This window comes from Ranitomeya variabilis, chromosome 4, assembly GCF_051348905.1.
Source record: "Ranitomeya variabilis isolate aRanVar5 chromosome 4, aRanVar5.hap1, whole genome shotgun sequence".
Classification (NCBI taxonomy): Eukaryota; Metazoa; Chordata; class Amphibia; order Anura; family Dendrobatidae; genus Ranitomeya; species Ranitomeya variabilis.
The window spans coordinates 498,318,713-498,390,237 of NC_135235.1; positions in this window are offsets into that span (position 1 = coordinate 498,318,713).

Consider the following 71,525-nt stretch of genomic DNA (forward strand, 5'->3'; position numbering starts at 1 on the left):
GAAAAATCACTTAATTCTCCTACTTCTACATCTAGAGGGTTAAAACTATGTTGGAAAGCATCCCAAAAGAGTTCCCAAAGAGGGAATATAGTGCGTGTTTGATTTGTGGAAAAAAAAATTTGGCTGAAAATCAGCCATTTTTGGCTTGGCTGGGTATTAGATTTTTTGACGTTTTCAGGTTTTCGAAAAATCAGTTAATTCTCCTACTTCTACATCTAGAGGGTTAAAACTATGTTGGAAAGCATCCCAAAAGAGTTCCCAAAGAGGGAATATAGTGCGTGTTTGATTTGTGGAAAAAAAAATTTTGACTGAAAATCAGCCATTTTTGGCTTGGCCGGGTATTAGATTTTTTGACGTTTTCAGGTTTTGCGAAAAATCAGTTAATTCTCCTACTTCTACATCTAGAGGGTTAAAACTATGTTGGAAAGCATCCCAAAAGAGTTCCCAAAGAGGGAATATAGTGCGTGTTTGATTTGTGCAAAAAATTTTTTTTGGCTGAAATACAGCCATTTTTGGCTTGGCCGGGTATTAGATTTTTTGACGTTTTCAGGTTTTGCGAAAAATCAGTTAATTCTCCTACTTTTACATCTAGAGGGTTAAAACTATGTTGGAAAGCATCCCAAAAGAGTTCCCAAAGAGGGAATATAGTGCGTGTTTGATTTTTGGAAAAAAAAAATTTGGCTGAAAATCAGCCATTTTTGGCTTGGCCGGGTATTAGATTTTTTGACGTTTTCAGGTTTTCGAAAAATCACTTAATTCTCCTACTTCTACATCTAGAGGGTTAAAACTATGTTGGAAAGCATCCCAAAAGAGTTCCCAAAGAGGGAATATAGTGCGTGTTTGATTTGTGGGAAAAAAAATTTGGCTGAAAATCAGCCATTTTTGTCTTGGCCGGGTATTAGATTTTTTGACGTTTTCAGGTTTTCGAAAAATCACTTAATTCTCCTACTTCTACATCTAGAGGGTTAAAACTATGTTGGAAAGCATCCCAAAAGAGTTCCCAAAGAGGGAATATAGTGCGTGTTTGATTTTTGGAAAAAAAAATTTTGGCTGAAAATCAGCCATTTTTGGCTTGGCCGGGTATTAGATTTTTTGACGTTTTCAGGTTTTCGAAAAATCACTTAATTCTCCTACTTCTACATCTAGAGGGTTAAAACTATGTTGGAAAGCATCCCAAAAGAGTTCCCAAAGAGGGAATATAGTGCGTGTTTGATTTGTGGGAAAAAAAAATTTGACTGAAAATCAGCCATTTTTGGCTTGGCCGGGTATTAGATTTTTTGACGTTTTCAGGTTTTCGAAAAATCAGTTAATTCTCCTACTTCTACATCTAGAGGGTTAAAACTATGTTGGAAAGCATCCCAAAAGAGTTCCCAAAGAGGGAATATAGTGCGTGTTTGATTTGTGGAAAAAAAAATTTTGGCTGAAAATCAGCCATTTTTGGCTTGGCCGGGTATTAGATTTTTTGACGTTTTCAGGTTTTGCGAAAAATCACTTAATTCTCCTACTTCTACATCTAGAGGGTTAAAACTATGTTGGAAAGCATCCCAAAAGAGTTCCCAAAGTAGGAATATAGTGTGTGTTTGATTTGTGGGAAAAAAAATTTGGCTGAAAATCAGCCATTTTTGGCTTGGCCGGGTATTAGATTTTTTGACGTTTTCAGGTTTTTGAAACATCAGTTAATTCTCCTACTTCTACATCTAGAGGGTTAAAACTATGTTGGAAAGCATCCCAAAAGAGTTCCCAAAGAGGGAATATAGTGCGTGTTTGATTTGTGGAAAAAAAAATTTTGACTGAAAATCAGCCATTTTTGGCTTGGCCGGGTATTAGATTTTTTGACGTTTTCAGGTTTTGCGAAAAATCACTTAATTCTCCTACTTCTACATCTAGAGGGTTAAAACTATGTTGGAAAGCATCCCAAAAGAGTTCCCAAAGAGGGAATATAGTGCGTGTTTGATTTGTGGAAAAAAAAAATTTGGCTGAAAATCAGCCATTTTTGGCTTGGCCGGGTATTAGATTTTTTGACGTTTTCAGGTTTTCGAAACATCAGTTAATTCTCCTACTTCTACATCTAGAGGGTTAAAACTATGTTGGAAAGCATCCCAAAAGAGTTCCCAAAGAGGGAATATAGTGCGTGTTTGATTTGTGGAAAAAAAAATTTTGACTGAAAATCAGCCATTTTTGGCTTGGCCGGGTATTAGATTTTTTGACGTTTTCAGGTTTTGCGAAAAATCACTTAATTCTCCTACTTCTACATCTAGAGGGTTAAAACTATGTTGGAAAGCATCCCAAAAGAGTTCCCAAAGAGGGAATATAGTGCGTGTTTGATTTGTGGAAAAAAAAAATTTGGCTGAAAATCAGCCATTTTTGGCTTGGCCGGGTATTAGATTTTTTGACGTTTTCAGGTTTTCGAAAAATCACTTAATTCTCCTACTTCTACATCTAGAGGGTTAAAACTATGTTGGAAAGCATCCCAAAAGAGTTCCCAAAGAGGGAATATAGTGCGTGTTTGATTTGTGGGAAAAAAAATTTGGCTGAAAATCAGCCATTTTTGGCTTGGCCGGGTATTAGATTTTTTGACGTTTTCAGGTTTTCGAAAAATCACTTAATTCTCCTACTTCTACATCTAGAGGGTTAAAACTATGTTGGAAAGCATCCCAAAAGAGTTCCCAAAGAGGGAATATAGTGCGTGTTTGATTTGTGGGAAAAAAAATTTGACTGAAAATCAGCCATTTTTGGCTTGGCCGGGTATTAGATTTTTTGACGTTTTCAGGTTTTCGAAAAATCAGTTAATTCTCCTACTTCTACATCTAGAGGGGTAAAACTATGTTGGAAAGCATCCCAAAAGAGTTCCCAAAGAGGGAATATAGTGCGTGTTTGATTTGTGGAAAAAAAAATTTTGGCTGAAAATCAGCCATTTTTGGCTTGGCCGGGTATTAGATTTTTTGACGTTTTCAGGTTTTGCGAAAAATCACTTAATTCTCCTACTTCTACATCTAGAGGGTTAAAACTATGTTGGAAAGCATCCCAAAAGAGTTCCCAAAGTAGGAATATAGTGCGTGTTTGATTTGTGGGAAAAAAAATTTGGCTGAAAATCAGCCATTTTTGGCTTGGCCGGGTATTAGATTTTTTGACGTTTTCAGGTTTTCGAAAAATCAGTTAATTCTCCCACTTCTACATCTAGAGGGTTAAAACTATGTTGGAAAGCATCCCAAAAGAGTTCCCAAAGAGGGAATATAGTGTGTGTTTGATTTGTGGAAAAAAAAATTTGGCTGAAAATCAGCCATTTTTGGCTTGGCCGGGTATTAGATTTTTTGACGTTTTCAGGTTTTGCGAAAAATCACTTAATTCTCCTACTTCTACATCTAGAGGGTTAAAACTATGTTGGAAAGCATCCCAAAAGAGTTCCCAAAGAGGGAATATAGTGCGTGTTTGATTTGTGGAAAAAAAAAATTTGGCTGAAAATCAGCCATTTTTGGCTTGGCCGGGTATTAGATTTTTTGACGTTTTCAGGTTTTGCGAAAAATCACTTAATTCTCCTACTTCTACATCTAGAGGGTTAAAACTATGTTGGAAAGCATCCCAAAAGAGTTCCCAAAGAGGGAATATAGTGCGTGTTTGATTTGTGGAAAAAAAATTTTTTGGCTGAATACAGCCATTTTTGGCTTAGCCGGGTATTAGATTTTTTGACGTTTTCAGGTTTTGCGAAAAATCACTTAATTCTCCTACTTCTACATCTAGAGGGTTAAAACTATGTTGGAAAGCATCCCAAAAGAGTTCCCAAAGAGGGAATATAGTGCGTGTTTGATTTGTGGAAAAAAAAATTTTTGGCTGAAAATCAGCCATTTTTGTCTTGGCCGGGTATTAGATTTTTTGACGTTTTCAGGTTTTCGAAAAATCACTTAATTCTCCTACTTCTACATCTAGAGGGTTAAAACTATGTTGGAAAGCATCCCAAAAGAGTTCCCAAAGAGGGAATATAGTGCGTGTTTGATTTTTGGAAAAAATAATTTTGGCTGAAAATCAGCCATTTTTGGCTTGGCCGGGTATTAGATTTTTTGACGTTTTCAGGTTTTCGAAAAATCACTTAATTCTCCTACTTCTACATCTAGAGGGTTAAAACTATGTTGGAAAGCATCCCAAAAGAGTTCCCAAAGAGGGAATATAGTGCGTGTTTGATTTGTGGAAAAAAAAATTTGGCTGAAAATCAGCCATTTTTGGCTTGGCTGGGTATTAGATTTTTTGACGTTTTCAGGTTTTCGAAAAATCAGTTAATTCTCCTACTTCTACATCTAGAGGGTTAAAACTATGTTGGAAAGCATCCCAAAAGAGTTCCCAAAGAGGGAATATAGTGCGTGTTTGATTTGTGGAAAAAAAAATTTTGACTGAAAATCAGCCATTTTTGGCTTGGCCGGGTATTAGATTTTTTGACGTTTTCAGGTTTTGCGAAAAATCAGTTAATTCTCCTACTTCTACATCTAGAGGGTTAAAACTATGTTGGAAAGCATCCCAAAAGAGTTCCCAAAGAGGGAATATAGTGCGTGTTTGATTTGTGCAAAAAATTTTTTTTGGCTGAAATACAGCCATTTTTGGCTTGGCCGGGTATTAGATTTTTTGACGTTTTCAGGTTTTGCGAAAAATCACTTAATTCTCCTACTTCTACATCTAGAGGGTTAAAACTATGTTGGAAAGCATCCCAAAAGAGTTCCCAAAGAGGGAATATAGTGCGTGTTTGATTTGTGGAAAAAAAAATTTTGGCTGAAAATCAGCCATTTTTGTCTTGGCCGGGTATTAGATTTTTTGACGTTTTCAGGTTTTCGAAAAATCACTTAATTCTCCTACTTCTACATCTAGAGGGTTAAAACTATGTTGGAAAGCATCCCAAAAGAGTTCCCAAAGAGGGAATATAGTGCGTGTTTGATTTGTGGAAAAAAAAAAATTTGGCTGAAAATCAGCCATTTTTGGCTTGGCCGGGTATTAGATTTTTTGACGTTTTCAGGTTTTGCGAAAAATCACTTAATTCTCCTACTTCTACATCTAGAGGGTTAAAACTATGTTGGAAAGCATCCCAAAAGAGTTCCCAAAGAGGGAATATAGTGCGTGTTTGATTTGTGGAAAAAAAAATTTGGCTGAAAATCAGCCATTTTTGGCTTGGCTGGGTATTAGATTTTTTGACGTTTTCAGGTTTTCGAGAAATCAGTTAATTCTCCTACTTCTACATCTAGAGGGTTAAAACTATGTTGGAAAGCATCCCAAAAGAGTTCCCAAAGAGGGAATATAGTGCGTGTTTGATTTGTGGAAAAAAAATTTTTGACTGAAAATCAGCCATTTTTGGCTTGGCCGGGTATTAGATTTTTTGACGTTTTCAGGTTTTGCGAAAAATCAGTTAATTCTCCTACTTCTACATCTAGAGGGTTAAAACTATGTTGGAAAGCATCCCAAAAGAGTTCCCAAAGAGGGAATATAGTGCGTGTTTGATTTGTGGAAAAAAATTTTTTGACTGAAAATCAACCATTTTTGGCTTGGCCGGGTATTAGATTTTTTGACGTTTTCAGGTTTTGCGAAAAATCAGTTAATTCTCCTACTTCTACATCTAGAGGGTTAAAACTATGTTGGAAAGCATCCCAAAAGAGTTCCCAAAGAGGGAATATAGTGCGTGTTTGATTTGTGCAAAAAAAATTTTTTGGCTGAAATACAGCCATTTTTGGCTTGGCCGGGTATTAGATTTTTTGACGTTTTCAGGTTTTGCGAAAAATCACTTAATTCTCCTACTTCTACATCTAGAGGGTTAAAACTATGTTGGAAAGCATCCCAAAAGAGTTCCCAAAGAGGGAATATAGTGCGTGTTTGATTTGTGGAAAAAAAAATTTTGGCTGAAAATCAGCCATTTTTGTCTTGGCCGGGTATTAGATTTTTTGACGTTTTCAGGTTTTCAAAAAATCACTTAATTCTCCTACTTCTACATCTAGAGGGTTAAAACTATGTTGGAAAGCATCCCAAAAGAGTTCCCAAAGAGGGAATATAGTGCGTGTTTGATTTTTGGAAAAAAAAATTTTGGCTGAAAATCAGCCATTTTTGGCTTGGCCGGGTATTAGATTTTTTGACGTTTTCAGGTTTTCGAAAAATCACTTAATTCTCCTACTTCTACATCTAGAGGGTTAAAACTATGTTGGAAAGCATCCCAAAAGAGTTCCCAAAGAGGGAATATAGTGCGTGTTTGATTTGTGGGAAAAAAAATTTGACTGAAAATCAGCCATTTTTGGCTTGGCCGGGTATTAGATTTTTTGACGTTTTCAGGTTTTCAAAAAATCAGTTAATTCTCCTACTTCTACATCTAGAGGGTTAAAACTATGTTGGAAAGCATCCCAAAAGAGTTCCCAAAGAGGGAATATAGTGCGTGTTTGATTTGTGGAAAAAAAAATTTTGGCTGAAAATCAGCCATTTTTGGCTTGGCCGGGTATTAGATTTTTTGACGTTTTCAGGTTTTGCGAAAAATCACTTAATTCTCCTACTTCTACATCTAGAGGGTTAAAACTATGTTGGAAAGCATCCCAAAAGAGTTCCCAAAGTAGGAATATAGTGCGTGTTTGATTTGTGGGAAAAAAAATTTGGCTGAAAATCAGCCATTTTTGGCTTGGCCGGGTATTAGATTTTTTGACGTTTTCATTTTTTCGAAACATCAGTTAATTCTCCTACTTCTACATCTAGAGGGTTAAAACTATGTTGGAAAGCATCCCAAAAGAGTTCCCAAAGAGGGAATATAGTGCGTGTTTGATTTGTGGAAAAAAAAATTTTGACTGAAAATCAGCCATTTTTGGCTTGGCCGGGTATTAGATTTTTTGACGTTTTCAGGTTTTGCGAAAAATCACTTAATTCTCCTACTTCTACATCTAGAGGGTTAAAACTATGTTGGAAAGCATCCCAAAAGAGTTCCCAAAGAGGGAATATAGTGCGTGTTTGATTTGTGGAAAAAAAAAATTTGGCTGAAAATCAGCCATTTTTGGCTTGGCCGGGTATTAGATTTTTTGACGTTTTCAGGTTTTGCGAAAAATCACTTAATTCTCCTACTTCTACATCTAGAGGGTTAAAACTATGTTGGAAAGCATCCCAAAAGAGTTCCCAAAGAGGGAATATAGTGCGTGTTTGATTTGTGCAAAAAAAAATTTTTGGCTGAATACAGCCATTTTTGGCTTAGCCGGGTATTAGATTTTTTGACGTTTTCAGGTTTTGCGAAAAATCACTTAATTCTCCTACTTCTACATCTAGAGGGTTAAAACTATGTTGGAAAGCATCCCAAAAGAGTTCCCAAAGAGGGAATATAGTGCGTGTTTGATTTGTGGGAAAAAAATTTTTGGCTGAAAATCAGCCATTTTTGTCTTGGCCGGGTATTAGATTTTTTGACGTTTTCAGGTTTTCGAAAAATCACTTAATTCTCCTACTTCTACATCTAGAGGGTTAAAACTATGTTGGAAAGCATCCCAAAAGAGTTCCCAAAGAGGGAATATAGTGCGTGTTTGATTTTTGGAAAAAATAATTTTGGCTGAAAATCAGCCATTTTTGGCTTGGCCGGGTATTAGATTTTTTGACGTTTTCAGGTTTTCAAAAAATCACTTAATTCTCCTACTTCTACATCTAGAGGGTTAAAACTATGTTGGAAAGCATCCCAAAAGAGTTCCCAAAGAGGGAATATAGTGCGTGTTTGATTTGTGGAAAAAAAATTTTTGGCTGAAAATCAGCCATTTTTGTCTTGGCCGGGTATTAGATTTTTTGACGTTTTCAGGTTTTCGAAAAATCACTTAATTCTCCTACTTCTACATCTAGAGGGTTAAAACTATGTTGGAAAGCATCCCAAAAGAGTTCCCAAAGAGGGAATATAGTGCGTGTTTGATTTGTGGGAAAAAAAATTTGACTGAAAATCAGCCATTTTTGGCTTGGCCGGGTATTAGATTTTTTGACGTTTTCAGGTTTTCGAAAAATCAGTTAATTCTCCTACTTCTACATCTAGAGGGTTAAAACTATGTTGGAAAGCATCCCAAAAGAGTTCCCAAAGAGGGAATATAGTGCGTGTTTGATTTGTGGAAAAAAAATTTTTGGCTGAAAATCAGCCATTTTTGGCTTGGCCGGGTATTAGATTTTTTGACGTTTTCAGGTTTTGCGAAAAATCACTTAATTCTCCTACTTCTACATCTAGAGGGTTAAAACTATGTTGGAAAGCATCCCAAAAGAGTTCCCAAAGTAGGAATATAGTGCGTGTTTGATTTGTGGGAAAAAAAATTTGGCTGAAAATCAGCCATTTTTGGCTTGGCCGGGTATTAGATTTTTTGACGTTTTCAGGTTTTCGAAACATCAGTTAATTCTCCTACTTCTACATCTAGAGGGTTAAAACTATGTTGGAAAGCATCCCAAAAGAGTTCCCAAAGAGGGAATATAGTGCGTGTTTGATTTGTGGAAAAAAAAATTTTGACTGAAAATCAGCCATTTTTGGCTTGGCCGGGTATTAGATTTTTTGACGTTTTCAGGTTTTGCGAAAAATCACTTAATTCTCCTACTTCTACATCTAGAGGGTTAAAACTATGTTGGAAAGCATCCCAAAAGAGTTCCCAAAGAGGGAATATAGTGCGTGTTTGATTTGTGGAAAAAAAAAATTTGGCTGAAAATCAGCCATTTTTGGCTTGGCCGGGTATTAGATTTTTTGACGTTTTCAGGTTTTGCGAAAAATCACTTAATTCTCCTACTTCTACATATAGAGGGTTAAAACTATGTTGGAAAGCATCCCAAAAGAGTTCCCAAAGAGGGAATATAGTGCGTGTTTGATTTGTGCAAAAAAAATTTTTTGGCTGAATACAGCCATTTTTGGCTTAGCCGGGTATTAGATTTTTTGACGTTTTCAGGTTTTGCGAAAAATCACTTAATTCTCCTACTTCTACATCTAGAGGGTTAAAACTATGTTGGAAAGCATCCCAAAAGAGTTCCCAAAGAGGGAATATAGTGCGTGTTTGATTTGTGGGAAAAAAATTTTTGGCTGAAAATCAGCCATTTTTGTCTTGGCCGGGTATTAGATTTTTTGACGTTTTCAGGTTTTCGAAAAATCACTTAATTCTCCTACTTCTACATCTAGAGGGTTAAAACTATGTTGGAAAGCATCCCAAAAGAGTTCCCAAAGAGGGAATATAGTGCGTGTTTGATTTTTGGAAAAAATAATTTTGGCTGAAAATCAGCCATTTTTGGCTTGGCCGGGTATTAGATTTTTTGACGTTTTCAGGTTTTCGAAAAATCACTTAATTCTCCTACTTCTACATCTAGAGGGTTAAAACTATGTTGGAAAGCATCCCAAAAGAGTTCCCAAAGAGGGAATATAGTGCGTGTTTGATTTGTGGAAAAAAAAATTTGGCTGAAAATCAGCCATTTTTGGCTTGGCTGGGTATTAGATTTTTTGACGTTTTCAGGTTTTCGAAAAATCAGTTAATTCTCCTACTTCTACATCTAGAGGGTTAAAACTATGTTGGAAAGCATCCCAAAAGAGTTCCCAAAGAGGGAATATAGTGCGTGTTTGATTTGTGGAAAAAAAAATTTTGACTGAAAATCAGCCATTTTTGGCTTGGCCGGGTATTAGATTTTTTGACGTTTTCAGGTTTTGCGAAAAATCAGTTAATTCTCCTACTTCTACATCTAGAGGGTTAAAACTATGTTGGAAAGCATCCCAAAAGAGTTCCCAAAGAGGGAATATAGTGCGTGTTTGATTTGTGCAAAAAATTTTTTTTGGCTGAAATACAGCCATTTTTGGCTTGGCCGGGTATTAGATTTTTTGACGTTTTCAGGTTTTGCGAAAAATCAGTTAATTCTCCTACTTTTACATCTAGAGGGTTAAAACTATGTTGGAAAGCATCCCAAAAGAGTTCCCAAAGAGGGAATATAGTGCGTGTTTGATTTTTGGAAAAAAAAAATTTGGCTGAAAATCAGCCATTTTTGGCTTGGCCAGGTATTAGATTTTTTGACGTTTTCAGGTTTTCGAAAAATCACTTAATTCTCCTACTTCTACATCTAGAGGGTTAAAACTATGTTGGAAAGCATCCCAAAAGAGTTCCCAAAGAGGGAATATAGTGCGTGTTTGATTTGTGGGAAAAAAAATTTGGCTGAAAATCAGCCATTTTTGTCTTGGCCGGGTATTAGATTTTTTGACGTTTTCAGGTTTTCGAAAAATCACTTAATTCTCCTACTTCTACATCTAGAGGGTTAAAACTATGTTGGAAAGCATCCCAAAAGAGTTCCCAAAGAGGGAATATAGTGCGTGTTTGATTTTTGGAAAAAAAAATTTTGGCTGAAAATCAGCCATTTTTGGCTTGGCCGGGTATTAGATTTTTTGACGTTTTCAGGTTTTCGAAAAATCACTTAATTCTCCTACTTCTACATCTAGAGGGTTAAAACTATGTTGGAAAGCATCCCAAAAGAGTTCCCAAAGAGGGAATATAGTGCGTGTTTGATTTGTGGGAAAAAAAATTTGACTGAAAATCAGCCATTTTTGGCTTGGCCGGGTATTAGATTTTTTGACGTTTTCAGGTTTTCGAAAAATCAGTTAATTCTCCTACTTCTACATCTAGAGGGTTAAAACTATGTTGGAAAGCATCCCAAAAGAGTTCCCAAAGAGGGAATATAGTGCGTGTTTGATTTGTGGAAAAAAAAATTTTGGCTGAAAATCAGCCATTTTTGGCTTGGCCGGGTATTAGATTTTTTGACGTTTTCAGGTTTTGCGAAAAATCACTTAATTCTCCTACTTCTACATCTAGAGGGTTAAAACTATGTTGGAAAGCATCCCAAAAGAGTTCCCAAAGTAGGAATATAGTGTGTGTTTGATTTGTGGGAAAAAAAATTTGGCTGAAAATCAGCCATTTTTGGCTTGGCCGGGTATTAGATTTTTTGACGTTTTCAGGTTTTTGAAACATCAGTTAATTCTCCTACTTCTACATCTAGAGGGTTAAAACTATGTTGGAAAGCATCCCAAAAGAGTTCCCAAAGAGGGAATATAGTGCGTGTTTGATTTGTGGAAAAAAAAATTTTGACTGAAAATCAGCCATTTTTGGCTTGGCCGGGTATTAGATTTTTTGACGTTTTCAGGTTTTGCGAAAAATCACTTAATTCTCCTACTTCTACATCTAGAGGGTTAAAACTATGTTGGAAAGCATCCCAAAAGAGTTCCCAAAGAGGGAATATAGTGCGTGTTTGATTTGTGGAAAAAAAAAATTTGGCTGAAAATCAGCCATTTTTGGCTTGGCCGGGTATTAGATTTTTTGACGTTTTCAGGTTTTGCGAAAAATCACTTAATTCTCCTACTTCTACATCTAGAGGGTTAAAACTATGTTGGAAAGCATCCCAAAAGAGTTCCCAAAGAGGGAATATAGTGCGTGTTTGATTTGTGCAAAAAAAATTTTTTGGCTGAATACAGCCATTTTTGGCTTAGCCGGGTATTAGATTTTTTGACGTTTTCAGGTTTTGCGAAAAATCACTTAATTCTCCTACTTCTACATCTAGAGGGTTAAAACTATGTTGGAAAGCATCCCAAAAGAGTTCCCAAAGAGGGAATATAGTGCGTGTTTGATTTGTGGGAAAAAAATTTTTGGCTGAAAATCAGCCATTTTTGTCTTGGCCGGGTATTAGATTTTTTGACGTTTTCAGGTTTTCAAAAAATCACTTAATTCTCCTACTTCTACATCTAGAGGGTTAAAACTATGTTGGAAAGCATCCCAAAAGAGTTCCCAAAGAGGGAATATAGTGCGTGTTTGATTTTTGGAAAAAATAATTTTGGCTGAAAATCAGCCATTTTTGGCTTGGCCGGGTATTAGATTTTTTGACGTTTTCAGGTTTTCGAAAAATCACTTAATTCTCCTACTTCTACATCTAGAGGGTTAAAACTATGTTGGAAAGCATCCCAAAAGAGTTCCCAAAGAGGGAATATAGTGCGTGTTTGATTTGTGGAAAAAAAAATTTGGCTGAAAATCAGCCATTTTTGGCTTGGCTGGGTATTAGATTTTTTGACGTTTTCAGGTTTTCGAAAAATCAGTTAATTCTCCTACTTCTACATCTAGAGGGTTAAAACTATGTTGGAAAGCATCCCAAAAGAGTTCCCAAAGTAGGAATATAGTGTGTGTTTGATTTGTGGGAAAAAAATTTTGGCTGAAAATCAGCCATTTTTGGCTTGGCCGGGTATTAGATTTTTTGACGTTTTCAGGTTTTTGAAACATCAGTTAATTCTCCTACTTCTACATCTAGAGGGTTAAAACTATGTTGGAAAGCATCCCAAAAGAGTTCCCAAAGAGGGAATATAGTGCGTGTTTGATTTGTGGAAAAAAAAATTTTGACTGAAAATCAGCCATTTTTGGCTTGGCCGGGTATTAGATTTTTTGACGTTTTCAGGTTTTGCGAAAAATCACTTAATTCTCCTACTTCTACATCTAGAGGGTTAAAACTATGTTGGAAAGCATCCCAAAAGAGTTCCCAAAGAGGGAATATAGTGCGTGTTTGATTTGTGGAAAAAAAAAATTTGGCTGAAAATCAGCCATTTTTGGCTTGGCCGGGTATTAGATTTTTTGACGTTTTCAGGTTTTGCGAAAAATCACTTAATTCTCCTACTTCTACATCTAGAGGGTTAAAACTATGTTGGAAAGCATCCCAAAAGAGTTCCCAAAGAGGGAATATAGTGCGTGTTTGATTTGTGCAAAAAAAATTTTTTGGCTGAATACAGCCATTTTTGGCTTAGCCGGGTATTAGATTTTTTGACGTTTTCAGGTTTTGCGAAAAATCACTTAATTCTCCTACTTCTACATCTAGAGGGTTAAAACTATGTTGGAAAGCATCCCAAAAGAGTTCCCAAAGAGGGAATATAGTGCGTGTTTGATTTGTGGGAAAAAATTTTTTGGCTGAAAATCAGCCATTTTTGTCTTGGCCGGGTATTAGATTTTTTGACGTTTTCAGGTTTTCAAAAAATCACTTAATTCTCCTACTTCTACATCTAGAGGGTTAAAACTATGTTGGAAAGCATCCCAAAAGAGTTCCCAAAGAGGGAATATAGTGCGTGTTTGATTTTTGGAAAAAATAATTTTGGCTGAAAATCAGCCATTTTTGGCTTGGCCGGGTATTAGATTTTTTGACGTTTTCAGGTTTTCGAAAAATCACTTAATTCTCCTACTTCTACATCTAGAGGGTTAAAACTATGTTGGAAAGCATCCCAAAAGAGTTCCCAAAGAGGGAATATAGTGCGTGTTTGATTTGTGGAAAAAAAAATTTGGCTGAAAATCAGCCATTTTTGGCTTGGCTGGGTATTAGATTTTTTGACGTTTTCAGGTTTTCGAAAAATCAGTTAATTCTCCTACTTCTACATCTAGAGGGTTAAAACTATGTTGGAAAGCATCCCAAAAGAGTTCCCAAAGAGGGAATATAGTGCGTGTTTGATTTGTGGAAAAAAAAATTTTGACTGAAAATCAGCCATTTTTGGCTTGGCCGGGTATTAGATTTTTTGACGTTTTCAGGTTTTGCGAAAAATCAGTTAATTCTCCTACTTCTACATCTAGAGGGTTAAAACTATGTTGGAAAGCATCCCAAAAGAGTTCCCAAAGAGGGAATATAGTGCGTGTTTGATTTGTGCAAAAAAATTTTTTTGGCTGAAATACAGCCATTTTTGGCTTGGCCGGGTATTAGATTTTTTGACGTTTTCAGGTTTTGCGAAAAATCAGTTAATTCTCCTACTTTTACATCTAGAGGGTTAAAACTATGTTGGAAAGCATCCCAAAAGAGTTCCCAAAGAGGGAATATAGTGCGTGTTTGATTTGTGGAAAAAAAATTTTTGGCTGAAAATCAGCCATTTTTGTCTTGGCCGGGTATTAGATTTTTTGACGTTTTCAGGTTTTCGAAAAATCACTTAATTCTCCTACTTCTACATCTAGAGGGTTAAAACTATGTTGGAAAGCATCCCAAAAGAGTTCCCAAAGAGGGAATATAGTGCGTGTTTGATTTTTGGAAAAAAAAATTTTGGCTGAAAATCAGCCATTTTTGGCTTGGCCGGGTATTAGATTTTTTGACGTTTTCAGGTTTTCGAAAAATCACTTAATTCTCCTACTTCTACATCTAGAGGGTTAAAACTATGTTGGAAAGCATCCCAAAAGAGTTCCCAAAGAGGGAATATAGTGCGTGTTTGATTTGTGGGAAAAAAAATTTGGCTGAAAATCAGCCATTTTTGTCTTGGCCGGGTATTAGATTTTTTGACGTTTTCAGGTTTTCGAAAAATCACTTAATTCTCCTACTTCTACATCTAGAGGGTTAAAACTATGTTGGAAAGCATCCCAAAAGAGTTCCCAAAGAGGGAATATAGTGCGTGTTTGATTTGTGGAAAAAAAAATTTTGGCTGAAAATCAGCCATTTTTGGCTTGGCCGGGTATTAGATTTTTTGACGTTTTCAGGTTTTGCGAAAAATCACTTAATTCTCCTACTTCTACATCTAGAGGGTTAAAACTATGTTGGAAAGCATCCCAAAAGTGTTCCCAAAGTAGGAATATAGTGCGTTTGATTTGTGGGAAAAAAAATTTGGCTGAAAATCAGCCATTTTTGGCTTGGCCGGGTATTAGATTTTTTGACGTTTTCAGGTTTTCGAAAAATCAGTTAATTCTCCTACTTCTACATCTAGAGGGTTAAAACTATGTTGGAAAGCATCCCAAAAGAGTTCCCAAAGAGGGAATATAGTGCGTGTTTGATTTGTGGAAAAAAAAATTTTGGCTGAAAATCAGCCATTTTTGGCTTGGCCGGGTATTAGATTTTTTGACGTTTTCAGGTTTTGCGAAAAATCACTTAATTCTCCTACTTCTACATCTAGAGGGTTAAAACTATGTTGGAAAGCATCCCAAAAGAGTTCCCAAAGAGGGAATATAGTGCGTGTTTGATTTGTGGAAAAAAAAATTTTGGCTGAAAATCAGCCATTTTTGGCTTGGCCGGGTATTAGATTTTTTGACGTTTTCAGGTTTTCGAAAAATCAGTTAATTCTCCTACTTCTACATCTAGAGGGTTAAAACTATGTTGGAAAGCATCCCAAAAGAGTTCCCAAAGAGGGAATATAGTGCGTGTTTGATTTGTGGAAAAAAAAATTTTGGCTGAAAATCAGCCATTTTTGGCTTGGCCGGGTATTAGATTTTTTGACGTTTTCAGGTTTTGCGAAAAATCACTTAATTCTCCTACTTCTACATCTAGAGGGTTAAAACTATGTTGGAAAGCATCCCAAAAGAGTTCCCAAAGAGGGAATATAGTGCGTGTTTGATTTGTGGAAAAAAAAATTTTGGCTGAAAATCAGCCATTTTTGGCTTGGCCGGGTATTAGATTTTTTGACGTTTTCAGGTTTTCGAAAAATCAGTTAATTCTCCTACTTCTACATCTAGAGGGTTAAAACTATGTTGGAAAGCATCCCAAAAGAGTTCCCAAAGAGGGAATATAGTGCGTGGTTGATTTGTGGAAAAAAAAAATTTGGCTGAAAATCAGCCATTTTTGGCTTGGCCGGGTATTAGATTTTTTGACGTTTTCAGGTTTTGCGAAAAATCACTTAATTCTCCTACTTCTACATCTAGAGGGTTAAAACTATGTTGGAAAGCATCCCAAAAGAGTTCCCAAAGAGGGAATATAGTGCGTGTTTGATTTTTGGAAAAAATAATTTTGGCTGAAAATCAGCCATTTTTGGCTTGGCCGGGTATTAGATTTTTTGACGTTTTCAGGTTTTCGAAAAATCACTTAATTCTCCTACTTCTACATCTAGAGGGTTAAAACTATGTTGGAAAGCATCCCAAAAGAGTTCCCAAAGAGGGAATATAGTGCGTGTTTGATTTGTGGAAAAAAAAATTTGGCTGAAAATCAGCCATTTTTGGCTTGGCTGGGTATTAGATTTTTTGACGTTTTCAGGTTTTCGAAAAATCAGTTAATTCTCCTACTTCTACATCTAGAGGGTTAAAACTATGTTGGAAAGCATCCCAAAAGAGTTCCCAAAGAGGGAATATAGTGCGTGTTTGATTTGTGGAAAAAAAAATTTTGACTGAAAATCAGCCATTTTTGGCTTGGCCGGGTATTAGATTTTTTGACGTTTTCAGGTTTTGCGAAAAATCAGTTAATTCTCCTACTTCTACATCTAGAGGGTTAAAACTATGTTGGAAAGCATCCCAAAAGAGTTCCCAAAGAGGGAATATAGTGCGTGTTTGATTTGTGCAAAAAAAATTTTTTGGCTGAAATACAGCCATTTTTGGCTTGGCCGGGTATTAGATTTTTTGACGTTTTCAGGTTTTGCGAAAAATCAGTTAATTCTCCTACTTCTACATCTAGAGGGTTAAAACTATGTTGGAAAGCATCCCAAAAGAGTTCCCAAAGAGGGAATATAGTGCGTGTTTGATTTGTGGAAAAAAAAATTTTGGCTGAAAATCAGCCATTTTTGTCTTGGCCGGGTATTAGATTTTTTGACGTTTTCAGGTTTTCGAAAAATCACTTAATTCTCCTACTTCTACATCTAGAGGGTTAAAACTATGTTGGAAAGCATCCCAAAAGAGTTCCCAAAGAGGGAATATAGTGCGTGTTTGATTTGTGGAAAAAAAAACTTTGGCTGAAAATCAGCCATTTTTGGCTTGGCTGGGTATTAGATTTTTTGACGTTTTCAGGTTTTCGAAAAATCAGTTAATTCTCCTACTTCTACACCTAGAGGGTTAAAACTATGTTGGAAAGCATCCCAAAAGAGTTCCCAAAGAGGGAATATAGTGCGTGTTTGATTTGTGCAAAAAAATTTTTTTGGCTGAAATACAGCCATTTTTGGCTTGGCCGGGTATTAGATTTTTTGACGTTTTCAGGTTTTGCGAAAAATCACTTAATTCTCCTACTTCTACATCTAGAGGGTTAAAACTATGTTGGAAAGCATCCCAAAAGAGTTCCCAAAGAGGGAATATAGTGCGTGTTTGATTTGTGGAAAAAAAAATTTTGGCTGAAAATCAGCCATTTTTGTCTTGGCCGGGTATTAGATTTTTTGACGTTTTCAGGTTTTTGAAAAATCACTTAATTCTCCTACTTCTACATCTAGAGGGTTAAAACTATGTTGGAAAGCATCCCAAAAGAGTTCCCAAAGAGGGAATATAGTGCGTGTTTGATTTGTGGAAAAAAAAATTTGACTAAAAATCAGCCATTTTTGGCTTGGCCTGGTATTAGATTTTTTGACGTTTTCAGGTTTTCGAAAAATCAGTTAATTCTCCTACTTCTACATCTAGAGGGTTAAAACTATGTTGGAAAGCATCCCAAAAGAGTTCCCAAAGAGGGAATATAGTGCGTGTTTGATTTGTGGAAAAAAAATTTTTGGCTGAAAATCAGCCATTTTTGGCTTGGCCGGGTATTAGATTTTTTGACGTTTTCAGGTTTTGCGAAAAATCACTTAATTCTCCTACTTCTACATCTAGAGGGTTAAAACTATGTTGAAAAGCATCCCAAAAGAGTTCCCAAAGTAGGAATATAGTGCGTGTTTGATTTGTGGGAAAAAAAATTTGGCTGAAAATCAGCCATTTTTGGCTTGGCCGGGTATTAGATTTTTTGACGTTTTCAGGTTTTCGAAAAATCAGTTAATTCTCCTACTTCTACATCTAGAGGGTTAAAACTATGTTGGAAAGCATCCCAAAAGAGTTCCCAAAGAGGGAATATAGTGCGTGTTTGATTTGTGGAAAAAAAAATTTTGGCTGAAAATCAGCCATTTTTGGCTTGGCCGGGTATTAGATTTTTTGACGTTTTCAGGTTTTGCGAAAAATCACTTAATTCTCCTACTTCTACATCCAGAGGGTTAAAACTATGTTGGAAAGCATCCCAAAAGAGTTCCCAAAGAGGGAATATAGTGCGTGTTTGATTTGTGGAAAAAAAATTTTTGGCTGAAAATCAACCATTTTTGGCTTGGCCGGGTATTAGATTTTTTGACGTTTTCAGGTTTTTGAAAAATCACTTAATTCTCCTACTTCTACATCTAGAGGGTTAAAACTATGTTGGAAAGCATCCCAAAAGAGTTCCCAAAGAGGGAATATAGTGCGTGTTTGATTTTTGGAAAAAAAAATTTTGGCTGAAAATCAGCCATTTTTGGCTTGGCCGGGTATTAGATTTTTTGACGTTTTCAGGTTTTCGAAAAATCACTTAATTCTCCTACTTCTACATCTAGAGGGTTAAAACTATGTTGGAAAGCATCCCAAAAGAGTTCCCAAAGAGGGAATATAGTGCGTGTTTGATTTGTGGAAAAAAAAATTTTGGCTGAAAATCAGCCATTTTTGGCTTGGCCGGGTATTAGATTTTTTGACATTTTCAGGTTTTTCGAAAAATCACTTAATTCTCCTACTTCTACATCTAGAGGGTTAAAACTATGTTGGAAAGCATCCCAAAAGAGTTCCCAAAGTAGGAATATAGTGCGTGTTTGATTTGTGGGAAAAAAAATTTGGCTGAAAATCAGCCATTTTTGGCTTGGCCGGGTATTAGATTTTTTGACGTTTTCAGGTTTTCGAAAAATCAGTTAATTCTCCTACTTCTACATCTAGAGGGTTAAAACTATGTTGGAAAGCATCCCAAAAGAGTTCCCAAAGAGGGAATATAGTGCGTGTTTGATTTGTGGGAAAAAATTTTTTGGCTGAAAATCAGCCATTTTTGTCTTGGCCGGGTATTAGATTTTTTGACGTTTTCAGGTTTTCAAAAAATCACTTAATTCTCCTACTTCTACATCTAGAGGGTTAAAACTATGTTGGAAAGCATCCCAAAAGAGTTCCCAAAGAGGGAATATAGTGCGTGTTTGATTTTTGGAAAAAATAATTTTGGCTGAAAATCAGCCATTTTTGGCTTGGCCGGGTATTAGATTTTTTGATGTTTTCAGGTTTTCGAAAAATCACTTAATTCTCCTACTTCTACATCTAGAGGGTTAAAACTATGTTGGAAAGCATCCCAAAAGAGTTCCCAAAGAGGGAATATAGTGCGTGTTTGATTTGTGGAAAAAAAAATTTGGCTGAAAATCAGCCATTTTTGGCTTGGCTGGGTATTAGATTTTTTGACGTTTTCAGGTTTTCGAAAAATCAGTTAATTCTCCTACTTCTACATCTAGAGGGTTAAAACTATGTTGGAAAGCATCCCAAAAGAGTTCCCAAAGAGGGAATATAGTGCGTGTTTGATTTGTGGAAAAAAAAATTTTGACTGAAAATCAGCCATTTTTGGCTTGGCCGGGTATTAGATTTTTTGACGTTTTCAGGTTTTGCGAAAAATCAGTTAATTCTCCTACTTCTACATCTAGAGGGTTAAAACTATGTTGGAAAGCATCCCAAAAGAGTTCCCAAAGAGGGAATATAGTGCGTGTTTGATTTGTGGAAAAAAAATTTTTGGCTGAAAATCAGCCATTTTTGTCTTGGCCGGGTATTAGATTTTTTGACGTTTTCAGGTTTTCGAAAAATCACTTAATTCTCCTACTTCTACATCTAGAGGGTTAAAACTATGTTGGAAAGCATCCCAAAAGAGTTCCCAAAGAGGGAATATAGTGCGTGTTTGATTTTTGGAAAAAAAAATTTTGGCTGAAAATCAGCCATTTTTGGCTTGGCCGGGTATTAGATTTTTTGACGTTTTCAGGTTTTCGAAAAATCACTTAATTCTCCTACTTCTACATCTAGAGGGTTAAAACTATGTTGGAAAGCATCCCAAAAGAGTTCCCAAAGAGGGAATATAGTGCGTGTTTGATTTGTGGGAAAAAAAATTTGGCTGAAAATCAGCCATTTTTGTCTTGGCCGGGTATTAGATTTTTTGACGTTTTCAGGTTTTCGAAAAATCACTTAATTCTCCTACTTCTACATCTAGAGGGTTAAAACTATGTTGGAAAGCATCCCAAAAGAGTTCCCAAAGAGGGAATATAGTGCGTGTTTGATTTGTGGAAAAAAAAATTTTGGCTGAAAATCAGCCATTTTTGGCTTGGCCGGGTATTAGATTTTTTGACGTTTTCAGGTTTTGCGAAAAATCACTTAATTCTCCTACTTCTACATCTAGAGGGTTAAAACTATGTTGGAAAGCATCCCAAAAGTGTTCCCAAAGTAGGAATATAGTGCGTGTTTGATTTGTGGGAAAAAAAATTTGGCTGAAAATCAGCCATTTTTGGCTTGGCCGGGTATTAGATTTTTTGACGTTTTCAGGTTTTCGAAAAATCAGTTAATTCTCCTACTTCTACATCTAGAGGGTTAAAACTATGTTGGAAAGCATCCCAAAAGAGTTCCCAAAGAGGGAATATAGTGCGTGTTTGATTTGTGGAAAAAAAAATTTTGGCTGAAAATCAGCCATTTTTGGCTTGGCCGGGTATTAGATTTTTTGACGTTTTCAGGTTTTGCGAAAAATCACTTAATTCTCCTACGTCTACATCTAGAGGGTTAAAACTATGTTGGAAAGCATCCCAAAAGAGTTCCCAAAGAGGGAATATAGTGCGTGTTTGATTTGTGGAAAAAAAAATTTTGGCTGAAAATCAGCCATTTTTGGCTTGGCCGGGTATTAGATTTTTTGACGTTTTCAGGTTTTCGAAAAATCAGTTAATTCTCCTACTTCTACATCTAGAGGGTTAAAACTATGTTGGAAAGCATCCCAAAAGAGTTCCCAAAGAGGGAATATAGTGCGTGGTTGATTTGTGGAAAAAAAAAATTTGGCTGAAAATCAGCCATTTTTGGCTTGGCCGGGTATTAGATTTTTTGACGTTTTCAGGTTTTGCGAAAAATCACTTAATTCTCCTACTTCTACATCTAGAGGGTTAAAACTATGTTGGAAAGCATCCCAAAAGAGTTCCCAAAGAGGGAATATAGTGCGTGTTTGATTTTTGGAAAAAATAATTTTGGCTGAAAATCAGCCATTTTTGGCTTGGCCGGGTATTAGATTTTTTGACGTTTTCAGGTTTTCGAAAAATCACTTAATTCTCCTACTTCTACATCTAGAGGGTTAAAACTATGTTGGAAAGCATCCCAAAAGAGTTCCCAAAGAGGGAATATAGTGCGTGTTTGATTTGTGGAAAAAAAAATTTGGCTGAAAATCAGCCATTTTTGGCTTGGCTGGGTATTAGATTTTTTGACGTTTTCAGGTTTTCGAAAAATCAGTTAATTCTCCTACTTCTACATCTAGAGGGTTAAAACTATGTTGGAAAGCATCCCAAAAGAGTTCCCAAAGAGGGAATATAGTGCGTGTTTGATTTGTGGAAAAAAAATTTTTGACTGAAAATCAGCCATTTTTGGCTTGGCCGGGTATTAGATTTTTTGACGTTTTCAGGTTTTGCGAAAAATCAGTTAATTCTCCTACTTCTACATCTAGAGGGTTAAAACTATGTTGGAAAGCATCCCAAAAGAGTTCCCAAAGAGGGAATATAGTGCGTGTTTGATTTGTGCAAAAAAAATTTTTTGGCTGAAATACAGCCATTTTTGGCTTGGCCGGGTATTAGATTTTTTGACGTTTTCAGGTTTTGCGAAAAATCAGTTAATTCTCCTACTTCTACATCTAGAGGGTTAAAACTATGTTGGAAAGCATCCCAAAAGAGTTCCCAAAGAGGGAATATAGTGCGTGTTTGATTTGTGGAAAAAAAAATTTTGGCTGAAAATCAGCCATTTTTGTCTTGGCCGGGTATTAGATTTTTTGACGTTTTCAGGTTTTCGAAAAATCACTTAATTCTCCTACTTCTACATCTAGAGGGTTAAAACTATGTTGGAAAGCATCCCAAAAGAGTTCCCAAAGAGGGAATATAGTGCGTGTTTGATTTGTGGAAAAAAAAATTTGGCTGAAAATCAGCCATTTTTGGCTTGGCTGGGTATTAGATTTTTTGACGTTTTCAGGTTTTCGAAAAATCAGTTAATTCTCCTACTTCTACACCTAGAGGGTTAAAACTATGTTGGAAAGCATCCCAAAAGAGTTCCCAAAGAGGGAATATAGTGCGTGTTTGATTTGTGCAAAAAAATTTTTTTGGCTGAAATACAGCCATTTTTGGCTTGGCCGGGTATTAGATTTTTTGACGTTTTCAGGTTTTGCGAAAAATCACTTAATTCTCCTACTTCTACATCTAGAGGGTTAAAACTATGTTGGAAAGCATCCCAAAAGAGTTCCCAAAGAGGGAATATAGTGCGTGTTTGATTTGTGGAAAAAAAAATTTTGGCTGAAAATCAGCCATTTTTGTCTTGGCCGGGTATTAGATTTTTTGACGTTTTCAGGTTTTTGAAAAATCACTTAATTCTCCTACTTCTACATCTAGAGGGTTAAAACTATGTTGGAAAGCATCCCAAAAGAGTTCCCAAAGAGGGAATATAGTGCGTGTTTGATTTGTGGAAAAAAAAATTTGACTAAAAATCAGCCATTTTTGGCTTGGCCTGGTATTAGATTTTTTGACGTTTTCAGGTTTTCGAAAAATCAGTTAATTCTCCTACTTCTACATCTAGAGGGTTAAAACTATGTTGGAAAGCATCCCAAAAGAGTTCCCAAAGAGGGAATATAGTGCGTGTTTGATTTGTGGAAAAAAAAATTTTGGCTGAAAATCAGCCATTTTTGGCTTGGCCGGGTATTAGATTTTTTGACGTTTTCAGGTTTTGCGAAAAATCACTTAATTCTCCTACTTCTACATCTAGAGGGTTAAAACTATGTTGGAAAGCATCCCAAAAGAGTTCCCAAAGTAGGAATATAGTGCGTGTTTGATTTGTGGGAAAAAAAATTTGGCTGAAAATCAGCCATTTTTGGCTTGGCCGGGTATTAGATTTTTTGACGTTTTCAGGTTTTCGAAAAATCAGTTAATTCTCCTACTTCTACATCTAGAGGGTTAAAACTATGTTGGAAAGCATCCCAAAAGAGTTCCCAAAGAGGGAATATAGTGCGTGTTTGATTTGTGGAAAAAAAATTTTGGCTGAAAATCAGCCATTTTTGGCTTGGCCGGGTATTAGATTTTTTGACGTTTTCAGGTTTTGCGAAAAATCACTTAATTCTCCTACTTCTACATCTAGAGGGTTAAAACTATGTTGGAAAGCATCCCAAAAGAGTTCCCAAAGAGGGAATATAGTGCGTGTTTGATTTGTGGAAAAAAAATTTTTGGCTGAAAATCAGCCATTTTTGGCTTAGCCGGGTATTAGATTTTTTGACGTTTTCAGGTTTTTGAAAAATCACTTAATTCTCCTACTTCTACATCTAGAGGGTTAAAACTATGTTGGAAAGCATCCCAAAAGAGTTCCCAAAGAGGGAATATAGTGCGTGTTTGATTTTTGGAAAAAAAAATTTTGGCTGAAAATCAGCCATTTTTGGCTTGGCCGGGTATTAGATTTTTTGACGTTTTCAGGTTTTCGAAAAATCACTTAATTCTCCTACTTCTACATCTAGAGGGTTAAAACTATGTTGGAAAGCATCCCAAAAGAGTTCCCAAAGAGGGAATATAGTGCGTGTTTGATTTGTGGAAAAAAAAATTTTGGCTGAAAATCAGCCATTTTTGGCTTGGCCGGGTATTAGATTTTTTGACGTTTTCAGGTTTTCGAAAAATCAGTTAATTCTCCTACTTCTACATCTAGAGGGTTAAAACTATGTTGGAAAGCATCCCAAAAGAGTTCCCAAAGAGGGAATATAGTGCGTGTTTGATTTGTGGAAAAAAATATTTTGGCTGAAAATCAGCCATTTTTGGCTTGGCCGGGTATTAGATTTTTTGACGTTTTCAGGTTTTGCGAAAAATCACTTAATTCTCCTACTTCTACATCTTGAGGGTTAAAACTATGTTGGAAAGCATCCCAAAAGAGTTCCCAAAGAGGGAATATAGTGCGTGTTTGATTTGTGGAAAAAAAAATTTTGGCTGAAAATCAGCCATTTTTGGCTTGGCCGGGTATTAGATTTTTTGACGTTTTCAGGTTTTCGAAAAATCAGTTAATTCTCCTACTTCTACATCTAGAGGGTTAAAACTATGTTGGAAAGCATCCCAAAAGAGTTCCCAAAGAGGGAATATAGTGCGTGTTTGATTTGTGGAAAAAAAAAAATTTGGCTGAAAATCAGCCATTTTTGGCTTGGCCGGGTATTAGATTTTTTGACGTTTTCAGGTTTTGCGAAAAATCACTTAATTCTCCTACTTCTACATCTAGAGGGTTAAAACTATGTTGGAAAGCATCCCAAAAGAGTTCCCAAAGAGGGAATATAGTGCGTGTTTGATTTGTGGAAAAAAAATTTTTGGCTGAAAATCAGCCATTTTTGTCTTGGCCGGGTATTAGACTTTTTGACGTTTTCAGGTTTTCGAAAAATCACTTAATTCTCCTACTTCTACATCTAGAGGGTTAAAACTATGTTGGAAAGCATCCCAAAAGAGTTCCCAAAGAGGGAATATAGTGCGTGTTTGATTTTTGGAAAAAATAATTTTGGCTGAAAATCAGCCATTTTTGGCTTGGCCGGGTATTAGATTTTTTGACGTTTTCAGGTTTTCGAAAAATCACTTAATTCTCCTACTTCTACATCTAGAGGGTTAAAACTATGTTGGAAAGCATCCCAAAAGAGTTCCCAAAGAGGGAATATAGTGCGTGTTTGATTTGTGGAAAAAAAAAATTTTGGCTGAAAATCAGCCATTTTTGGCTTGGCCGGGTATTAGATTTTTTGACGTTTTCAGGTTTTGCGAAAAATCACTTAATTCTCCTACTTCTACATCTAGAGTGTTAAAACTATGTTGGAAAGCATTCCAAAAGAGTTCCCAAAGAGGGGGTATAGTGCGTGTTTGTTTCGTGGGAAAAAAAATGTTGGCTGAAAATCTGCCATTTTTGGCTTGGCCGGGTATTAGATTTTTTGACGTTTTCAGGTTTTGCGAAAAATCACTTAATTCTCCTACTTCTACATCTAGAGGGTTAAAACTATGTTGGAAAGCATCCCAAAAGAGTTCCCAAAGAGGGAATATAGTGCGTGTTTGATTTGTGGAAAAAAAAAATTTGGCTGAAATTCAGCCATTTTTGGCTTGGCCGGGTATTAGATTTTTTGACGTTTTCAGGTTTTCGAAAAATCACTTAATTCTCCTACTTCTACATCTAGAGGGTTAAAACTATGTTGGAAAGCATCCCAAAAGAGTTCCCAAAGAGGGAATATAGTGCGTGTTTGATTTGTGGAAAAAAAATGTTTGGCTTAAAATCAGCCATTTTTGGCTTGGCCGGGTATTAGATTTTTTGACGTTTTCAGGTTTTGCGAAAAATCACTTAATTCTCCTACTTCTACATCTAGAGGGTTAAAACTATGTTGGAAAGCATCCCAAAAGAGTTCCCAAAGAGGGAATATAGTGCGTGTTTGATTTGTGCAAAAAAAAAATTTTGGCTGAAATTCAGCCTTTTTTGGCTTGGCCGGGTATTAGATTTTTTGACGTTTTCAGGTTTTACGAAAAATCACTTAATTCTACTTCTACATCTAGAGGGTTAAAACTATGTTGGAAAGCATCCCAAAAGAGTTCCCAAAGAGGGAATATAGTGCGTGTTTGATTTGTGGAAAAAAAATTTTGGCTGAAAATCAGCCATTTTTGGCTTGGCCGGGTATTAGATTTTTTAACGTTTTCAGGTTTTGCGAAAAATCACTTAATTCTCCTACTTCTACATCTAGAGGGTTAAAACTATGTTGGAAAGCATCCCAAAAGAGTTCCCAAAGAGGGAATATAGTGCGTGTTTGATTTGTGGAAAAAAAATTTTGGCTGAAAATCAGCCATTTTTGGCTTGGCCGGGTATTAGATTTTTTAACGTTTTCAGGTTTTGTGAAAAATCACTTAATTCTCCTACTTCTACATCTAGAGGGTTAAAACTATGTTGGAAAGCATCCCAAAAGAGTTCCCAAAGAGGGAATATAGTGCGTGTTTGATTTGTGGAAAAAAAAAAATTTGGCTGAAAATCAGCCATTTTTGGCTTGGCCGGGTATTAGATTTTTTGACGTTTTCAGGTTTTGCGAAAAATCACTTAATTCTCCTACTTCTACATCTAGAGGGTTAAAACTATGTTGGAAAGCATCCCAAAAGAGTTCCCAAAGAGGGAATATAGTGCGTGTTTGATTTGTGGAAAAAAAATTTTTGGCTGAAAATCAGCCATTTTTGTCTTGGCCGGGTATTAGACTTTTTGACGTTTTCAGGTTTTCGAAAAATCACTTAATTCTCCTACTTCTACATCTAGAGGGTTAAAACTATGTTGGAAAGCATCCCAAAAGAGTTCCCAAAGAGGGAATATAGTGCGTGTTTGATTTTTGGAAAAAATAATTTTGGCTGAAAATCAGCCATTTTTGGCTTGGCCGGGTATTAGATTTTTTGACGTTTTCAGGTTTTCGAAAAATCACTTAATTCTCCTACTTCTACATCTAGAGGGTTAAAACTATGTTGGAAAGCATCCCAAAAGAGTTCCCAAAGAGGGAATATAGTGCGTGTTTGATTTGTGGAAAAAAAAAATTTTGGCTGAAAATCAGCCATTTTTGGCTTGGCCGGGTATTAGATTTTTTGACGTTTTCAGGTTTTGCGAAAAATCACTTAATTCTCCTACTTCTACATCTAGAGTGTTAAAACTATGTTGGAAAGCATTCCAAAAGAGTTCCCAAAGAGGGGGTATAGTGCGTGTTTGTTTCGTGGGAAAAAAAATGTTGGCTGAAAATCTGCCATTTTTGGCTTGGCCGGGTATTAGATTTTTTGACGTTTTCAGGTTTTGCGAAAAATCACTTAATTCTCCTACTTCTACATCTAGAGGGTTAAAACTATGTTGGAAAGCATCCCAAAAGAGTTCCCAAAGAGGGAATATAGTGCGTGTTTGATTTGTGGAAAAAAAAAATTTGGCTGAAATTCAGCCATTTTTGGCTTGGCCGGGTATTAGATTTTTTGACGTTTTCAGGTTTTCGAAAAATCACTTAATTCTCCTACTTCTACATCTAGAGGGTTAAAACTATGTTGGAAAGCATCCCAAAAGAGTTCCCAAAGAGGGAATATAGTGCGTGTTTGATTTGTGGAAAAAAAATGTTTGGCTTAAAATCAGCCATTTTTGGCTTGGCCGGGTATTAGATTTTTTGACGTTTTCAGGTTTTGCGAAAAATCACTTAATTCTCCTACTTCTACATCTAGAGGGTTAAAACTATGTTGGAAAGCATCCCAAAAGAGTTCCCAAAGAGGGAATATAGTGCGTGTTTGATTTGTGCAAAAAAAAAATTTTGGCTGAAATTCAGCCTTTTTTGGCTTGGCCGGGTATTAGATTTTTTGACGTTTTCAGGTTTTACGAAAAATCACTTAATTCTACTTCTACATCTAGAGGGTTAAAACTATGTTGGAAAGCATCCCAAAAGAGTTCCCAAAGAGGGAATATAGTGCGTGTTTGATTTGTGGAAAAAAAATTTTGGCTGAAAATCAGCCATTTTTGGCTTGGCCGGGTATTAGATTTTTTAACGTTTTCAGGTTTTGCGAAAAATCACTTAATTCTCCTACTTCTACATCTAGAGGGTTAAAACTATGTTGGAAAGCATCCCAAAAGAGTTCCCAAAGAGGGAATATAGTGCGTGTTTGATTTGTGGAAAAAAAATTTTGGCTGAAAATCAGCCATTTTTGGCTTGGCCGGGTATTAGATTTTTTAACGTTTTCAGGTTTTGTGAAAAATCACTTAATTCTCCTACTTCTACATCTAGAGGGTTAAAACTATGTTGGAAAGCATCCCAAAAGAGTTCCCAAAGAGGGAATATAGTGCGTGTTTGATTTGTGGAAAAAAAATTTTGGCTGAAAATCAGCCATTTTTGGCTTGGCCGGATATTAGATTTTTTGACGTTTTCAGGTTTTCGAAAAATCAGTTAATTCTCCTACTTCTACATCTAGAGGGTTAAAACTATGTTGGAAAGCATCCCAAAAGAGTTCCCAAAGAGGAAATATAGTGCGTGTTTGATTTGTGGAAAAAAAAAATTTGGCTGAAAATCAGACATTTGTGGCTTGGCCGGGTATTAGATTTTTTGACGTTTTCAGGTTTTCGAAAAATCACTTAATTCTCCTACTTCTACATCTAGAGGGTTAAAACTATGTTGGAAAGCATCCCAAAAGAGTTCCCAAAGAGGGAATATAGTGCGTGTTTGATTTGTGCAAAAAAAAAATTTTGGCTGAAATTCAGCCATTTTTGGCTTGGCCGGGTATTAGATTTTTTGACGTTTTCAGGTTTTGCGAAAAATCACTTAATTCTCCTACTTCTACATCTAGAGGGTTAAAACTATGTTGGAAAGCATCCCAAAAGAGTTCCCAATGAGGGAATATAGTGCGTGTTTGATTTGTGGAAAAAAATTTTTTGGCTGATTATCAGCCATTTTTGGCTTGGCCGGGTATTAGATTTTTTGACGTTTTCAGGTTTTCGAAAAATCACTTAATTTTCCTACTTATACATCTAGAGGATTAAAACTATGTTGGAAAGCATCAGAAAAGAGTTCCCAAAGAGGGAATATAGTGCGTGTTTGATTTGTGGAAAAAAAAATTTTGGCTGAAAATCAGCCATTTTTGGCTTGGCCGGATATTAGATTTTTTAACGTTTTCAGGTTTTGCGAAAAATCACTTAATTCTCCTACTTCTACATCTAGAGGGTTAAAACTATGTTGGAAAGCATCCCAAAAGAGTTCCCAAAGAGGGAATATAGTGCGTGTTTGATTTGTGGAAAAAAAATTTTGGCTGAAAATCAGCCATTTTTGGCTTGGCCGGGTATTAGATTTTTTAACGTTTTCAGGTTTTGTGAAAAATCACTTAATTCTCCTACTTCTACATCTAGAGGGTTAAAACTATGTTGGAAAGCATCCCAAAAGAGTTCCCAAAGAGGGAATATAGTGCGTGTTTGATTTGTGGAAAAAAAATTTTGGCTGAAAATCAGCCATTTTTGGCTTGGCCGGATATTAGATTTTTTGACGTTTTCAGGTTTTCGAAAAATCAGTTAATTCTCCTACTTCTACATCTAGAGGGTTAAAACTATGTTGGAAAGCATCCCAAAAGAGTTCCCAAAGAGGAAATATAGTGCGTGTTTGATTTGTGGAAAAAAAAAATTTGGCTGAAAATCAGACATTTGTGGCTTGGCCGGGTATTAGATTTTTTGACGTTTTCAGGTTTTGCGAAAAATCACTTAATTCTCCTACTTCTACATCTAGAGGGTTAAAACTATGTTGGAAAGCATCCCAAAAGAGTTCCCAATGAGGGAATATAGTGCGTGTTTGATTTGTGGAAAAAAATTTTTTGGCTGATTATCAGCCATTTTTGGCTTGGCCGGGTATTAGATTTTTTGACGTTTTCAGGTTTTCGAAAAATCACTTAATTTTCCTACTTATACATCTAGAGGATTAAAACTATGTTGGAAAGCATCAGAAAAGAGTTCCCAAAGAGGGAATATAGTGCGTGTTTGATTTGTGGAAAAAAAAATTTTGGCTGAAAATCAGCCATTTTTGGCTTGGCCGGATATTAGATTTTTTAACGTTTTCAGGTTTTGCGAAAAATCACTTAATTCTCCTACTTCTACATCTAGAGGGTTAAAACTATGTTGGAAAGCATCCCAAAAGAGTTCCCAAAGAGGGAATATAGTGCGTGTTTGATTTGTGGAAAAAAAATTTTGGCTGAAAATCAGCCATTTTTGGCTTGGCCGGGTATTAGATTTTTTAACGTTTTCAGGTTTTGTGAAAAATCACTTAATTCTCCTACTTCTACATCTAGAGGGTTAAAACTATGTTGGAAAGCATCCCAAAAGAGTTCCCAAAGAGGGAATATAGTGCGTGTTTGATTTGTGGAAAAAAAATTTTGGCTGAAAATCAGCCATTTTTGGCTTGGCCGGATATTAGATTTTTTGACGTTTTCAGGTTTTCGAAAAATCAGTTAATTCTCCTACTTCTACATCTAGAGGGTTAAAACTATGTTGGAAAGCATCCCAAAAGAGTTCCCAAAGAGGAAATATAGTGCGTGTTTGATTTGTGGAAAAAAAAAATTTGGCTGAAAATCAGACATTTGTGGCTTGGCCGGGTATTAGATTTTTTGACGTTTTCAGGTTTTCGAAAAATCACTTAATTCTCCTACTTCTACATCTAGAGGGTTAAAACTATGTTGGAAAGCATCCCAAAAGAGTTCCCAAAGAGGGAATATAGTGCGTGTTTGATTTGTGCAAAAAAAAAATTTTGGCTGAAATTCAGCCATTTTTGGCTTGGCCGGGTATTAGATTTTTTGACGTTTTCAGGTTTTGCGAAAAATCACTTAATTCTCCTACTTCTACATCTAGAGGGTTAAAACTATGTTGGAAAGCATCCCAAAAGAGTTCCCAATGAGGGAATATAGTGCGTGTTTGATTTGTGGAAAAAAAATTTTTGGCTGATTATCAGCCATTTTTGGCTTGGCCGGGTATTAGATTTTTTGACGTTTTCAGGTTTTCGAAAAATCACTTAATTTTCCTACTTATACATCTAGAGGATTAAAACTATGTTGGAAAGCATCAGAAAAGAGTTCCCAAAGAGGGAATATAGTGCGTGTTTGATTTGTGGAAAAAAAAATTTTGGCTGAAAATCAGCCATTTTTGGCTTGGCCGGATATTAGATTTTTTAACGTTTTCAGGTTTTGCGAAAAATCACTTAATTCTCCTACTTCTACATCTAGAGGGTTAAAACTATGTTGGAAAGCATCCCAAAAGAGTTCCCAAAGAGGGAATATAGTGCGTGTTTGATTTGTGGAAAAAAAAATTTTGGCTGAAGATCAGCCATTTTTGGCTTGGCCGGGTATTAGATTTTTTGACGTTTTCAGGTTTTCGAAAAATCACTTAATTCTCCTACTTCTACATCTAGAGTGTTAAAACTATGTTGGAAAGCATCCCAAAAGAGTTCCCAAAGAGGGAATATAGTGCGTGTTTGATTTGTGGAAAAAAAAATTTTGGCTGAAAATCAGCCATTTTTGGCTTGGCCGGGTATTTGATTTTTTAACGTTTTCAGGTGTTGCGAAAAATCACTTAATTCTCCTACTTCTACATCTAGAGTGTTAAAACTATGTTGGAAAGCATCCCAAAAGAGTTCCCAAAGAGGGAATATAGTGCGTGTTTGATTTGTGGAAAAAAAAATTTTGGCTGAAAATCAGCCATTTTTGGTTTGGCCGGGTATTAGATTTTTTGACGTTTTCAGGTTTTGCGAAAAATCACTTAATTCTCCTACTTCTACATCTAGAGGGTTAAAACTATGTTGGAAAGCATCCCAAAAGAGTTCCCAAAGAGGGAATATAGTGCGTGTTTGATTTGTGCAAAAAAATTTTTGGCTGAAAATCAGCCATTTTTGGCTTGGCCGGGTATTAGATTTTTTGACGTTTTCAGGTTTTGCGAAAAATCACTTAATTCTCCTACTTCTACATCTAGAGGGTTAAAACTATGTTGGAAAGCATCCCAAAAGAGTTCCCAAAGAGGGAATATAGTGCGTGTTTGATTTGTGGAAAAAAAAAATTTGGCTGAAAATCAGCCATTTTTGGCTTATCCGGGTATTAGATTTTTTGACGTTTTCAGGTTTTGTGAAAAATCACTTAATTCTCCCACTTCTACATCTAGAGGGTTAAAACTATGCTGGAAAGCATCCCAAAAGAGTTCCCAAAGAGGGAATATAGTGCGTGTTTGATTTGTGGAAAAAAAAATTTTGGCTGAAAATCAGCCATTTTTGGCTTGGCCGGGTATTAGATTTTTTGACGTTTTCAGGTTTTGCGAAAAATCACTTAATTCTCCTACTTCTACATCTAGAGGGTTAAAACTATGTTGGAAAGCATCCCAAAAGAGTTCCCAAAGAGGGAATATAGTGCGTGTTTGATTTGTGGAAAAAAAAATTTTGGCTGAAAATCAGCCATTTTTGGCTTGGCCGGGTATTAGATTTTTTGACGTTTTCAGGTTTTCGAAAAATCAGTTAATTCTCCTACTTCTACATCTAGAGGGTTAAAACTATGTTGGAAAGCATCCCAAAAGAGTTCCCAAAGAGGGAATATAGTGCGTATTTGATTTGTGGAAAAAAAAATTTTGGCTGAAAATCAGCCATTTTTGGCTTGGCCGGGTATTAGATTTTTTGACGTTTTCAGGTTTTCGAAAAATCACTTAATTCTCCTACTTATACATCTAGAGGGTTAAAACTATGTAGGAAAGCATCAGAAAAGAGTTCCCAAAGAGGGAATATAGTGCGTGTTTGATTTGTGGAAAAAAAAATTTTGGCTGAAAATCAGCCATTTTTGGCTTGGCCGGGTATTAGATTTTTTGACGTTTTCAGGTTTTGCGAAAAATCACTTAATTCTACTACTTCTACATCTAGAGTGTTAAAACTATGTTGGAAAGCATCCCAAAAGAGTTCCCAAAGAGGGAATATAGTGCGTGTTTGATTTGTGCAAAAAAATTTTTGGCTGAAAATCAGCCATTTTTGGCTTGGCCGGGTATTAGATTTTTTGACGTTTTCAGGTTTTGCGAAAAATCACTTAGTTCTCCTACTTCTACATCTAGAGGGTTAAAACTATGTTGGAAAGCATCCCAAAAGAGTTCCCAAAGAGGGAATATAGTGCGTGTTTGATTTGTGGAAAAAAAAATTTTGGCTGAAAATCAGCCATTTTTGGCTTGGCCGGGTATTAGATTTTTTGACGTTTTCAGGTTTTGCGAAAAATCACTTAATTCTCCTACTTCTACATCTAGAGGGTTAAAACTATGTTGGAAAGCATCCCAAAAGAGTTCCCAAAGAGGGAATATAGTGTGTGTTTGATTTCTGGAAAAAAAAAATTTGGCTGAAAATCAGCCATTTTTGGCTTGGCCGGGTATTAGATTTTTTGACGTTTTCAGGTTTTGCGAAAAATCACTTAATTCTCCTACTTCTACATCTAGAGGGTTAAAACTATGTTGGAAAGCATCCCAAAAGAGTTCCCAAAGAGGGAATATAGTGCGTATTTGATTTGTGGAAAAAAAAATTTTGGCTGAAAATCAGCCATTTTTGGCTTGGCCGGGTATTAGATTTTTTGACGTTTTCAGGTTTTGCGAAAAATCACTTAATTCTCCTACTTCTACATCTAGAGTGTTAAAACTATGTTGGAAAGCATTCCAAAAGAGTTCCCAAAGAGGGGGTATAGTGCGTGTTTGATTCGTGGGAAAAAAAATGTTGGCTGAAAATCTGCCATTTTTGGCTTGGCCGGGTATTAGATTTTTTGACGTTTTCAGGTTTTGCGAAAAATCACTTAATTCTCCTACTTCTACATCTAGAGGGTTAAAACTATGTTGGAAAGCATCCCAAAAGAGTTCCCAAAGAGGGAATATAGTGCGTGTTTGATTTGTGGAAAAAAAAAATTTGGCTGAAATTCAGCCATTTTTGGCTTGGCCGGGTATTAGATTTTTTGACGTTTTCAGGTTTTCGAAAAATCACTTAATTCTCCTACTTCTACATCTAGAGGGTTAAAACTATGTTGGAAAGCATCCCAAAAGAGTTCCCAAAGAGGGAATATAGTGCGTGTTTGATTTGTGGAAAAAAATTTTTTGGCTTAAAATCAGCCATTTTTGGCTTGGCCGGGTATTAGATTTTTTGACGTTTTCAGGTTTTGCGAAAAATCACTTAATTCTCCTACTTCTACATCTAGAGGGTTAAAACTATGTTGGAAAGCATCCCAAAAGAGTTCCCAAAGAGGGAATATAGTGCGTGTTTGATTTGTGCAAAAAAAAAAATTTTGGCTGAAATTCAGCCTTTTTTGGCTTGGCCGGGTATTAGATTTTTTGACGTTTTCAGGTTTTACGAAAAATCACTTAATTCTACTTCTACATCTAGAGGGTTAAAACTATGTTGGAAAGCATCCCAAAAGAGTTCCCAAAGAGGGAATATAGTGCGTGTTTGATTTGTGGAAAAAAAATTTTGGCTGAAAATCAGCCATTTTTGGCTTGGCCGGGTATTAGATTTTTTAACGTTTTCAGGTTTTGCGAAAAATCACTTAATTCTCCTACTTCTACATCTAGAGGGTTAAAACTATGTTGGAAAGCATCCCAAAAGAGTTCCCAAAGAGGGAATATAGTGCGTGTTTGATTTGTGGAAAAAAAAAATTTGGCTGAAAATCAGACATTTGTGGCTTGGCCGGGTATTAGATTTTTTGACGTTTTCAGGTTTTCGAAAAATCACTTAATTCTCCTACTTCTACATCTAGAGGGTTAAAACTATGTTGGAAAGCATCCCAAAAGAGTTCCCAAAGAGGGAATATAGTGCGTGTTTGATTTGTGCAAAAAAAAAATTTTGGCTGAAATTCAGCCATTTTTGGCTTGGCCGGGTATTAGATTTTTTGACGTTTTCAGGTTTTGCGAAAAATCACTTAATTCTCCTACTTCTACATCTAGAGGGTTAAAACTATGTTGGAAAGCATCCCAAAAGAGTTCCCAATGAGGGAATATAGTGCGTGTTTGATTTGTGGAAAAAAATTTTTTGGCTGATTATCAGCCATTTTTGGCTTGGCCGGGTATTAGATTTTTTGACGTTTTCAGGTTTTCGAAAAATCACTTAATTTTCCTACTTATACATCTAGAGGATTAAAACTATGTTGGAAAGCATCAGAAAAGAGTTCCCAAAGAGGGAATATAGTGCGTGTTTGATTTGTGGAAAAAAAAATTTTGGCTGAAAATCAGCCATTTTTGGCTTGGCCGGGTATTAGATTTTTTGACGTTTTTTTAGGTTTTCGAAAAATCAGTTAATTCTCCTACTTCTACATCTAGAGGGTTAAAACTATGTTGGAAAGCATCCCAAAAGAGTTCCCAAAGAGGGAATATAGTGCGTATTTGATTTGTGGAAAAAAAAATTTTGGCTGAAAATCAGCCATTTTTGGCTTGGCCGGGTATTAGATTTTTTGACGTTTTCAGGTTTTCGAAAAATCACTTAATTCTCCTACTTATACATCTAGAGGGTTAAAACTATGTAGGAAAGCATCAGAAAAGAGTTCCCAAAGAGGGAATATAGTGCGTCTTTGATTTGTGGAAAAAAAATTTTTGGCTGAAAATCAGCCATTTTTGGCTTGGCCGGGTATTAGATTTTTTGACGTTTTCAGGTTTTGCGAAAAATCACTTAATTCTACTACTTCTACATCTAGAGTGTTAAAACTATGTTGGAAAGCATCCCAAAAGAGTTCCCAAAGAGGGAATATAGTGCGTGTTTGATTTGTGCAAAAAAATTTTTGGCTGAAAATCAGCCATTTTTGGCTTGGCCGGGTATTAGATTTTTTGACGTTTTCAGGTTTTGCAAAAAATCACTTAGTTCTCCTACTTCTACATCTAGAGGGTTAAAACTATGTTGGAAAGCATCCCAAAAGAGTTCCCAAAGAGGGAATATAGTGCGTGTTTGATTTGTGGAAAAAAAAATTTTGGCTGAAAATCAGCCATTTTTGGCTTGGCCGGGTATTAGATTTTTTGACGTTTTCAGGTTTTGCGAAAAATCACTTAATTCTCCTACTTCTACATCTAGAGGGTTAAAACTATGTTGGAAAGCATCCCAAAAGAGTTCCCAAAGAGGGAATATAGTGCGTGTTTGATTTGTGGAAGAAAATTTTTGGCTGAAAATCAACCATTTTTGGCTTGGCCGGGTATTAGATTTTTTGACATTTTCAGGTTTTGAGAAAAATTACTTAATTCTCCTACTTCTACATCTAGAGGGTTAAAACTATGTTGGAAAGCATCCCAAAAGAGTTCCCAAAGAGGGAATATAGTGTGTGTTTGATTTCTGGAAAAAAAAAAATTTGGCTGAAAATCAGCCATTTTTGGCTTGGCCGGGTATTAGATTTTTTGACGTTTTCAGGTTTTGCGAAAAATCACTTAATTCTCCTACTTCTACATCTAGAGGGTTAAAACTATGTTGGAAAGCATCCCAAAAGAGTTCCCAAAGAGGGAATATAGTGCGTATTTGATTTGTGGAAAAAAAAATTTTGGCTGAAAATCAGCCATTTTTGGCTTGGCCGGGTATTAGATTTTTTGACGTTTTCAGGTTTTGCGAAAAATCACTTAATTCTCCTACTTCTACATCTAGAGTGTTAAAACTATGTTGGAAAGCATTCCAAAAGAGTTCCCAAAGAGGGGGTATAGTGCGTGTTTGATTCGTGGGAAAAAAAATGTTGGCTGAAAATCTGCCATTTTTGGCTTGGCCGGGTATTAGATTTTTTGACGTTTTCAGGTTTTGCGAAAAATCACTTAATTCTCCTACTTCTACATCTAGAGGGTTAAAACTATGTTGGAAAGCATCCCAAAAGAGTTCCCAAAGAGGGAATATAGTGCGTGTTTGATTTGTGGAAAAAAAAAATTTGGCTGAAATTCAGCCATTTTTGGCTTGGCCGGGTATTAGATTTTTTGACGTTTTCAGGTTTTCGAAAAATCACTTAATTCTCCTACTTCTACATCTAGAGGGTTAAAACTATGTTGGAAAGCATCCCAAAAGAGTTCCCAAAGAGGGAATATAGTGCGTGTTTGATTTGTGGAAAAAAAAATTTTGGCTTAAAATCAGCCATTTTTGGCTTGGCCGGGTATTAGATTTTTTGACGTTTTCAGGTTTTGCGAAAAATCACTTAATTCTCCTACTTCTACATCTAGAGGGTTAAAACTATGTTGGAAAGCATCCCAAAAGAGTTCCCAAAGAGGGAATATAGTGCGTGTTTGATTTGTGCAAAAAAAAAAATTTTGGCTGAAATTCAGCCTTTTTTGGCTTGGCCGGGTATTAGATTTTTTGACGTTTTCAGGTTTTACGAAAAATCACTTAATTCTACTTCTACATCTAGAGGGTTAAAACTATGTTGGAAAGCATCCCAAAAGAGTTCCCAAAGAGGGAATATAGTGCGTGTTTGATTTGTGGAAAAAAAATTTTGGCTGAAAATCAGCCATTTTTGGCTTGGCCGGGTATTAGATTTTTTAACGTTTTCAGGTTTTGCGAAAAATCACTTAATTCTCCTACTTCTACATCTAGAGGGTTAAAACTATGTTGGAAAGCATCCCAAAAGAGTTCCCAAAGAGGGAATATAGTGCGTGTTTGATTTGTGGAAAAAAATTTTTGGCTGAAAATCAGCCATTTTTGGCTTGGCCGGGTATTAGATTTTTTAACGTTTTCAGGTTTTGTGAAAAATCACTTAATTCTCCTACTTCTACATCTAGAGGGTTAAAACTATGTTGGAAAGCATCCCAAAAGAGTTCCCAAAGAGGAAATATAGTGCGTGTTTGATTTGTGGAAAAAAAAAATTTGGCTGAAAATCAGACATTTGTGGCTTGGCCGGGTATTAGATTTTTTGACGTTTTCAGGTTTTCGAAAAATCACTTAATTCTCCTACTTCTACATCTAGAGGGTTAAAACTATGTTGGAAAGCATCCGAAAAGAGTTCCCAAAGAGGGAATATAGTGCGTGTTTGATTTGTGCAAAAAAAAAATTTTGGCTGAAATTCAGCCATTTTTGGCTTGGCCGGGTATTAGATTTTTTGACGTTTTCAGGTTTTGCGAAAAATCACTTAATTCTCCTACTTCTACATCTAGAGGGTTAAAACTATGTTGGAAAGCATCCCAAAAGAGTTCCCAATGAGGGAATATAGTGCGTGTTTGATTTGTGGAAAAAAAATTTTTGGCTGATTATCAGCCATTTTTGGCTTGGCCGGGTATTAGATTTTTTGACGTTTTCAGGTTTTCGAAAAATCACTTCATTTTCCTACTTATACATCTAGAGGATTAAAACTATGTTGGAAAGCATCAGAAAAGAGTTCCCAAAGAGGGAATATAGTGCGTGTTTGATTTGTGGAAAAAAAAATTTTGGCTGAAAATCAGCCATTTTTGGCTTGGCCGGGTATTAGATTTTTTGACGTTTTCAGGTTTTGCGAAAAATCACTTAATTCTCCTACTTCTACATCTAGAGGGTTAAAACTATGTTGGAAAGCATCCCAAAAGAGTTCCCAAAGAGGGAATATAGTGCGTGTTTGATTTGTGGAAAAAAAAATTTTGGCTGAAGATCAGCCATTTTTGGCTTGGCCGGGTATTAGATTTTTTGACGTTTTCAGGTTTTCGAAAAATCACTTAATTCTCCTACTTCTACATCTAGAGTGTTAAAACTATGTTGGAAAGCATCCCAAAAGAGTTCCCAAAGAGGGAATATAGTGCGTGTTTGATTTGTGGAAAAAAAAATTTTGGCTGAAAATCAGCCATTTTTGGCTTGGCCGGGTATTTGATTTTTTAACGTTTTCAGGTGTTGCGAAAAATCACTTAATTCTCCTACTTCTACATCTAGAGTGTTAAAACTATGTTGGAAAGCATCCCAAAAGAGTTCCCAAAGAGGGAATATAGTGCGTGTTTGATTTGTGGAAAAAAAAATTTTGGCTGAAAATCAGCCATTTTTGGTTTGGCCGGGTATTAGATTTTTTGACGTTTTCAGGTTTTGCGAAAAATCACTTAATTCTCCTACTTCTACATCTAGAGGGTTAAAACTATGCTGGAAAGCATCCCAAAAGAGTTCCCAAAGAGGGAATATAGTGCGTGTTTGATTTGTGGAAAAAAAAATTTTGGCTGAAAATCAGCCATTTTTGGCTTGGCCGGGTATTAGATTTTTTGACGTTTTCAGGTTTTCGAAAAATCAGTTAATTCTCCTACTTCTACATCTAGAGGGTTAAAACTATGTTGGAAAGCATCCCAAAAGAGTTCCCAAAGAGGGAATATAGTGCGTATTTGATTTGTGGAAAAAAAAATTTTGGCTGAAAATCAGCCATTTTTGGCTTGGCCGGGTATTAGATTTTTTGACGTTTTCAGGTTTTCGAAAAATCACTTAATTCTCCTACTTATACATCTAGAGGGTTAAAACTATGTAGGAAAGCATCAGAAAAGAGTTCCCAAAGAGGGAATATAGTGCGTGTTTGATTTGTGGAAAAAAAAATTTTGGCTGAAAATCAGCCATTTTTGGCTTGGCCGGGTATTAGATTTTTTGACGTTTTCAGGTTTTGCGAATAATCACTTAATTCTCCTACTTCTACATCTAGAGGGTTAAAACTATGTTGGAAAGCATCCCAAAAGAGTTCCCAAAGAGGGAATATAGTGCGTGTTTGATTTGTGCAAAAAAATTTTTGGCTGAAAATCAGCCATTTTTGGCTTGGCCGGGTATTAGATTTTTTGACGTTTTCAGGTTTTGCGAAAAATCACTTAGTTCTCCTACTTCTACATCTAGAGGGTTAAAACTATGTTGGAAAGCATCCCAAAAGAGTTCCCAAAGAGGGAATATAGTGCGTGTTTGATTTGTGGAAAAAAAAATTTTGGCTGAAAATCAGCCATTTTTGGCTTGGCCGGGTATTAGATTTTTTGACGTTTTCAGGTTTTGCGAAAAATCACTTAATTCTCCTACTTCTACATCTAGAGGGTTAAAACTATGTTGGAAAGCATCCCAAAAGAGTTCCCAAAGAGGGAATATAGTGCGTGTTTGATTTGTGGAAGAAAATTTTTGGCTGAAAATCAACCATTTTTGGCTTGGCCGGGTATTAGATTTTTTGACATTTTCAGGTTTTGAGAAAAATTACTTAATTCTCCTACTTCTACATCTAGAGGGTTAAAACTATGTTGGAAAGCATCCCAAAAGAGTTCCCAAAGAGGGAATATAGTGTGTGTTTGATTTCTGGAAAAAAAAAATATGGCTGAAAATCAGCCATTTTTGGCTTGGCCGGGTATTAGATTTTTTGACGTTTTCAGGTTTTGCGAAAAATCACTTAATTCTCCTACTTCTACATCTAGAGGGTTAAAACTATGTTGGAAAGCATCCCAAAAGAGTTCCCAAAGAGGGAATATAGTGCGTATTTGATTTGTGGAAAAAAAAATTTTGGCTGAAAATCAGCCATTTTTAGCTTGGCCGGGTATTAGATTTTTTGACGTTTTCAGGTTTTCGAAAAATCACTTAATTCTCCTACTTATACATCTAGAGGGTTAAAACTATGTAGGAAAGCACCAGAAAAAAGTTCCCAAAGAGGGAATATAGTGCGTGTTTGATTTGTGGAAAAAAAAATTTTGGCTGAAAATCAGCCATTTTTGGCTTGGCCGGGTATTAGATTTTTTGACGTTTTCAGGTTTTGCGAAAAATCACTTAATTCTCCTACTTCTACATCTAGAGGGTTAAAACTATGTTGGAAAGCATCCCAAAAGAGTTCCCAAAGAGGGAATATAGTGCGTGTTTGATTTGTGCAAAAAATTTTTTGGCTGAAAATCAGCCATTTTTGGCTTGGCCGGGTATTAGATTTTTTGACGTTTTCAGGTTTTGCGAAAAATCACTTAATTCTCCTACTTCTACATCTAGAGGGTTAAAACTATGTTGGAAAGCATCCCAAAAGAGTTCCCAAAGAGGGAATATAGTGCGTGTTTGATTTGTGGAAAAAAAATTTTTGGCTGAAAATCAGCCATTTTTGGCTTGGCCGGGTATTAGATTTTTTGACGTTTTCAGGTTTTGCGAAAAATCACTTAATTCTCCTACTTCTACATCTAGAGGGTTAAAACTATGTTGGAAAGCATCCCAAAAGAGTTCCCAAAGAGGGAATATAGTGCGTGTTTGATTTGTGGAAGAAAATTTTTGGCTGAAAATCAACCATTTTTGGCTTGGCCGGGTATTAGATTTTTTGACATTTTCAGGTTTTGAGAAAAATTACTTAATTCTCCTACTTCTACATCTAGAGGGTTAAAACTATGTTGGAAAGCATCCCAAAACAGTTCCCAAAGAGGGAATATAGTGTGTTTGATTTCTGGAAAAAAAAAATTTGGCTGAAAATCAGCCATTTTTGGCTTGGCCGGGTATTAGATTTTTTGACGTTTTCAGGTTTTGCGAAAAATCACTTAATTCTCCTACTTCTACATCTAGAGGGTTAAAACTATGTTGGAAAGCATCCCAAAAGAGTTCCCAAAGAGGGAATATAGTACGTGTTTGATTTGTGGAAAAAAAAATTTTGGCTGAAAATCAGCCATTTTTGGCTTGGCCGGGTATTAGATTTTTTGACGTTTTCAGGTTTTCGAAAAATCACTTCATTCTCCTACTTCTACATCTAGAGGGTTAAAACTATGTTGGAAAGCATGCCAAAAGAGTTCCCAAAGAGGGAATATAGTGCGTGTTTGATTTCTGGAAAAAAAAATTTTGGCTTAAAATCAGCCATTTTTGGCTTGGTCGGGTATTAGATTTTTTGACGTTTTCAGGTTTTGCGAAAAATCACTTAATTCTCCTACTTCTACATCTAGAGTGTTAAAACTATGTTGGAAAGCATTCCAAAAGAGTTCCCAAAGAGGGGGTATAGTGCGTGTTTGATTCGTGGGAAAAAAATTTTTGGCTGAAAATCTGCCATTTTTGGCTTGGCCGGGTATTAGATTTTTTGACGTTTTCAGGTTTTGCGAAAAATCAGTTAATTCTCCTACTTCTACATCTAGAGGGTTAAAACTATGTTGGAAAGCATCCCAAAAGAGTTCCCAAAAAGGGAATATAGTGCGTGTTTGATTTGTGGAAAAAAAATTTTTGGCTGAAAATCAGCCATTTTTGGCTTGGCCGGGTAATAGATTTTTTGACGTTTTCAGGTTTTCGAAAAATCAGTTAATTCTCCTACTTCTACATCTAGAGGGTTAAAACTATGTTGGAAAGCATCCCAAAAGAGTTCCCAAAGAGGGAATATAGTGCGTGTTTGATTTGTGGAAAAAAAAAATTTGGCTGAAAATCGGCCATTTTTGGCTTGGCCGGGTATTAGAGTTTTTGACGTTTTCAGGTTTTGCGAAAAATCACTTAATTCTCCTACTTCTACATCTAGAGGGTTAAAACTATGTTGGAAAGCATCCCAAAAGAGTTCCCAAAAAGGGAATATAGTACGTGTTTGATTTGTGGAAAAAAAAATTTTGGCTGAAAATCAGCCATTTTTGGCTTGGCCGGGTATTAGATTTTTTGACGTTTTCAGGTTTTCGAAAAATCACTTAATTCTCCTACTTCTACATCTAGAGGGTTAAAACTATGTTGGAAAGCATCCCAAAATAGTTCCCAAAGAGGGAATATAGTGCGTGTTTCATTTGTGGAACAACATTTTTGGCTGAAAATCAACCATTTTTGGCTTGGCCGGGTATTAGATTTTTTGATGTTTTCAGGTTTTGCGAAAAATCACTTAATTCTCCTACTTCTACATCTAGAGGGTTAAAACTATGTTGGAAAGCATCCCAAAAGAGTTCCCAAAGAGGGAATATAGTGCGTGTTTGATTTGTGGAAAAAAAATTTTGGCTGAAAATCATCCATTTTTGGCTTGGCCGGGTATTAGATTTTGTAACGTTTTCAGGTTTTGCGAAAAATCACTTAATTCTCCTACTTCTACATCTAGAGGGTTAAAACTATGTTGGAAAGCATCCCAAAAGAGTTCCCAAAGAGGGAATATAGCGCGTGTTTGATTTGTGGAAAAAAATTTTTTGGCTGAAAATCAGCCATTTTTGCCTTGGCCGAGTATTAGATTTTTTGACGTTTTCAGGTTTTCGAAAAATCACTTAATTCTCCTACTTCTACATCTAGAGGGTTAAAACTATGTTGGAAAGCATCCCAAAAGAGTTCACAAAGAGGGAATATAGTGCGTGTTTGATTTGTGGAAAAAAAAATTTGGCTGAAAATCAGCCGTTTTTGGCTTGGCCGGGTATTAGATTTTTTGACGTTTTCAGGTTTTGCAAAAAATCACTTAATTCTCCTACTTCTACATCTAGAGGGTTAAAACTATGTTGGAAAGCATCCCAAAAGAGTTCCCAAAGAGGGAATATAGTGCGTGTTTGATTTGTGGAAAAAAAAATTTTGGCTGAAAATCAGCCATTTTTGGCTTGGCCGGGTATTAGATTTTGTAACGTTTTCAGGTTTTGCGAAAAATCACTTAATTCTCCTACTTCTACATCTAGAGGGTTAAAACTATGTTGGAAAGCATCCCAAAAGAGTTCCCAAAGAGGGAATATAGTGCGTGTTTGATTTGTGGAAAAAAAAATTTTGGCTGAAAATCAGCCATTTTTGGCTTGGCCGGGTATTAGATTTTTTGACGTTTTCAGGTTTTCGAAAAATCAGTTAATTCTCCTACTTCTACATCTAGAGGGTTAAAACTATGTTGGAAAGCATCCCAAAAGAGTTCCCAAAGAGGGAATATAGTGCGTGTTTGATTTGTGGAAAAAAAAAATTTGGATGAAAATCAGCCATTTTTGGCTTGGCTGGGTATTAGATTTTTTGACGTTTTCAGGTTTTCGAAAAATCAGTTAATTCTCCTACTTCTACATCTAGAGGGTTAAAACTATGTTGGAAAGCATCCCAAAAGAGTTCCCAAAGAGGGAATATAGTGCGTGTTTGATTTGTGGAAAAAAAAATTTTGGCTGAAAATCAGCCATTTTTGGCTTGGCCGGGTATTAGATTTTTTGACGTTTTCAGGTTTTCGAAAAATCAGTTAATTCTCCTACTTCTACATCTAGAGGGTTAAAACTATGTTGGAAAGCATCCCAAAAGAGTTCCCAAAGAGGGAATATAGTGCGTGTTTGATTTGTGGAAAAAAAAAATTTGGCTGAAAATCAGCCATTTTTGGCTTGGCCGGGTATTAGATTTTTTGACGTTTTCAGGTTTTGCGAAAAATCACTTAATTCTCCTACTTCTACATCTAGAGGTTTAAAACTATGTTGGAAAGCATCCCAAAAGAGTTCCCAAAGAGGGAATATAGTGCGTGTTTGATTTGTGGAAAAAAAATTATTGGCTGAAAATCAGCCATTTTTGTCTTGGCCGGGTATTAGATTTTTTGACGTTGTCAGGTTTTCGAAAAATCACTTAATTCTCCTACTTCTACATCTAGAGGGTTAAAACTATGTTGGAAAGCATCCCAAAAGAGTTCCCAAAGAGGGAATATAGTGCGTGTTTGATTTTTGGAAAAAAAAATTTTGGCTGAAAATCAGCCATTTTTGGCTTGGCCGGGTATTAGATTTTTTGACGTTTTCAGGTTTTCGAAAATCACTTAATTCTTCTACTTCTACATCTAGAGGGTTAAAACTGTGTTGGAAAGCATCCCAAAAGAGTTCCCAAAGAGGGAATATAGTGCGTGTTTGATTTGTGGGAAAAAAAATTTGACTGAAAATCAGCCATTTTTGGCTTGGCCGGGTATTAGATTTTTTTACGTTTTCAGGTTTTCGAAAAATCAGTTAATTCTCCTACTTCTACATCTAGAGGGTTAAAACTATGTTGGAAAGCATCCCAAAAGAGTTCCCAAAGAGGGACTATAGTGCGTGTTTGATTTGTGGAAAAAAAAATTTGGCTGAAAATCAGCCATTTTTGGCTTGGCCGGGTATTAGATTTTTTAACGTTTTCAGGTTTTCGAAAAATCAGTTAATTCTCCTACTTCTACATCTAGAGGGTTAAAACTATGTTGGAAAGCATCCCAAAAGAGTTCCCAAAGAGGGAATATAGTGCGTGTTTGATTTGTGGAAAAAAAAATTTTGGCTGAAAATCAGCCATTTTTGGCTTGGCCGGGTATTAGATTTTTTGACGTTTTCAGGTTTTGCGAAAAATCACTTAATTCTCCTACTTCTACATCTAGAGGGTTAAAACTATGTTGGAAAGCATCCCAAAAGAGTTCCCAAAGAGGGAATATAGTGCGTGTTTGATTTGTGGAAAAAAAAATTTTGGCTGAAATTCAGCCATTTTTGGCTTGGCCGGGTATTAGATTTTTTGACGTTTTCAGGTTTTCGAAAAATCACTTAATTCTCCTACTTCTACATCTAGAGGGTTAAAACTATGTTGGAAAGCATCCCAAAAGAGTTCCCAAAGAGGGAATATAGTGCGTGTTTGATTTGTGGAAAAAAATTTTTGGCTTAAAATCAGCCATTTTTGGCTTGGCCGGGTATTAGATTTTTTGACGTTTTCAGGTTTTGCGAAAAATCACTTAATTCTACTTCTACATCTAGAGGGTTAAAACTATGTTGGAAAGCATCCCAAAAGAGTTCCCAAAGAGGGAATATAGTGCGTGTTTGATTTGTGGAAAAAAAATTTTTGGCTGAAAATCAGCCATTTTTGGCTTGGCCGGGTATTAGATTTTTTAACGTTTTCAGGTTTTGCGAAAAATCACTTAATTCTCCTACTTCTACATCTAGAGGGTTAAAACTATGTTGGAAAGCATCCCAAAAGAGTTCCCAAAGAGGGAATATAGTGTGTGTTTGATTTGTGGAAAAAAAATTTTTGGCTGAAAATCAGCCATTTTTGGCTTGGCCGGGTATTAGATTTTTTGACGTTTTCAGGTTTTGCGAAAAATCACTTAATTCTCCTACTTCTACATCTAGAGGGTTAAAACTATGTTGGAAAGCATCCCAAAAGAGTTCCCAAAGAGGGAATATAGTGCGTGTTTGATTTGTGGAAAAAAAATTTTTGGCTGAAAATCAGCCATTTTTGTCTTGGCCGGGTATTAGATTTTTTGACGTTTTCAGGTTTTCGAAAAATCACTTAATTCTCCTACTTCTACATTTAGAGGGTTAAAACTATGTAGGAAAGCAACCCAAAAGAGTTCCCAAAGAGGGAATATAGTGCGTGTTTGATTTTTGGAAAAAATAATTTTGGCTGAAAATCAGCCATTTTTGGCTTGGCCGGGTATTAGATTTTTTGACGTTTTCAGGTTTTCGAAAAATCACTTAATTCTCCTACTTCTACATCTAGAGGGTTAAAACTATGTTGGAAAGCATCCCAAAAGAGTTCCCAAAGAGGGAATATAGTGCGTGTTTGATTTGTGGAAAAAAAAATTTTGGATGAAAATCAGCCATTTTTGGCTTGGCCGGGTATTAGATTTTTTGACGTTTTCAGGTTTTGCGAAAAATCACTTAATTCTCCTACTTCTACATCTAGAGTGTTAAAACTGTGTTGGAAAGCATTCCAAAAGAGTTCCCAAAGAGGGGGTATAGTGCGTGTTTGATTCGTGGGAAAAAAAATGTTGGCTGAAAATCTGCCATTTTTGGCTTGGCCGGGTATTAGATTTTTTGACGTTTTCAGGTTTTCGAAAAATCACTTAATTCTCCTACTTCTACATCTAGAGGGTTAAAACTATGTTGGAAAGCATCCCAAAAGAGTTCCCAAAGAGGGAATATAGTGCGTGTTTGATTTGTGGAAAAAAATTTTTGGCTTAAAATCAGCCATTTTTGGCTTGGCCGGGTATTAGATTTTTTGACGTTTTCAGGTTTTGCGAAAAATCACTTAATTCTCCTACTTCTACATCTAGAGGGTTAAAACTATGTTGGAAAGCATCCCAAAAGAGTTCCCAAAGAGGGAATATAGTGCGTGTTTGATTTGTGCAAAAAAAATTTTTTGGCTGAAATTCAGCCATTTTTGGCTTGGCCGGGTATTAGATTTTTTGACGTTTTCAGGTTTTCGAAAAATCACTTAATTCTCCTACTTCTACATCTAGAGGGTTAAAACTATGTTGGAAAGCATCCCAAAAGAGTTCCCAAAGAGGGAATATAGTGCCTGTTTGATTTGTGGAAAAAAAATTTTGGCTGAAAATCAGCCATTTTTGGCTTGGCCGGGTATTAGATTTTTTGACGTTTTCAGGTTTTGCGAAAAATCACTTAATTCTCCTACTTCTACATCTAGAGTGTTAAAACTATGTTGGAAAGCATTCCAAAAGAGTTCCCAAAGAGGGGGTATAGTGCGTGTTTGATTCGTGGGAAAAAAAATGTTGGCTGAAAATCTGCCATTTTTGGCTTGGCCGGGTATTAGATTTTTTGACGTTTTCAGGTTTTGCGAAAAATCACTTAATTCTCCTACTTCTACATCTAGAGGGTTAAAACTATGTTGGAAAGCATCCCAAAAGAGTTCCCAAAGAGGGAATATAGTGCGTGTTTGATTTGTGGAAAAAAAATTTTGGCTGAAAATCAGCCATTTTTGGCTTGGCCGGGTATTAGATTTTTTGACGTTTTCAGGTTTTGCGAAAAATCACTTAATTCTCCTACTTCTACATCTAGAGTGTTAAAACTATGTTGGAAAGCATTCCAAAAGAGTTCCCAAAGAGGGGGTATAGTGCGTGTTTGATTCGTGGGAAAAAAAATGTTGGCTGAAAATCTGCCATTTTTGGCTTGGCCGGGTATTAGATTTTTTGACGTTTTCAGGTTTTGCGAAAAATCACTTAATTCTCCTACTTCTACATCTAGAGGGTTAAAACTATGTTGGAAAGCATCCCAAAAGAGTTCCCAAAGAGGGAATATAGTGCGTGTTTGATTTGTGCAAAAAAAAATTTTTGGCTGAAATTCAGCCATTTTTGGCTTGGCCGGGTATTAGATTTTTTGACGTTTTCAGGTTTTGCGAAAAATCACTTAATTCTCCTACTTCTACATCTAGAGGGTTAAAACTATGTTGGAAAGCATCCCAAAAGAGTTCCCAAAGAAGGAATATAGTGCGTGTTTGATTTGTGGAAAAAAAAATTTTGGCTGAAAATCAGCCATTTTTGGCTTGGCCGGGTATTAGATTTTTTGACGTTTTCAGGTTTTCGAAAAATCACTTAATTCTCCTACTTATACATCTAGAGGGTTAAAACTATGTTGGAAAGCATTCCAAAAGAGTTCCCAAAGAGGGAATATAGTGCGTGTTTGATTTGTGGAAAAAAAAATTTTGGATGAAAATCAGCCATTTTTGGCTTGGCCGGGTATTAGATTTTTTGACGTTTTCAGGTTTTCGAAAAATCAGTTAATTCTCCTACTTCTACATCTAGAGGGTTAAAACTATGTTGGAAAGCATCCCAAAAGAGTTCCCAAAGAGGGAATATAGTGCGTGTTTGATTTGTGGAAAAAAAAAATTTGGCTGAAAATCAGACATTTGTGGCTTGGCCGGGTATTAGATTTTTTGACGTTTTCAGGTTTTCGAAAAATCACTTAATTCTCCTACTTCTACATTTAGAGGGTTAAAACTATGTAGGAAAGCAACCCAAAAGAGTTCCCAAAGAGGGAATATAGTGCGTGTTTGATTTTTGGAAAAAATAATTTTGGCTGAAAATCAGCCATTTTTGGCTTGGCCGGGTATTAGATTTTTTGACGTTTTCAGGTTTTCGAAAAATCACTTAATTCTCCTACTTCTACATCTAGAGGGTTAAAACTATGTTGGAAAGCATCCCAAAAGAGTTCCCAAAGAGGGAATATAGTGCGTGTTTGATTTGTGGAAAAAAAAATTTTGGATGAAAATCAGCCATTTTTGGCTTGGCCGGGTATTAGATTTTTTGACGTTTTCAGGTTTTGCGAAAAATCACTTAATTCTCCTACTTCTACATCTAGAGTGTTAAAACTATGTTGGAAAGCATTCCAAAAGAGTTCCCAAAGAGGGGGTATAGTGCGTGTTTGATTCGTGGGAAAAAAAATGTTGGCTGAAAATCTGCCATTTTTGGCTTGGCCGGGTATTAGATTTTTTGACGTTTTCAGGTTTTCGAAAAATCAGTTAATTCTCCTACTTCTACATCTAGAGGGTTAAAACTATGTTGGAAAGCATCCCAAAAGAGTTCCCAAAGAGGGAATATAGTGCGTGTTTGATTTGTGGAAAAAAAATTTTTGACTGAAAATCAGCCATTTTTGGCTTGGCCGGGTATTAGATTTTTTGACGTTTTCAGGTTTTGCGAAAAATCAGTTAATTCTCCTACTTCTACATCTAGAGGGTTAAAACTATGTTGGAAAGCATCCCAAAAGAGTTCCCAAAGAGGGAATATAGTGCGTGTTTGATTTGTGGAAAAAAAATTTTGGCTGAAAATCAGCCATTTTTGGCTTGGCCGGGTATTAGATTTTTTGACGTTTTCAGGTTTTGCGAAAAATCACTTAATTCTCCTACTTCTACATCTAGAGTGTTAAAACTATGTTGGAAAGCATTCCAAAAGAGTTCCCAAAGAGGGGGTATAGTGCGTGTTTGATTCGTGGGAAAAAAAATGTTGGCTGAAAATCTGCCATTTTTGGCTTGGCCGGGTATTAGATTTTTTGACGTTTTCAGGTTTTGCGAAAAATCACTTAATTCTCCTACTTCTACATCTAGAGGGTTAAAACTATGTTGGAAAGCATCCCAAAAGAGTTCCCAAAGAGGGAATATAGTGCGTGTTTGATTTGTGCAAAAAAAAATTTTTGGCTGAAAATCAGCCATTTTTGGCTTGGCCGGGTATTAGATTTTTTGACGTTTTCAGGTTTTCGAAAAATCACTTAATTCTCCTACTTATACATCTAGAGGGTTAAAACTATGTTGGAAAGCATTCCAAAAGAGTTCCCAAAGAGGGAATATAGTGCGTGTTTGATTTGTGGAAAAAAAAATTTTGGATGAAAATCAGCCATTTTTGGCTTGGCCGGGTATTAGATTTTTTGACGTTTTCAGGTTTTCGAAAAATCAGTTAATTCTCCTACTTCTACATCTAGAGGGTTAAAACTATGTTGGAAAGCATCCCAAAAGAGTTCCCAAAGAGGGAATATAGTGCGTGTTTGATTTGTGGAAAAAAAAAATTTGGCTGAAAATCAGACATTTGTGGCTTGGCCGGGTATTAGATTTTTTGACGTTTTCAGGTTTTCGAAAAATCACTTAATTCTCCTACTTCTACATTTAGAGGGTTAAAACTATGTAGGAAAGCAACCCAAAAGAGTTCCCAAAGAGGGAATATAGTGCGTGTTTGATTTTTGGAAAAAATAATTTTGGCTGAAAATCAGCCATTTTTGGCTTGGCCGGGTATTAGATTTTTTGACGTTTTCAGGTTTTCGAAAAATCACTTAATTCTCCTACTTCTACATCTAGAGGGTTAAAACTATGTTGGAAAGCATCCCAAAAGAGTTCCCAAAGAGGGAATATAGTGCGTGTTTGATTTGTGGAAAAAAAAATTTTGGATGAAAATCAGCCATTTTTGGCTTGGCCGGGTATTAGATTTTTTGACGTTTTCAGGTTTTGCGAAAAATCACTTAATTCTCCTACTTCTACATCTAGAGTGTTAAAACTATGTTGGAAAGCATTCCAAAAGAGTTCCCAAAGAGGGGGTATAGTGCGTGTTTGATTCGTGGGAAAAAAAATGTTGGCTGAAAATCTGCCATTTTTGGCTTGGCCGGGTATTAGATTTTTTGACGTTTTCAGGTTTTCGAAAAATCAGTTAATTCTCCTACTTCTACATCTAGAGGGTTAAAACTATGTTGGAAAGCATCCCAAAAGAGTTCCCAAAGAGGGAATATAGTGCGTGTTTGATTTGTGGAAAAAAAATTTTTGACTGAAAATCAGCCATTTTTGGCTTGGCCGGGTATTAGATTTTTTGACGTTTTCAGGTTTTGCGAAAAATCAGTTAATTCTCCTACTTCTACATCTAGAGGGTTAAAACTATGTTGGAAAGCATCCCAAAAGAGTTCCCAAAGAGGGAATATAGTGCGTGTTTGATTTGTGGAAAAAAATTTTTTTGGCTGAAATACAGCCATTTTTGGCTTGGCCGGGTATTAGATTTTTTGACGTTTTCAGGTTTTGCGAAAAATCAGTTAATTCTCCTACTTCTACATCTAGAGGGTTAAAACTATGTTGGAAAGCATCCCAAAAGAGTTCCCAAAGAGGGAATATAGTGCGTGTTTGATTTGTGCAAAAAAAAATTTTTGGCTGAAATACAGCCATTTTTGTCTTGGCCGGGTATTAGATTTTTTGACGTTTTCAGGTTTTGCGAAAAATCACTTAATTCTCCTACTTCTACATCTAGAGGGTTAAAACTATGTTGGAAAGCATCCCAAAAGAGTTCCCAAAGAGGGAATATAGTGCGTGTTTGATTTGTGGAAAAAAAAATTTTGGCTGAAAATCAGCCATTTTTGTCTTGGCCGGGTATTAGATTTTTTGACGTTTTCAGGTTTTCGAAAAATCACTTAATTCTCCTACTTCTACATCTAGAGGGTTAAAACTATGTTGGAAAGCATCCCAAAAGAGTTCCCAAAGAGGGAATATAGTGCGTGTTTGATTTGTGGAAAAAAAAAATTTTGGCTGAAAATCAGCCATTTTTGGCTTGGCCGGGTATTAGATTTTTTGACGTTTTCAGGTTTTGCGAAAAATCACTTAATTCTCCTACTTCTACATCTAGAGGGTTAAAACTATGTTGGAAAGCATCCCAAAAGAGTTCCCAAAGAGGGAATATAGTGCGTGTTTGATTTGTGGAAAAAAAAATTTGGCTGAAAATCAGCCATTTTTGGCTTGGCTGGGTATTAGATTTTTTGACGTTTTCAGGTTTTCGAAAAATCAGTTAATTCTCCTACTTCTACATCTAGAGGGTTAAAACTATGTTGGAAAGCATCCCAAAAGAGTTCCCAAAGAGGGAATATAGTGCGTGTTTGATTTGTGGAAAAAAATTTTTTGACTGAAAATCAGCCATTTTTGGCTTGGCCGGGTATTAGATTTTTTGACGTTTTCAGGTTTTGCGAAAAATCAGTTAATTCTCCTACTTCTACATCTAGAGGGTTAAAACTATGTTGGAAAGCATCCCAAAAGAGTTCCCAAAGAGGGAATATAGTGCGTGTTTGATTTGTGCAAAAAAAATTTTTTGGCTGAAATACAGCCATTTTTGGCTTGGCCGGGTATTAGATTTTTTGACGTTTTCAGGTTTTGCGAAAAATCAGTTAATTCTCCTACTTCTACATCTAGAGGGTTAAAACTGTGTTGGAAAGCATCCCAAAAGAGTTCCCAAAGAGGGAATATAGTGCGTGTTTGATTTGTGGAAAAAAAAATTTTGGCTGAAAATCAGCCATTTTTGTCTTGGCCGGGTATTAGATTTTTTGACGGTTTCAGGTTTTCGAAAAATCACTTAATTCTCCTACTTCTACATCTAGAGGGTTAAAACTATGTTGGAAAGCATCCCAAAAGAGTTCCCAAAGAGGGAATATAGTGCGTGTTTGATTTTTGGAAAAAAAAATTTTGGCTGAAAATCAGCCATTTTTGGCTTGGCCGGGTATTAGATTTTTTGACGTTTTCAGGTTTTCGAAAAATCACTTAATTCTCCTACTTCTACATCTAGAGGGTTAAAACTATGTTGGAAAGCATCCCAAAAGAGTTCCCAAAGAGGGAATATAGTGCGTGTTTGATTTGTGGAAAAAAAAATTTGGCTGAAAATCAGCCATTTTTGGCTTGGCTGGGTATTAGATTTTTTGACGTTTTCAGGTTTTCGAAAAATCAGTTAATTCTCCTACTTCTACACCTAGAGGGTTAAAACTATGTTGGAAAGCATCCCAAAAGAGTTCCCAAAGAGGGAATATAGTGCGTGTTTGATTTGTGGAAAAAAAAATTTTGACTGAAAATCAGCCATTTTTGGCTTGGCCGGGTATTAGATTTTTTGACGTTTTCAGGTTTTGCGAAAAATCAGTTAATTCTCCTACTTCTACATCTAGAGGGTTAAAACTATGTTGGAAAGCATCCCAAAAGAGTTCCCAAAGAGGGAATATAGTGCGTGTTTGATTTGTGCAAAAAAATTTTTTTGGCTGAAATACAGCCATTTTTGGCTTGGCCGGGTATTAGATTTTTTGACGTTTTCAGGTTTTGCGAAAAATCACTTAATTCTCCTACTTCTACATCTAGAGGGTTAAAACTATGTTGGAAAGCATCCCAAAAGAGTTCCCAAAGAGGGAATATAGTGCGTGTTTGATTTGTGGAAAAAAAATTTTTGGCTGAAAATCAGCCATTTTTGTCTTGGCCGGGTATTAGATTTTTTGACGTTTTCAGGTTTTGCGAAAAATCACTTAATTCTCCTACTTCTACATCTAGAGGGTTAAAACTATGTTGGAAAGCATCCCAAAAGAGTTCCCAAAGAGGGAATATAGTGCGTGTTTGATTTCTGGAAAAAAAAATTTTGGCTTAAAATCAGCCATTTTTGGCTTGGTCGGGTATTAGATTTTTTGACGTTTTCAGGTTTTGCGAAAAATCACTTAATTCTCCTACTTCTACATCTAGAGTGTTAAAACTATGTTGGAAAGCATTCCAAAAGAGTTCCCAAAGAGGGGGTATAGTGCGTGTTTGATTCGTGGGAAAAAAATTTTTGGCTGAAAATCTGCCATTTTTGGCTTGGCCGGGTATTAGATTTTTTGACGTTTTCAGGTTTTGCGAAAAATCAGTTAATTCTCCTACTTCTACATCTAGAGGGTTAAAACTATGTTGGAAAGCATCCCAAAAGAGTTCCCAAAAAGGGAATATAGTGCGTGTTTGATTTGTGGAAAAAAAATTTTTGGCTGAAAATCAGCCATTTTTGGCTTGGCCGGGTAATAGATTTTTTGACGTTTTCAGGTTTTCGAAAAATCAGTTAATTCTCCTACTTCTACATCTAGAGGGTTAAAACTATGTTGGAAAGCATCCCAAAAGAGTTCCCAAAGAGGGAATATAGTGCGTGTTTGATTTGTGGAAAAAAAAAATTTGGCTGAAAATCGGCCATTTTTGGCTTGGCCGGGTATTAGAGTTTTTGACGTTTTCAGGTTTTGCGAAAAATCACTTAATTCTCCTACTTCTACATCTAGAGGGTTAAAACTATGTTGGAAAGCATCCCAAAAGAGTTCCCAAAAAGGGAATATAGTACGTGTTTGATTTGTGGAAAAAAAAATTTTGGCTGAAAATCAGCCATTTTTGGCTTGGCCGGGTATTAGATTTTTTGACGTTTTCAGGTTTTCGAAAAATCACTTAATTCTCCTACTTCTACATCTAGAGGGTTAAAACTATGTTGGAAAGCATCCCAAAATAGTTCCCAAAGAGGGAATATAGTGCGTGTTTCATTTGTGGAACAACATTTTTGGCTGAAAATCAACCATTTTTGGCTTGGCCGGGTATTAGATTTTTTGATGTTTTCAGGTTTTGCGAAAAATCACTTAATTCTCCTACTTCTACATCTAGAGGGTTAAAACTATGTTGGAAAGCATCCCAAAAGAGTTCCCAAAGAGGGAATATAGTGCGTGTTTGATTTGTGGAAAAAAAATTTTGGCTGAAAATCATCCATTTTTGGCTTGGCCGGGTATTAGATTTTGTAACGTTTTCAGGTTTTGCGAAAAATCACTTAATTCTCCTACTTCTACATCTAGAGGGTTAAAACTATGTTGGAAAGCATCCCAAAAGAGTTCCCAAAGAGGGAATATAGTGCGTGTTTGATTTGTGGAAAAAAATTTTTTGGCTGAAAATCAGCCATTTTTGCCTTGGCCGAGTATTAGATTTTTTGACGTTTTCAGGTTTTCGAAAAATCACTTAATTCTCCTACTTCTACATCTAGAGGGTTAAAACTATGTTGGAAAGCATCCCAAAAGAGTTCACAAAGAGGGAATATAGTGCGTGTTTGATTTGTGGAAAAAAAAATTTGGCTGAAAATCAGCCGTTTTTGGCTTGGCCGGGTATTAGATTTTTTGACGTTTTCAGGTTTTGCAAAAAATCACTTAATTCTCCTACTTCTACATCTAGAGGGTTAAAACTATGTTGGAAAGCATCCCAAAAGAGTTCCCAAAGAGGGAATATAGTGCGTGTTTGATTTGTGGAAAAAAAAATTTTGGCTGAAAATCAGCCATTTTTGGCTTGGCCGGGTATTAGATTTTGTAACGTTTTCAGGTTTTGCGAAAAATCACTTAATTCTCCTACTTCTACATCTAGAGGGTTAAAACTATGTTGGAAAGCATCCCAAAAGAGTTCCCAAAGAGGGAATATAGTGCGTGTTTGATTTGTGGAAAAAAAAATTTTGGCTGAAAATCAGCCATTTTTGGCTTGGCCGGGTATTAGATTTTTTGACGTTTTCAGGTTTTCGAAAAATCAGTTAATTCTCCTACTTCTACATCTAGAGGGTTAAAACTATGTTGGAAAGCATCCCAAAAGAGTTCCCAAAGAGGGAATATAGTGCGTGTTTGATTTGTGGAAAAAAAAAATTTGGATGAAAATCAGCCATTTTTGGCTTGGCTGGGTATTAGATTTTTTGACGTTTTCAGGTTTTCGAAAAATCAGTTAATTCTCCTACTTCTACATCTAGAGGGTTAAAACTATGTTGGAAAGCATCCCAAAAGAGTTCCCAAAGAGGGAATATAGTGCGTGTTTGATTTGTGGAAAAAAAAATTTTGGCTGAAAATCAGCCATTTTTGGCTTGGCCGGGTATTAGATTTTTTGACGTTTTCAGGTTTTCGAAAAATCAGTTAATTCTCCTACTTCTACATCTAGAGGGTTAAAACTATGTTGGAAAGCATCCCAAAAGAGTTCCCAAAGAGGGAATATAGTGCGTGTTTGATTTGTGGAAAAAAAAAATTTGGCTGAAAATCAGCCATTTTTGGCTTGGCCGGGTATTAGATTTTTTGACGTTTTCAGGTTTTGCGAAAAATCACTTAATTCTCCTACTTCTACATCTAGAGGTTTAAAACTATGTTGGAAAGCATCCCAAAAGAGTTCCCAAAGAGGGAATATAGTGCGTGTTTGATTTGTGGAAAAAAAATTATTGGCTGAAAATCAGCCATTTTTGTCTTGGCCGGGTATTAGATTTTTTGACGTTGTCAGGTTTTCGAAAAATCACTTAATTCTCCTACTTCTACATCTAGAGGGTTAAAACTATGTTGGAAAGCATCCCAAAAGAGTTCCCAAAGAGGGAATATAGTGCGTGTTTGATTTTTGGAAAAAAAAATTTTGGCTGAAAATCAGCCATTTTTGGCTTGGCCGGGTATTAGATTTTTTGACGTTTTCAGGTTTTCGAAAATCACTTAATTCTTCTACTTCTACATCTAGAGGGTTAAAACTGTGTTGGAAAGCATCCCAAAAGAGTTCCCAAAGAGGGAATATAGTGCGTGTTTGATTTGTGGGAAAAAAATTTGACTGAAAATCAGCCATTTTTGGCTTGGCCGGGTATTAGATTTTTTTACGTTTTCAGGTTTTCGAAAAATCAGTTAATTCTCCTACTTCTACATCTAGAGGGTTAAAACTATGTTGGAAAGCATCCCAAAAGAGTTCCCAAAGAGGGACTATAGTGCGTGTTTGATTTGTGGAAAAAAAAATTTGGCTGAAAATCAGCCATTTTTGGCTTGGCCGGGTATTAGATTTTTTAACGTTTTCAGGTTTTCGAAAAATCAGTTAATTCTCCTACTTCTACATCTAGAGGGTTAAAACTATGTTGGAAAGCATCCCAAAAGAGTTCCCAAAGAGGGAATATAGTGCGTGTTTGATTTGTGGAAAAAAAAATTTTGGCTGAAAATCAGCCATTTTTGGCTTGGCCGGGTATTAGATTTTTTGACGTTTTCAGGTTTTGCGAAAAATCACTTAATTCTCCTACTTCTACATCTAGAGGGTTAAAACTATGTTGGAAAGCATCCCAAAAGAGTTCCCAAAGAGGGAATATAGTGCGTGTTTGATTTGTGGAAAAAAAAATTTTGGCTGAAATTCAGCCATTTTTGGCTTGGCCGGGTATTAGATTTTTTGACGTTTTCAGGTTTTCGAAAAATCACTTAATTCTCCTACTTCTACATCTAGAGGGTTAAAACTATGTTGGAAAGCATCCCAAAAGAGTTCCCAAAGAGGGAATATAGTGCGTGTTTGATTTGTGGAAAAAAATTTTTGGCTTAAAATCAGCCATTTTTGGCTTGGCCGGGTATTAGATTTTTTGACGTTTTCAGGTTTTGCGAAAAATCACTTAATTCTACTTCTACATCTAGAGGGTTAAAACTATGTTGGAAAGCATCCCAAAAGAGTTCCCAAAGAGGGAATATAGTGCGTGTTTGATTTGTGGAAAAAAAATTTTTGGCTGAAAATCAGCCATTTTTGGCTTGGCCGGGTATTAGATTTTTTAACGTTTTCAGGTTTTGCGAAAAATCACTTAATTCTCCTACTTCTACATCTAGAGGGTTAAAACTATGTTGGAAAGCATCCCAAAAGAGTTCCCAAAGAGGGAATATAGTGTGTGTTTGATTTGTGGAAAAAAAATTTTTGGCTGAAAATCAGCCATTTTTGGCTTGGCCGGGTATTAGATTTTTTGACGTTTTCAGGTTTTGCGAAAAATCACTTAATTCTCCTACTTCTACATCTAGAGGGTTAAAACTATGTTGGAAAGCATCCCAAAAGAGTTCCCAAAGAGGGAATATAGTGCGTGTTTGATTTGTGGAAAAAAAATTTTTGGCTGAAAATCAGCCATTTTTGTCTTGGCCGGGTATTAGATTTTTTGACGTTTTCAGGTTTTCGAAAAATCACTTAATTCTCCTACTTCTACATTTAGAGGGTTAAAACTATGTAGGAAAGCAACCCAAAAGAGTTCCCAAAGAGGGAATATAGTGCGTGTTTGATTTTTGGAAAAAATATTTTTGGCTGAAAATCAGCCATTTTTGGCTTGGCCGGGTATTAGATTTTTTGACGTTTTCAGGTTTTCGAAAAATCACTTAATTCTCCTACTTCTACATCTAGAGGGTTAAAACTATGTTGGAAAGCATCCCAAAAGAGTTCCCAAAGAGGGAATATAGTGCGTGTTTGATTTGTGGAAAAAAAAATTTTGGATGAAAATCAGCCATTTTTGGCTTGGCCGGGTATTAGATTTTTTGACGTTTTCAGGTTTTGCGAAAAATCACTTAATTCTCCTACTTCTACATCTAGAGTGTTAAAACTGTGTTGGAAAGCATTCCAAAAGAGTTCCCAAAGAGGGGGTATAGTGCGTGTTTGATTCGTGGGAAAAAAAATGTTGGCTGAAAATCTGCCATTTTTGGCTTGGCCGGGTATTAGATTTTTTGACGTTTTCAGGTTTTCGAAAAATCACTTAATTCTCCTACTTCTACATCTAGAGGGTTAAAACTATGTTGGAAAGCATCCCAAAAGAGTTCCCAAAGAGGGAATATAGTGCGTGTTTGATTTGTGGAAAAAAATTTTTGGCTTAAAATCAGCCATTTTTGGCTTGGCCGGGTATTAGATTTTTTGACGTTTTCAGGTTTTGCGAAAAATCACTTAATTCTCCTACTTCTACATCTAGAGGGTTAAAACTATGTTGGAAAGCATCCCAAAAGAGTTCCCAAAGAGGGAATATAGTGCGTGTTTGATTTGTGCAAAAAAAATTTTTTGGCTGAAATTCAGCCATTTTTGGCTTGGCCGGGTATTAGATTTTTTGACGTTTTCAGGTTTTCGAAAAATCACTTAATTCTCCTACTTCTACATCTAGAGGGTTAAAACTATGTTGGAAAGCATCCCAAAAGAGTTCCCAAAGAGGGAATATAGTGCCTGTTTGATTTGTGGAAAAAAAATTTTGGCTGAAAATCAGCCATTTTTGGCTTGGCCGGGTATTAGATTTTTTGACGTTTTCAGGTTTTGCGAAAAATCACTTAATTCTCCTACTTCTACATCTAGAGTGTTAAAACTATGTTGGAAAGCATTCCAAAAGAGTTCCCAAAGAGGGGGTATAGTGCGTGTTTGATTCGTGGGAAAAAAAATGTTGGCTGAAAATCTGCCATTTTTGGCTTGGCCGGGTATTAGATTTTTTGACGTTTTCAGGTTTTGCGAAAAATCACTTAATTCTCCTACTTCTACATCTAGAGGGTTAAAACTATGTTGGAAAGCATCCCAAAAGAGTTCCCAAAGAGGGAATATAGTGCGTGTTTGATTTGTGGAAAAAAAATTTTGGCTGAAAATCAGCCATTTTTGGCTTGGCCGGGTATTAGATTTTTTGACGTTTTCAGGTTTTGCGAAAAATCACTTAATTCTCCTACTTCTACATCTAGAGTGTTAAAACTATGTTGGAAAGCATTCCAAAAGAGTTCCCAAAGAGGGGGTATAGTGCGTGTTTGATTCGTGGGAAAAAAAATGTTGGCTGAAAATCTGCCATTTTTGGCTTGGCCGGGTATTAGATTTTTTGACGTTTTCAGGTTTTGCGAAAAATCACTTAATTCTCCTACTTCTACATCTAGAGGGTTAAAACTATGTTGGAAAGCATCCCAAAAGAGTTCCCAAAGAGGGAATATAGTGCGTGTTTGATTTGTGCAAAAAAAAATTTTTGGCTGAAATTCAGCCATTTTTGGCTTGGCCGGGTATTAGATTTTTTGACGTTTTCAGGTTTTGCGAAAAATCACTTAATTCTCCTACTTCTACATCTAGAGGGTTAAAACTATGTTGGAAAGCATCCCAAAAGAGTTCCCAAAGAAGGAATATAGTGCGTGTTTGATTTGTGGAAAAAAAAATTTTGGCTGAAAATCAGCCATTTTTGGCTTGGCCGGGTATTAGATTTTTTGACGTTTTCAGGTTTTCGAAAAATCACTTAATTCTCCTACTTATACATCTAGAGGGTTAAAACTATGTTGGAAAGCATTCCAAAAGAGTTCCCAAAGAGGGAATATAGTGCGTGTTTGATTTGTGGAAAAAAAAATTTTGGATGAAAATCAGCCATTTTTGGCTTGGCCGGGTATTAGATTTTTTGACGTTTTCAGGTTTTCGAAAAATCAGTTAATTCTCCTACTTCTACATCTAGAGGGTTAAAACTATGTTGGAAAGCATCCCAAAAGAGTTCCCAAAGAGGGAATATAGTGCGTGTTTGATTTGTGGAAAAAAAAAATTTGGCTGAAAATCAGACATTTGTGGCTTGGCCGGGTATTAGATTTTTTGACGTTTTCAGGTTTTCGAAAAATCACTTAATTCTCCTACTTCTACATTTAGAGGGTTAAAACTATGTAGGAAAGCAACCCAAAAGAGTTCCCAAAGAGGGAATATAGTGCGTGTTTGATTTTTGGAAAAAATAATTTTGGCTGAAAATCAGCCATTTTTGGCTTGGCCGGGTATTAGATTTTTTGACGTTTTCAGGTTTTCGAAAAATCACTTAATTCTCCTACTTCTACATCTAGAGGGTTAAAACTATGTTGGAAAGCATCCCAAAAGAGTTCCCAAAGAGGGAATATAGTGCGTGTTTGATTTGTGGAAAAAAAAATTTTGGATGAAAATCAGCCATTTTTGGCTTGGCCGGGTATTAGATTTTTTGACGTTTTCAGGTTTTGCGAAAAATCACTTAATTCTCCTACTTCTACATCTAGAGTGTTAAAACTATGTTGGAAAGCATTCCAAAAGAGTTCCCAAAGAGGGGGTATAGTGCGTGTTTGATTCGTGGGAAAAAAAATGTTGGCTGAAAATCTGCCATTTTTGGCTTGGCCGGGTATTAGATTTTTTGACGTTTTCAGGTTTTCGAAAAATCAGTTAATTCTCCTACTTCTACATCTAGAGGGTTAAAACTATGTTGGAAAGCATCCCAAAAGAGTTCCCAAAGAGGGAATATAGTGCGTGTTTGATTTGTGGAAAAAAAATTTTTGACTGAAAATCAGCCATTTTTGGCTTGGCCGGGTATTAGATTTTTTGACGTTTTCAGGTTTTGCGAAAAATCAGTTAATTCTCCTACTTCTACATCTAGAGGGTTAAAACTATGTTGGAAAGCATCCCAAAAGAGTTCCCAAAGAGGGAATATAGTGCGTGTTTGATTTGTGGAAAAAAAATTTTGGCTGAAAATCAGCCATTTTTGGCTTGGCCGGGTATTAGATTTTTTGACGTTTTCAGGTTTTGCGAAAAATCACTTAATTCTCCTACTTCTACATCTAGAGTGTTAAAACTATGTTGGAAAGCATTCCAAAAGAGTTCCCAAAGAGGGGGTATAGTGCGTGTTTGATTCGTGGGAAAAAAAATGTTGGCTGAAAATCTGCCATTTTTGGCTTGGCCGGGTATTAGATTTTTTGACGTTTTCAGGTTTTGCGAAAAATCACTTAATTCTCCTACTTCTACATCTAGAGGGTTAAAACTATGTTGGAAAGCATCCCAAAAGAGTTCCCAAAGAGGGAATATAGTGCGTGTTTGATTTGTGCAAAAAAAAATTTTTGGCTGAAAATCAGCCATTTTTGGCTTGGCCGGGTATTAGATTTTTTGACGTTTTCAGGTTTTCGAAAAATCACTTAATTCTCCTACTTATACATCTAGAGGGTTAAAACTATGTTGGAAAGCATTCCAAAAGAGTTCCCAAAGAGGGAATATAGTGCGTGTTTGATTTGTGGAAAAAAAATTTTTGGATGAAAATCAGCCATTTTTGGCTTGGCCGGGTATTAGATTTTTTGACGTTTTCAGGTTTTCGAAAAATCAGTTAATTCTCCTACTTCTACATCTAGAGGGTTAAAACTATGTTGGAAAGCATCCCAAAAGAGTTCCCAAAGAGGGAATATAGTGCGTGTTTGATTTGTGGAAAAAAAAAATTTGGCTGAAAATCAGACATTTGTGGCTTGGCCGGGTATTAGATTTTTTGACGTTTTCAGGTTTTCGAAAAATCACTTAATTCTCCTACTTCTACATTTAGAGGGTTAAAACTATGTAGGAAAGCAACCCAAAAGAGTTCCCAAAGAGGGAATATAGTGCGTGTTTGATTTTTGGAAAAAATAATTTTGGCTGAAAATCAGCCATTTTTGGCTTGGCCGGGTATTAGATTTTTTGACGTTTTCAGGTTTTCGAAAAATCACTTAATTCTCCTACTTCTACATCTAGAGGGTTAAAACTATGTTGGAAAGCATCCCAAAAGAGTTCCCAAAGAGGGAATATAGTGCGTGTTTGATTTGTGGAAAAAAAAATTTTGGATGAAAATCAGCCATTTTTGGCTTGGCCGGGTATTAGATTTTTTGACGTTTTCAGGTTTTGCGAAAAATCACTTAATTCTCCTACTTCTACATCTAGAGTGTTAAAACTATGTTGGAAAGCATTCCAAAAGAGTTCCCAAAGAGGGGGTATAGTGCGTGTTTGATTCGTGGGAAAAAAAATGTTGGCTGAAAATCTGCCATTTTTGGCTTGGCCGGGTATTAGATTTTTTGACGTTTTCAGGTTTTCGAAAAATCAGTTAATTCTCCTACTTCTACATCTAGAGGGTTAAAACTATGTTGGAAAGCATCCCAAAAGAGTTCCCAAAGAGGGAATATAGTGCGTGTTTGATTTGTGGAAAAAAAATTTTTGACTGAAAATCAGCCATTTTTGGCTTGGCCGGGTATTAGATTTTTTGACGTTTTCAGGTTTTGCGAAAAATCAGTTAATTCTCCTACTTCTACATCTAGAGGGTTAAAACTATGTTGGAAAGCATCCCAAAAGAGTTCCCAAAGAGGGAATATAGTGCGTGTTTGATTTGTGGAAAAAAATTTTTTTGGCTGAAATACAGCCATTTTTGGCTTGGCCGGGTATTAGATTTTTTGACGTTTTCAGGTTTTGCGAAAAATCAGTTAATTCTCCTACTTCTACATCTAGAGGGTTAAAACTATGTTGGAAAGCATCCCAAAAGAGTTCCCAAAGAGGGAATATAGTGCGTGTTTGATTTGTGCAAAAAAAATTTTTTGGCTGAAATACAGCCATTTTTGTCTTGGCCGGGTATTAGATTTTTTGACGTTTTCAGGTTTTGCGAAAAATCACTTAATTCTCCTACTTCTACATCTAGAGGGTTAAAACTATGTTGGAAAGCATCCCAAAAGAGTTCCCAAAGAGGGAATATAGTGCGTGTTTGATTTGTGGAAAAAAAAATTTTGGCTGAAAATCAGCCATTTTTGTCTTGGCCGGGTATTAGATTTTTTGACGTTTTCAGGTTTTCGAAAAATCACTTAATTCTCCTACTTCTACATCTAGAGGGTTAAAACTATGTTGGAAAGCATCCCAAAAGAGTTCCCAAAGAGGGAATATAGTGCGTGTTTGATTTGTGGAAAAAAAAAATTTTGGCTGAAAATCAGCCATTTTTGGCTTGGCCGGGTATTAGATTTTTTGACGTTTTCAGGTTTTGCGAAAAATCACTTAATTCTCCTACTTCTACATCTAGAGGGTTAAAACTATGTTGGAAAGCATCCCAAAAGAGTTCCCAAAGAGGGAATATAGTGCGTGTTTGATTTGTGGAAAAAAAAATTTGGCTGAAAATCAGCCATTTTTGGCTTGGCTGGGTATTAGATTTTTTGACGTTTTCAGGTTTTCGAAAAATCAGTTAATTCTCCTACTTCTACATCTAGAGGGTTAAAACTATGTTGGAAAGCATCCCAAAAGAGTTCCCAAAGAGGGAATATAGTGCGTGTTTGATTTGTGGAAAAAAAATTTTTGACTGAAAATCAGCCATTTTTGGCTTGGCCGGGTATTAGATTTTTTGACGTTTTCAGGTTTTGCGAAAAATCAGTTAATTCTCCTACTTCTACATCTAGAGGGTTAAAACTATGTTGGAAAGCATCCCAAAAGAGTTCCCAAAGAGGGAATATAGTGCGTGTTTGATTTGTGCAAAAAAAATTTTTTGGCTGAAATACAGCCATTTTTGGCTTGGCCGGGTATTAGATTTTTTGACGTTTTCAGGTTTTGCGAAAAATCAGTTAATTCTCCTACTTCTACATCTAGAGGGTTAAAACTGTGTTGGAAAGCATCCCAAAAGAGTTCCCAAAGAGGGAATATAGTGCGTGTTTGATTTGTGGAAAAAAAAATTTTGGCTGAAAATCAGCCATTTTTGTCTTGGCCGGGTATTAGATTTTTTGACGGTTTCAGGTTTTCGAAAAATCACTTAATTCTCCTACTTCTACATCTAGAGGGTTAAAACTATGTTGGAAAGCATCCCAAAAGAGTTCCCAAAGAGGGAATATAGTGCGTGTTTGATTTTTGGAAAAAAAAATTTTGGCTGAAAATCAGCCATTTTTGGCTTGGCCGGGTATTAGATTTTTTGACGTTTTCAGGTTTTCGAAAAATCACTTAATTCTCCTACTTCTACATCTAGAGGGTTAAAACTATGTTGGAAAGCATCCCAAAAGAGTTCCCAAAGAGGGAATATAGTGCGTGTTTGATTTGTGGAAAAAAAAATTTGGCTGAAAATCAGCCATTTTTGGCTTGGCTGGGTATTAGATTTTTTGACGTTTTCAGGTTTTCGAAAAATCAGTTAATTCTCCTACTTCTACACCTAGAGGGTTAAAACTATGTTGGAAAGCATCCCAAAAGAGTTCCCAAAGAGGGAATATAGTGCGTGTTTGATTTGTGGAAAAAAAAATTTTGACTGAAAATCAGCCATTTTTGGCTTGGCCGGGTATTAGATTTTTTGACGTTTTCAGGTTTTGCGAAAAATCAGTTAATTCTCCTACTTCTACATCTAGAGGGTTAAAACTATGTTGGAAAGCATCCCAAAAGAGTTCCCAAAGAGGGAATATAGTGCGTGTTTGATTTGTGCAAAAAAATTTTTTTGGCTGAAATACAGCCATTTTTGGCTTGGCCGGGTATTAGATTTTTTGACGTTTTCAGGTTTTGCGAAAAATCACTTAATTCTCCTACTTCTACATCTAGAGGGTTACAACTATGTTGGAAAGCATCCCAAAAGAGTTCCCAAAGAGGGAATATAGTGCGTGTTTGATTTGTGGAAAAAAAATTTTTGGCTGAAAATCAGCCATTTTTGTCTTGGCCGGGTATTAGATTTTTTGACGTTTTCAGGTTTTCGAAAAATCACTTAATTCTCCTACTTCTACATCTAGAGGGTTAAAACTATGTTGGAAAGCATCCCAAAAGAGTTCCCAAAGAGGGAATATAGTGCGTGTTTGATTTTTGGAAAAAAAAATTTTGGCTGAAAATCAGCCATTTTTGGCTTGGCCGGGTATTAGATTTTTTGACGTTTTCAGGTTTTCGAAAAATCACTTAATTCTCCTACTTCTACATCTAGAGGGTTAAAACTATGTTGGAAAGCATCCCAAAAGAGTTCCCAAAGAGGGAATATAGTGCGTGTTTGATTTGTGGGAAAAAAAATTTGGCTGAAAATCAGCCATTTTTGGCTTGGCTGGGTATTAGATTTTTTGACGTTTTCAGGTTTTCGAAAAATCAGTTAATTCTCCTACTTCTACACCTAGAGGGTTAAAACTATGTTGGAAAGCATCCCAAAAGAGTTCCCAAAGAGGGAATATAGTGCGTGTTTGATTTGTGGAAAAAAAAATTTTGACTGAAAATCAGCCATTTTTGGCTTGGCCGGGTATTAGATTTTTTGACGTTTTCAGGTTTTGCGAAAAATCAGTTAATTCTCCTACTTCTACATCTAGAGGGTTAAAACTATGTTGGAAAGCATCCCAAAAGAGTTCCCAAAGAGGGAATATAGTGCGTGTTTGATTTGTGCAAAAAAATTTTTTTGGCTGAAATACAGCCATTTTTGGCTTGGCCGGGTATTAGATTTTTTGACGTTTTCAGGTTTTGCGAAAAATATTTTGGCTGAAAATCAGCCATTTTTGGCTTGGCCGGGTATTAGATTTTTTGACGTTTTCAGGTTTTCGAAAAATCACTTAATTCTCCTACTTCTACATCTAGAGGGTTAAAACTATGTTGGAAAGCATCCCAAAAGAGTTCCCAAAGAGGGAATATAGTGCGTGTTTGATTTGTGGGAAAAAAAATTTGGCTGAAAATCAGCCATTTTTGTCTTGGCCGGGTATTAGATTTTTTGACGTTTTCAGGTTTTCGAAAAATCACTTAATTCTCCTACTTCTACATCTAGAGGGTTAAAACTATGTTGGAAAGCATCCCAAAAGAGTTCCCAAAGAGGGAATATAGTGCGTGTTTGATTTTTGGAAAAAAAAATTTTGGCTGAAAATCAGCCATTTTTGGCTTGGCCGGGTATTAGATTTTTTGACGTTTTCAGGTTTTCGAAAAATCACTTAATTCTCCTACTTCTACATCTAGAGGGTTAAAACTATGTTGGAAAGCATCCCAAAAGAGTTCCCAAAGAGGGAATATAGTGCGTGTTTGATTTGTGGGAAAAAAAATTTGACTGAAAATCAGCCATTTTTGGCTTGGCCGGGTATTAGATTTTTTGACGTTTTCAGGTTTTCGAAAAATCAGTTAATTCTCCTACTTCTACATCTAGAGGGTTAAAACTATGTTGGAAAGCATCCCAAAAGAGTTCCCAAAGAGGGAATATAGTGCGTGTTTGATTTGTGGAAAAAAAAATTTTGGCTGAAAATCAGCCATTTTTGGCTTGGCCGGGTATTAGATTTTTTGACGTTTTCAGGTTTTGCGAAAAATCACTTAATTCTCCTACTTCTACATCTAGAGGGTTAAAACTATGTTGGAAAGCATCCCAAAAGAGTTCCCAAAGTAGGAATATATGCGTGTTTGATCTGTGGGAAAAAAAATTTGGCTGAAAATCAGCCATTTTTGGCTTGGCCGGGTATTAGATTTTTTGACGTTTTCAGGTTTTTGAAACATCAGTTAATTCTCCTACTTCTACATCTAGAGGGTTAAAACTATGTTGGAAAGCATCCCAAAAGAGTTCCCAAAGAGGGAATATAGTGCGTGTTTGATTTGTGGAAAAAAAAATTTTGACTGAAAATCAGCCATTTTTGGCTTGGCCGGGTATTAGATTTTTTGACGTTTTCAGGTTTTGCGAAAAATCACTTAATTCTCCTACTTCTACATCTAGAGGGTTAAAACTATGTTGGAAAGCATCCCAAAAGAGTTCCCAAAGAGGGAATATAGTGCGTGTTTGATTTGTGGAAAAAAAAATTTGGCTGAAAATCAGCCATTTTTGGCTTGGCCGGGTATTAGATTTTTTGACGTTTTCAGGTTTTGCGAAAAATCACTTAATTCTCCTACTTCTACATCTAGAGGGTTAAAACTATGTTGGAAAGCATCCCAAAAGAGTTCCCAAAGAGGGAATATAGTGCGTGTTTGATTTGTGCAAAAAAAATTTTTGGCTGAATACAGCCATTTTTGGCTTAGCCGGGTATTAGATTTTTTGACGTTTTCAGGTTTTGCGAAAAATCACTTAATTCTCCTACTTCTACATCTAGAGGGTTAAAACTATGTTGGAAAGCATCCCAAAAGAGTTCCCAAAGAGGGAATATAGTGCGTGTTTGATTTGTGGGAAAAAATTTTTTGGCTGAAAATCAGCCATTTTTGTCTTGGCCGGGTATTAGATTTTTTGACGTTTTCAGGTTTTCGAAAAATCACTTAATTCTCCTACTTCTACATCTAGAGGGTTAAAACTATGTTGGAAAGCATCCCAAAAGAGTTCCCAAAGAGGGAATATAGTGCGTGTTTGATTTTTGGAAAAAATAATTTTGGCTGAAAATCAGCCATTTTTGGCTTGGCCGGGTATTAGATTTTTTGACGTTTTCAGGTTTTCGAAAAATCAGTTAATTCTCCTACTTCTACATCTAGAGGGTTAAAACTATGTTGGAAAGCATCCCAAAAGAGTTCCCAAAGAGGGAATATAGTGCGTGTTTGATTTGTGGGAAAAAAAATTTTGACTGAAAATCAGCCATTTTTGGCTTGGCCGGGTATTAGATTTTTTGACGTTTTCAGGTTTTGCGAAAAATCAGTTAATTCTCCTACTTCTACATCTAGAGGGTTAAAACTATGTTGGAAAGCATCCCAAAAGAGTTCCCAAAGAGGGAATATAGTGCGTGTTTGATTTGTGGAAAAAATTTTTTTTGGCTGAAATACAGCCATTTTTGGCTTGGCCGGGTATTAGATTTTTTGACGTTTTCAGGTTTTGCGAAAAATCAGTTAATTCTCCTACTTTTACATCTAGAGGGTTAAAACTATGTTGGAAAGCATCCCAAAAGAGTTCCCAAAGAGGGAATATAGTGCGTGTTTGATTTGTGGAAAAAAAAATTTTGGCTGAAAATCAGCCATTTTTGTCTTGGCCGGGTATTAGATTTTTTGACGTTTTCAGGTTTTCGAAAAATCACTTAATTCTCCTACTTCTACATCTAGAGGGTTAAAACTATGTTGGAAAGCATCCCAAAAGAGTTCCCAAAGAGGGAATATAGTGCGTGTTTGATTTCTGGAAAAAAAAATTTTGGCTGAAAATCAGCCATTTTTGGCTTGGCCGGGTATTAGATTTTTTGACGTTTTCAGGTTTTCGAAAAATCACTTAATTCTCCTACTTCTACATCTAGAGGGTTAAAACTATGTTGGAAAGCATCCCAAAAGAGTTCCCAAAGAGGGAATATAGTACGTGTTTGATTTGTGGGAAAAAAAATTTGGCTGAAAATCAGCCATTTTTGTCTTGGCCGGGTATTAGATTTTTTGACGTTTTCAGGTTTTCGAAAAATCACTTAATTCTCCTACTTCTACATCTAGAGGGTTAAAACTATGTTGGAAAGCATCCCAAAAGAGTTCCCAAAGAGGGAATATAGTGCGTGTTTGATTTGTGGAAAAAAAAATTTTGGCTGAAAATCAGCCATTTTTGGCTTGGCCGGGTATTAGATTTTTTGACGTTTTCAGGTTTTGCGAAAAATCACTTAATTCTCCTACTTCTACATCTAGAGGGTTAAAACTATGTTGGAAAGCATCCCAAAAGAGTTCCCAAAGTAGGAATATAGTGCGTGTTTGATTTGTGGGAAAAAAAATTTGGCTGAAAATCAGCCATTTTTGGCTTGGCCGGGTATTAGATTTTTTGACGTTTTCAGGTTTTCGAAAAATCAGTTAATTCTCCTACTTCTACATCTAGAGGGTTAAAACTATGTTGGAAAGCATCCCAAAAGAGTTCCCAAAGAGGGAATATAGTGCGTGTTTGATTTGTGGAAAAAAAAATTTTGGCTGAAAATCAGCCATTTTTGGCTTGGCCGGGTATTAGATTTTTTGACGTTTTCAGGTTTTGCGAAAAATCACTTAATTCTCCTACTTCTACATCTAGAGGGTTAAAACTATGTTGGAAAGCATCCCAAAAGAGTTCCCAAAGAGGGAATATAGTGCGTGTTTGATTTGTGGAAAAAAAAAATTGACTGAAAATCAGCCATTTTTGGCTTGGCCGGGTATTAGATTTTTTGACGTTTTCAGGTTTTCGAAAAATCAGTTAATTCTCCTACTTCTACATCTAGAGGGTTAAAACTATGTTGGAAAGCATCCCAAAAGAGTTCCCAAAGAGGGAATATAGTGCGTGTTTGATTTGTGCAAAAAAATTTTTTTGGCTGAATACAGCCATTTTTGGCTTAGCCGGGTATTAGATTTTTTGACGTTTTCAGGTTTTGCGAAAAATCACTTAATTCTCCTACTTCTACATCTAGAGGGTTAAAACTATGTTGGAAAGCATCCCAAAAGAGTTCCCAAAGAGGGAATATAGTGCGTGTTTGATTTGTGGAAAAAAAAATTTTGGCTGAAAATCAGCCATTTTTGTCTTGGCCGGGTATTAGATTTTTTGACGTTTTCAGGTTTTCGAAAAATCACTTAATTCTCCTACTTCTACATCTAGAGGGTTAAAACTATGTTGGAAAGCATCCCAAAAGAGTTCCCAAAGAGGGAATATAGTGCGTGTTTGATTTTTGGAAAAAATAATTTTGGCTGAAAATCAGCCATTTTTGGCTTGGCCGGGTATTAGATTTTTTGACGTTTTCAGGTTTTCGAAAAATCACTTAATTCTCCTACTTCTACATCTAGAGGGTTAAAACTATGTTGGAAAGCATCCCAAAAGAGTTCCCAAAGAGGGAATATAGTGCGTGTTTGATTTGTGGAAAAAAAAATTTTGACTGAAAATCAGCCATTTTTGGCTTGGCCGGGTATTAGATTTTTTGACGTTTTCAGGTTTTGCGAAAAATCAGTTAATTCTCCTACTTCTACATCTAGAGGGTTAAAACTATGTTGGAAAGCATCCCAAAAGAGTTCCCAAAGAGGGAATATAGTGCGTGTTTGATTTGTGCAAAAAAATTTTTTTTGCTGAAATACAGCCATTTTTGGCTTGGCCGGGTATTAGATTTTTTGACGTTTTCAGGTTTTGCGAAAAATCAGTTAATTCTCCTACTTCTACATCTAGAGGGTTAAAACTATGTTGGAAAGCATCCCAAAAGAGTTCCCAAAGAGGGAATATAGTGCGTGTTTGATTTGTGGAAAAAAAAATTTTGGCTGAAAATCAGCCATTTTTGTCTTGGCCGGGTATTAGATTTTTTGACGTTTTCAGGTTTTCGAAAAATCACTTAATTCTCCTACTTCTACATCTAGAGGGTTAAAACTATGTTGGAAAGCATCCCAAAAGAGTTCCCAAAGAGGGAATATAGTGCGTGTTTGATTTTTGGAAAAAAAAATTTTGGCTGAAAATCAGCCATTTTTGGCTTGGCCGGGTATTAGATTTTTTGACGTTTTCAGGTTTTCGAAAAATCACTTAATTCTCCTACTTCTACATCTAGAGGGTTAAAACTATGTTGGAAAGCATCCCAAAAGAGTTCCCAAAGAGGGAATATAGTGCGTGTTTGATTTGTGGAAAAAAAAATTTGGCTGAAAATCAGCCATTTTTGGCTTGGCTGGGTATTAGATTTTTTGACGTTTTCAGGTTTTCGAAAAATCAGTTAATTCTCCTACTTCTACACCTAGAGGGTTAAAACTATGTTGGAAAGCATCCCAAAAGAGTTCCCAAAGAGGGAATATAGTGCGTGTTTGATTTGTGCAAAAAATTTTTTTTGGCTGAAATACAGCCATTTTTGGCTTGGCCGGGTATTAGATTTTTTGACGTTTTCAGGTTTTGCGAAAAATCAGTTAATTCTCCTACTTCTACATCTAGAGGGTTAAAACTATGTTGGAAAGCATCCCAAAAGAGTTCCCAAAGAGGGAATATAGTGCGTGTTTGATTTGTGCAAAAAATTTTTTTTGGCTGAAATACAGCCATTTTTGGCTTGGCCGGGTATTAGATTTTTTGACGTTTTCAGGTTTTGCGAAAAATCACTTAATTCTCCTACTTCTACATCTAGAGGGTTAAAACTATGTTGGAAAGCATCCCAAAAGAGTTCCCAAAGAGGGAATATAGTGCGTGTTTGATTTGTGGAAAAAAAATTTTTGGCTGAAAATCAGCCATTTTTGTCTTGGCCGGGTATTAGATTTTTTGACGTTTTCAGGTTTTCGAAAAATCACTTAATTCTCCTACTTCTACATCTAGAGGGTTAAAACTATGTTGGAAAGCATCCCAAAAGAGTTCCCAAAGAGGGAATATAGTGCGTGTTTGATTTTTGGAAAAAAAAATTTTGGCTGAAAATCAGCCATTTTTGGCTTGGCCGGGTATTAGATTTTTTGACGTTTTCAGGTTTTCGAAAAATCACTTAATTCTCCTACTTCTACATCTAGAGGGTTAAAACTATGTTGGAAAGCATCCCAAAAGAGTTCCCAAAGAGGGAATATAGTGCGTGTTTGATTTGTGGAAAAAAAAAATTTGGCTGAAAATCAGACATTTGTGGCTTGGCCGGGTATTAGATTTTTTGACGTTTTCAGGTTTTCGAAAAATCAGTTAATTCTCCTACTTCTACATCTAGAGGGTTAAAACTATGTTGGAAAGCATCCCAAAAGAGTTCCCAAAGAGGGAATATAGTGCGTGTTTGATTTGTGGCAAAAAAAATTTTGGCTGAAAATCAGCCATTTTTGGCTTGGCCGGGTATTAGATTTTTTGACGTTTTCAGGTTTTGCGAAAAATCACTTAATTCTCCTACTTCTACATCTAGAGGGTTAAAACTATGTTGGAAAGCATCCCAAAAGAGTTCCCAAAGTAGGAATATAGTGCGTGTTTGATTTGTGGGAAAAAAAATTTGGCTGAAAATCAGCCATTTTTGGCTTGGCCGGGTATTAGATTTTTTGACGTTTTCAGGTTTTCGAAACATCAGTTAATTCTCCTACTTCTACATCTAGAGGGTTAAAACTATGTTGGAAAGCATCCCAAAAGAGTTCCCAAAGAGGGAATATAGTGC